This window comes from Oryctolagus cuniculus, chromosome 18, assembly GCF_051225735.1.
Source record: "Oryctolagus cuniculus isolate XC-2025 breed Fujian yellow rabbit chromosome 18, ASM5122573v1, whole genome shotgun sequence".
Lineage (NCBI taxonomy): Eukaryota > Metazoa > Chordata > Mammalia > Lagomorpha > Leporidae > Oryctolagus > Oryctolagus cuniculus.
Genome location: NC_142884.1, coordinates 6,114,161 through 6,186,249, shown reverse-complemented (window position 1 = coordinate 6,186,249; position 72,089 = coordinate 6,114,161). Strand labels below are relative to the sequence as shown.

The window sequence follows — 72,089 nt, the reverse complement described above, 5'->3', positions numbered from 1 at the left end:
TTTGGCTCCTGTGTAGTCTACTGAATAGCAGATTGATTTGAAAAAATAGTCCTGAAACACATTACACACCAGTTCTCATGACCGTGGACCAAACCCCAAAACCAATGTCATCATAGATGGCACCAAATCACATTAGGAGCCCCCAGGGGTTGGTGTGGGGTGGAGGACTATACCACAGCAAATACACCTTTCTTTTCCTTTTCATATTTGTATTAACACAACAAGCCACTGAGCCTGTGCTGGCTGAAGTGCCTGTTCAGATGGATAAACAAGGCTTGCTGAGAACTCAGAGTCTGGCCTTGAAGGGCCAGCTGTGATAGCAATGGAATCTGGCCCTCCTCCTAGGTCAGCAAGGGCAAGGTTGGCAGGGGCTCTAGACTAGCTGGACCTCCTCATTACCATTCACGGGTATCACTTAACACAGTGGTCGGGGTCTCTCAGTTCTCAGCACAAAGAAGGCTTTGCACCTGCACAGTCCTGCAGAACACACACGTACATCCCTATGACAAAGTCAAGTCCTCAGGCTGGTTTCCCAAGGAACAGAGCTCCTGTGCAAGACACCCTTGACATCAGACCAGCACCTGGCTCAGCAGCCACAGCTCCTTTCCCCCTCCACTACAACCCAGACCTCTGCACTTACTGGAGGGACTTCTGCTCTGCACCCACCTCACCCCTGAGAGCTTACACTGTCTCTTTTGTACCTTCAGATTCTGTCCTTGTGATATTGATTTGGCATCAGGGAGAGCTAGGGTGCTTCCAGTAACAGGACTCCGTCTCCCTGTCCTAGCTCACAAATCTCTGAATCCTTCCTCCCTCCTGTGAGGCTGGGGCACAGGACCAGGAGCAAGCACAGGAGAATCCCCATTCTCTCCAGATCACTCACCCAGACTCCTGACTCCCTCATGTGAAGCTGCTCTCTTTTTCACTGATATAGCAAATCCCCTACTTCTCTGCTGCCAGGACACACATTGGCATGTAGCCTACCACAGTCATAAAGAGTGGGCTGGAGGCAGCTGGAGCACTAGAAATGGTGTGTGCCTGTGACCTCACCTCCCTGCAGAGCAGTGATTATCTTTTCACCTGCAGCTGCACTGAAAGTGAAGTTGGGGTTGAGAACATTTGTGAAAATATATTTCCCTTCTGCTAATTACCAGAAACTTTTACAGCATTGTATTATTATCTCAAAGGAGACTGTTAGACTCTTACACTGACTTTTCCTCTTCTCAGCTCCTTGGGGAACAAAGAGTCTGACCTGGAGGGAGCAGGAGATCCTGAGTCTAATGTGGGAAGGACGAGAATTGAAACTTCTGTGTCTCCCAGGATTCATAGATTTCTGTCTACCCCACAGTGAGTTCCTCCCCAAATGTCAGACCACTCAGCTCAGCTTCATTCATGTAATGAGCAGAGCAGTGTAGGGAATGCTCCTGAGAAAGTTTTTAAAGACACAGGTGCAATGGTAAATGTGTTGACCATAGTTTCCATTGGAACCCACTGTTCTTCGAATTAGTGTTGTGGATAGCTGGTAACAACCACTGCCTGCAGTGCTAGCATCCCATATTGACACCTGTTTATGTCCTCAATTGCTCCTATTCAGATGTCATTACCCTTCTAAGGGCCTGAGAATACTAGCAGAAGATGGCACAAGTGCTTGGTCCCCTGCAAACCACAATGGAGACCCCAGTGAAGCTCCTGGCTTTGACCTTGCCCATCCCAGCCATTGTTGTTATTTGGGATGTGAAGGTGCTGAGGGGAGATCTCTCCCTCTCTCTGTAACTGTGTCATTCAAAAAATACATAAATGTATAAAACAGGAGAAACCATTTTTCTATTCATAGTAATAAAAATGTGATAAGAAATTAAAAAGAAAACAAAGGAAGGATGAGAGATGGAGGGAGTTGTGTCTATAAAAAATATAAAGAAAAATGAACTTGTACAGCACCTTGCAGGAAATAAATCACTTAATAGCCACTGGGGAAAGAAAACACTGCCTTTTTCTGGTACTCCCTGAAAAATTCTTTGGAATTACACAGAATTTAGGGATTTTATTCCAAAGGATTCTTTACAAGTTTGCACCTTTCTTTCTCACCTCCAGTGGACATTGAATTTAAAGAGAATAATATCAGTGTATATGCAGAAGGTTATGAGCCCTCAGAAGTGAAACCGTGGTGTAACAGGCAGATTCTCAAATTCCCTTAATCCTAGGTAAACCATCTTACCTCCTCAATTCAAGAGAATTGAATGGTTACCATGGTTTTCTGGCCCCTTTTTTTCTTATTTCTTGTAGTCTTAATTGACTTTGTAATTAATGAGGAAATGCAACATGAGTTGAAATTTACTCTTTGAGGGCCAGTGCTGTGGTATAGTGGGTAAAGCCACCACCTGCTGTGCTGGCATCCCATATGGATGCCTGTTCAAGACCTAGCTGCTCCACTTCTGATCCAGCTCTCTACTATAGCCTGGGAAAGCAGTAAAAGATTGCCCATGTCCTTGGGTCCCTGCACCCATGTGGGGGACCTGGAAGAAGCTCCTGGCTCCACACTTCAAATCAGCACAACTCTGGCCAATGCAGCCAGTTGGGGAGTGAACCATTGATGGAAGTCTCTCTCTCTCTCTCTCTCTCTCTCTCTCTCTCTCTCTCTCTCTCTGCCTCTCCTTCTCTCTGTGTGTAAGTCTGACTTTCAAATAAATAAATAAATAAATCTTTAAAAAAGTAATTTATTCTTGAAATTCAAAACATAGCAATATACTGTTTTCCCCAATCTGCTAATACACCTCAAATTCCAAGTCATACTTTAGAGTTGTGGTATTCGACAGCCCACAGACTGTTGGTTGATACTCTGTGTTCAGTGATGGACAGCGTTGCCAGGATTCCCTGCTGGATTTCTCATATGGCTGAAGCCTTTTTCTGTACCAAAGCTAACATGATGCAATCCCCAGATTTGATATTTAATAAGTAGTAACATGCGTTATATACAGAATAAAATGTAGCATTGCAGTATTTAAGATTGAGATTTTTTTCCTTATCATCAGTGTTATAAAAATAAAAGTGGTGCATTTTATGGATATTTTGAGAATTCAAAATACATTTTTTTCATGAAATAATTCACTAGTTTCATGGCACTATGCATATTTTTCCTTGAGAGATTACTTTTTAACCTATGAGTGGCAGAGTTACAGAGAGAGGGAGACACAGGGACAGACCAATATTCCATCTTATGGTTCACTTCCCAAATGGACACAACATCCAGAGCTGGGCAAAACAGAAGACAGGAGCCAGGAACCCAATTCAGCAGCCCCACATGGATGCAGGGGCCCAAGTACTTGGTGTCTCCTGCTGTTTTCACAGGCCATTAGCAGTGAGCTGGGCAGCAGTGGAGCAGCGGGGACCTGACCTGGCCCTGATAATCAATGCCAGAATCGCAGACAGCTTTACCTGTGGTGCCACAAAACCAACCCTAGGAACATTTCACATGAAAAAGGCTTTTTAACTTATTAAATTTTTTCAAGAGACACATTAAAATGGAGCATACATACAGAAAGCTGTACAGATAGAGGGATTACAACCTCACAGACCTGGAGAGAAATACACACCCATGAACACAAAGCCATAGTCATTGACGTGAACATATCCATGACTCCACAAGCTCAGTCCCCCCTTGTCATTCATTATTATTTTAATTGAAGGACACTCAACACAGGCTCTACCTTATTAGGGGATTGTCACTACATGATCCAGCACTGTTAGCCATATCACCGTGCTGCATGACAGAATTCTAGGCCTTCTTCATTTGCTAACTTAAAGCTTCTCACATTGTGATCATATTTCTCATTTCTTCTGTGTGCAGTCCTGCAATGTCCCTTATACTCTCTGCTTCTTTGAATTTAATAGATGTTTTTATTTTGTAAGATTTATGTTAGGTATCTGAAAGGCAGAGTAATACAGAGAGAGAGAGAAAGAGAGAGAGAGAGAGAGAGAGAGAGAGAGAATCTTCCAACCACTGGTTAACTCTTCAAAGGGCCACAAAAGCCAGGGCTGGGCCAGGCTAAATCCAGGAACTCCAACTGGATCTCTCATGCGGGTGCAGGGACATAGTACTATAGTACTAGGGACATCTTCCGCTGCTTTCCCAGGCACTTTAGCAGGGAGCTGGATTGGAAGCAGGCCAGCTAAAACTTGACCAAGAGCTCTGATACATGATGACAGCATCACGGGCAGCAGCTGCACCACTGTGCTTCAACATGGCCCCTGATTTTACTATTTTCTACTCCTCATGTAAGTGAGATCATGTAGTGATTGTCTTTCTGTGCCTTACTCACGTCACTTACAGTGTCCTTCATGTCCATTTATGTGGTTCTATGCTAACATTTCCCCCTTTTTTAAGGATAGATATTATTCCACTGTTAAATAATATGATATCTTTATCCACTCACCTGTCAGTACATACTTAGGTTGCTTCCATATATTGGACATCATGATAAATGTAGTAACAAACATGAGGTCAGTGATTTATTGAAGGTCTCATTTCTTTGGATTACATAGGCACAAGTGGGGTCACAGTGTCATATGATTGTTCCATTTTCAATTTCTGAGCCACTGCCAAGCTATTTTCCATAATGGCTTCATCCAATTTACATTCCTATCAGCAATGTACAAAAATTCACTTTTCTCCACATTCTCCAAACATTTGCTACTGTTTCTTTATTGAAGGATCTTTGTTACATTCCTCTAACTTGCTGCATTCTGCCAAGTACATTATGTCAGATGCTGGGGACACCTGTGGCTTCTCCACAGTCTCCACATTTCTTGTTGGAGCAAGGAACATTAAAAATTTCCATAATATAGGAATTAATTGGACAATTACATAGTAATTCATTTTATTACTTAAAAGCATATACTTTACTTTTGAAATTAAAACATTTACTTATTTGAATGCTAGACACAGAGAGAGAGAGAGAGAGAGAGAGAGAGAGAAACATGTTCCATCCACTGGTTTACTACCCACATGCCATCAATGCCCAGCTGTTGAACCAAGCTGGACCCAGAGCCAGGAGCTTCATCCAGGTTTCCTATATGGGTTCAGGGATCCAGTAGCTCAGGTCATCACCCTCTACTTTCTCAGGCCAAATAGGGAGGTGGATCAGAAGTGCCACAGTCTGTATACGACCGGAGCCAATATGGGTTTAACACTCAATGCCACAATGCCAGCCTCATGTTCTTATTTCAAAGCAGAAATTCATGCTCTCTTGTTAACCACTCTCTGGTACTGGGACAGATCCAGAAATGTGCTTACACTCCTAGATGGATCAGTGTATGAAGAGCTCACCATTGTAATGGCAGGTGCTTGGACTTTTGGTTAAGATCCCAGATAAAATTGCCACGTCAAACATCACAGTTACCAGAGTTCCATACCCAGCACTGCACCCAACCCTAGCTTGCTGCTGATGCAGACCTGTGAGCCAGGACAATGGCTTAGGAACTGTAATAGACTTCAGTAGAGTTCCTTGCTCCCAGGTGTGTACCTGAGACCAGCTATTACAGGCATTTGGGTATGAATCATGGGATGTTGAGCTCTATCTCTGTCTCCCCTCCTGTCTTGTTAAAGTAAATTAATTGGTGATTTAATGAAATGAAAATCATACTGAGAACAAACCATTGTGTATAGTACACCCTTTGCACTCTCTTGCTAAGTATAGAATTCTGTATTCCTGGTGCAGGCACAGCAGAGACTGGGTACCCTGGAGTCATGGCTCATGAGAATGTAGGGGCTCACAGCTGGGAAACTCCCTGGGATTAGTGCAGAGGTATGCACCAGCCACACACTGGGATTGCTCAAAACAGCCAAGCAGATGTGAAAGATGGAGGAGAGAGTGCTCAAGGACAGAAAGGCACTCACCAGGATGAGGATGCTGTGGGTGGCTCTGGACTCTGGGGAGGACCTGGAGTTGACATTGGTCCCATGGATGTATTGGACCTGCTGCTTGTGCCTGTACAGGACGAAAACCATGGAGCTGCTGGACCACAGAAAGAGGGCCACAAAGAAAACATCTCAGAATAACACCAGTGCTGCAGGCAGTGCTCTATGTACTATAAATTTGTCACTACTGGCTAAATAGCAGTAGCCATAATCAGTGTTCCTTGTGAGATTTTTGTCCCTCCTCTTCCCAGTCAAGCACACAGGTACCATGACATTTAGTATCAGGTTCACCATCCAGAAGAGTGTAATGGAGGAGCCAATATACTTGTGAGTCTTTGCTTTCAGCTTGGCTCACCCTGTGTTCCTGGGACTAATGGTGACAGCCTGGGAGATACTCAGGAGGCAGGTGCTGCCAGTGGACACATCCCTGCCTACTCTGTGCACATAAAACACAAGCTTGCACCCTGTGTCACCGAGGAAATGCTTCATCCCCAAAGTTGCTGTGGTTTGCATTAGTCCTTTAAATAGAATGACTAAGCAGTTGGCTACAGTGAGTTGTTTGATGATCAAATCTGTGGGCCTAAACTTGCATCCTGTGAAGTAGAGATACAGATAATGGGATAGAAGAGAGAAATTCCCCAGGATTCCTGTAATAGTTTGTGATAAGAAGATTGTCCCCATTATCAAGTCTCTGGTTTCCATTCCATGAGCCCCAGATGCCTGAATGTGTCTCTGAACCTGAGATTCCTGTATGGGAAATGAAGGAAGAGTTACATGTATTAATGCCAACAGAACTCAATAGTCTCTATTCATAATATTCTGCATTTCATCAATTCATATTTAGAGATAGCTGCTTAATATGTCTCTTTATGACATGTTTCTAAAGAGTTGAATATGTAACTGTTAAGGCCACTTACAAAATGGCTCACAGTATGTGATGAGTTTGAGTAATTCTGTATTCATAGCTCCTCAAAAGGCAGCAGTATCCATTTTTGAAGGAAATTTATCATTTAATCAGTTAGAGGACAGCTAGTTGTCTAAATTTTAACATTTTAATGTGTAATGCACTGATCTAAACGTGGATGGTCTTATAAAAATATAGGTAAGTTAACCATCATTCTATTCTTACAAAACTTGTTAGCTATGATTTTCAAATAGCACATATTTATACCTATGTTATTATTATGGCAATTTATTGCTAAGTATTAGTTATTGGTTTCATCAATTTTTAATGCAAGTTTAACTCTGCACATAAAGATTTATAGCCTAAGCCAATGTAAGTACTGATAAAAGATTTAGGTATCTTTTAAAGGAAGAAATCAACTGATTATAATATTTTCTCTGATGCCTATCTCCTTGAAAATTTCAATTTATTAAATCAAACCAGTTCCATATCGGGAAGGCAATGTGATCAGTTATTCGATTTTTAGTACTAGAACCTGATACCCTAGGAGTGGTCACATATTCCATTATACACCAAGGGGCAGGAGACACCATCTGTGATAAAGTCATGTACGGTGGAAACTAAATATTACCACTCTAATATCATATGCTTTAATTGTGGCTAATAGTTAATTATGATTAAGTTTTCTATCATAAAGATATCTAATGGTTACTGAGTAACAGAGCATGTAAATCACATGGAATATCTAGGGTGTCCAATCCTGTGTAGTTTGTCAGTTGAAACTATGGAGCTTGTGAATGACATGAAAATAAATGCATTTCAAAACAAACGCTGAAAGACACATTCATACGTGGCAGCTGCCAGGTGACTTCCATCTCTACAGGACATGCCTCATGTGGTTTAAAAGTCTTCTCTCATGTAAAGATGGGAAATATCTTACCATTTCCACGGTACCAAGGATGTTTTCAGTAGGAAAAATTCAGTGACTCCATTGAGGATTCAGAAAACAGAATCAGAGAAAACCTTGCTATTCCAGCCACTGCCCCTGGAATCCATGATTTTTTCCAGGAGTAGAATTCCTGTTGGGATTTCTAGGTCTTTATCATAAGCCTGTGACAGATAGATGTGCATCTCTGATAATTCTGAAAGTGGAGTCTATGACTCCCATCCAGTAGAATGAATAGCAAATTTAAGTAAACCATAGTCTTTAAATACATCAACATCATATTTCAGTGTTATTTCTTTAAAACCAGGAACCGATGTCATTATACATGACACTGAATTAGATTAGGAGCCCCCAGGATTGTAGTAGGGTGTAGGACCATGTCCTCCTGTGCTAGCTCAGCACACATCTCTGAATCCTTGCACTTTTGTGGGGCTGTGGCAGAAGGCCACTAGCAAGCACAGGAGAATCCCCTTTTTCACCTGGTCATTCACCCAGACTCTGGAGACACACCTTCTTGTTTAAAGTCTCTCTTTCACATAACCTAGAAAATCCCCAGTTTCTTTCAGCCTCCAGGACAAGCATTGACATGAGGTCACCACAGCTATAAGGAGTGGGATGGAGGCAGCTGGAGCACTAGAAATGTATTTCTGCCTCTGTGATCTCACCTCCCTGCAGAATTCAATTATCTTTTCACTTGCAGCTCAGTAAAAGTGAAGTTGGATATTAAGGATATTTATGAAAATTTTTCCTCTTGCCTATTATCCAAAACAATTTAAAGCTGTAGTTACAATTACCAAAGAAGCTCTGAAACTCTTTGAAAGTGCCTCTTCCTGTTCCCAGCTCCCTAGAGTGGACAGTCTGACCTGGAGGGAACAGGAGATCCCGAGTCTGACATGGGAGGGACTGACAGCAAAGCTCCTGTGTCTCCCTGGATTCATGAAGGTTTCTTTCTACTCCAGGATAAGTTCTTGCCCAAACTTCAGACCCCTAAGCGCAGCATCATTCATGTGATGAGCAGAGCAATGGGGAGAATGCTCCTGAGAAAGGTTTTCAGAGACACAGGTGCAGTGGAGAACATGATGAGTACAGGTTACATGAGAAGACACTGGGTTTGTCTGACATTCAAGACAATCTGGAATCACAGAAAACATGGGGGTTTTATTGTAAAAATGCTTTACCAGTATTTCCTTTGTTTCTAATCTCTAGTAAATACAGGAAACAAAAGAGAATGACATCCATAGACATTCACAAGTATAGGAGCACCCATCAGAGAAGCTATTTCATAGCAGGCATGTTTCATTTTTCCAGGCATGTTTCATTTTTCCCTTAAATACTAGATCAGCCATGTTAACTCCAAAATTCAACACATGGAAATCTATATCTTGGTTTTTGACCCTCATGTTTTCTTAATGCATATTGTTAGCAGTCTTGGTTGATTGTGTAATTAATAAAAAAAGGTAACATGTAAGCTCTAATTTATGCATTTGTTTTTATAAAAATTATTCCCAATTTCTTTTTCCTATGCCATTATCTAATAACTGCCTGTTCCTGAGCGAGACTTTAGATCCATGACAGTGGACAATGCATGGTGTGGTTCCTCCTTTTGCTCAGTGATGGACAAGGTTCTGGGGGTCCCTGCTTGATTTTTCATAGCTTCAGACTTTTTGTGCCCCACTTTTGACATGATAATAATTCATTTATTGTGATATTGTGATATTTCTTTTTATTTTTTCTTAACTATATCTCCCACATATAAGGGAGAACAGGTGGTATCTATGATTCTCTGCCTTATTTAATTAGCATAATGTTCTGCAGTTGCATGCATTTTTATTGAAAAATGGTAGAATTTCATTCTTTTTTTATTGCTGGATATTATTCCATTGTGTATACATACCACATTTTCTTCCTTACCCATTTATGTTACCATGGACACCTTGCATGATTCCATATTTTGGCTGTTGTGAACAATGCTGCTCTAAACATGGTAGTGCAGCTGTCTCTGATACAATGAGTCATGTCTATTGGGTACATGCTCAGAAGTGGGATAGCTGGATCACATGGCAAGTCTACTTCTAGCTTTCTTTTTTTTTTTTTTTTTTGATTTTGGATTTTTATTTTTCATTGCATATTTATTTGGCAATGTACAGTAAATCTTATAAACTTGCATCAAGTTTATGAATAAAGAACCATTTAAAAATTTTAAAAGAATAGAATTATAGAATATGTGTTAGGGCCGGCACCGTGGCTCACTAGGCTAATCCTCCGCCTATGGCGCCTGCACCCTGGGTTCTAGTTCCAGCTGGGGCGCCGGATTCCGTCCCGGTTGCTCCTCCTCCGGTCCAGCTCTCCGCTGTGGCCCAGGAGTGCAGTGAAGGATGGCCCAAGTGCCTGGGCCCTGCACCTGCATGGGAGACCAGGAGGAAGCACCTGGCTCCTGGCTTCAGACAAGCACGGTGCGCCGGCCGCAGCAGCCTTGGAGGGCGAACAAACGGCAAAGGAAGACCCCTCCCCATGTCTCTCTCTCTCACTGTCCACTCTGCCCGTCAAAAATAAAAAATAATAAAAAAGAAAATACAGAACAATGACTAATCAATTTAACAAACATTATGACCAAGACAAATAATACAAAATCAGTATATTCTAGTCAATGTAAAGACCCCTAATAGGAACTTAACATTAAAGATGCAAATATATACTGTTAAACTCTTAACTACTGTTTTTTTTTTTTTTTGACAGGCAGAGTGGACAGTGAGAGAGAGAGACAGAGAGAAAGGTCCTCCTTTTGCCGTTGGTCCACCCTCCAATGGCCGCTGTGGCCGGCACACCGCGCCGATCCGATGGCAGGAGCCAGGTACTTATCCTAGTCTCCCATGGGGCGCAGGGCCCAAGCACCTGGGCCATCCTCCACCGCACTCCCTGGCCACAGCAGAGAGCTGGCCCGGACGAGGGGCAACTGGGACAGAATCCGGCACCCCAACCGGGACTAGAACCCCGTGTGCTGGAGCCGCAAGGCGGATTAGCTACTATAAAGTATATGCTTTGAGTCTTCTATTTTTAAAAAGTCAATTAGGCATTATTTTTGAGAATTATCTATCAGAGATTCTCTAAGAAAATATCAAGTAATGTCTTATCTTTTTTTTTTAATTTTTTTTTATCTTTTATTTAATGAATATAAATTTCCAAAGTACGACTCATGTGTTACAATGGCTTCCCCCCCCATACCGTCCCTCCCACCCACACCCCCCCCTTCCCACTCCCTCTCCCCCTCCATTCACGTCAAGATTCATTTTCGATTATCTTAATATACAGAAGATCAGCCTAGCATACCTTAAGTATTTCAACAGTTTGCTCCCACACAGAAACATAAAGTGAAAAATAATAGATGATTTTTTTAAATGATGATGAAATCAGAGCAGACCTATTGTCATGTTTAATCCCAGTGAGAGTCAAGTTGGGAATTGATAACTTTTTTTTTTTTTACAGAAGATCAGTTTAGTGTACATTAAGTAAAGATTTCAATCGTTTGCACCCCCATAGAAACACAAAGTGAAATATACTGTTTGAGTACTCGTTATAGCATTAAGCCTCACTGTACAGCACGTTAAGGACAGAGATCCTACATGAGGAGTAAGTGCACAGTGACTCCTGCCGTTGACTTCACAAATTGACACTCCTGTTTATGGCATCGGTAATCACCCTATGCACCAGTTATGAGTTTCCAAGGCTATGGAAGCCCCCTGAGTTCTCCGACTCTTATCTTGTTTAGACACGGTCATAATCAAAGTGGAGGTTCTCTCCTCCCTTCAGAGAAAGGCACCTCCCTCTTTGAAGACCTGTTCTTTCCACTGGGATCTCACTCACAGAGATCTTTTTGCCAGATTGTCTTGGCTTTCCATGCCTGAAATACTCTCATGGGCTTTTCAGCCAGATCGGAATGCCTTTAGGGCTGATTCTGAGGCCAAAGTGCTATTTAGGACATCCGCCATTCTATGAGTCTGCTGAGCATCTCACTTCCCATGCTGGACCACTCTCCCCTTTATCCATTCTATCGGTTGGTGTCAGCAGATACTAGACTTGCCCATGTGCTCCCCTTGACTCTCAGTCCTTTCATTATGATCAATTGTGAACTGAAATTGATCACCTGGAATAGAGAGATGGCATTGGCACATGCCACCTTGATGGGATTGAATTGGAATCCCCTGGTATGTTTCCAACTCTACCAATTGGGGCAAGTCAGCCCGAGCATGCCCCAAATTACGCATCTCTTCCCTCTCTTATTCCCACTCTTACGTTCAACAGGGATCACATTTCAGTTAATTTTCAACACTCAAGAATAACTGTGTGATAATTACAGAATTAAACCAGTCATATCAAGTAGAACAGACAAAAAAAAATACTACGAGGGATAATGTATTAAGTTGTCCATCAGCAGTCAGGGCTATGCTGATCAAGTCACCATTTCTCATAGTGTCCACTTCACTTCAGGAGGTTTCCCCTTTGGTGTTCAGTCAGTTGTCATCGATCAGGGAGAACATATGGTATTTGTCCCTTTGGGACTGGCTTACTTCACTCAGCATGATGTGTTCCAGATTCCTCCATTTTGTTGCAAATGACTGGATTTCGTTGTTTCTTACTGCGGTATAGTACTCTAAAGAATACATATCCCATAATTTCTTTATCCAGTCTACCGTTGATGGGCATTTAGGTTGGTTCCAGGTCTTGGCTATTGTGAATTGTGCTGCAATAAACATTAGGGTGCAGACCGCTTTTTTGTTTATCAATTTAAACTCCTTTGGGTAAATTCCAAGGAGTGGGATGGCTGGGTCAAACGGTAGGGTTATATTCAGGTTTCTGAGGAATCTCCAGACTGATTTCCATAGTGGCTTGACCAGTTTGCATTCCCACCAACAGTGGGTTAGTGTCCCTTTTTCCCCACATCCTCGCCAGCATCTGTTGTTGGTAGATTTCTGTATGTGAGCCATTCTAACCGGGGTGAGGTGAAACCTCATTGTGCTTTTGATTTGCATTTCCCTGATTGCTAGTGACCTTGAACATTTTTTCATGTGCCTGTTGGCCATTTGGATTTCCTCTTTTGAAAAATGTCTATTGAGGTCCTTGGCCCATCTCTTAAGTGGGTTGTTGGTTTTGTTTTTGTGGAATTTCTTGATCTCTTTGTAGATTCTGGTTATTAACCCTTTATCTGTTGCATAGTTTGCAAATATTTTTTCCCATTCTGTCGGTTGTCTCTTCACTCTCCTGACTGTTTCTTTTGCAGTACAGAAACTTCTCAATTTGATGCAATCCCAATAGTTGATTTTGGCTTTGACTGCCTGTGCCTCCCGGGTCTTTTCCAGAAATTCTTTGCCTGTGCCAATATCTTGAAGGGTTTCTCCAATGTTCTCTAATAACTTAATGGTGTCAGGACGTAGATTTAGGTCTTTAATCCACGTTGAGTGGATTTTTGTGTAAGGTGTAAGGTAGGGGTCTTGCTTCATGCTTCTGCACGTGGAAATCCAGTTTTCCCAGCACCATTTATTGAATAGACTGTCCTTGCTCCAGGAATTAGTTTTAGATCCTTGATCAAATATAAGTTGGCTGTAGATGTTTGGATTGATTTCTGGTGTTTCAATTCTGTTCCATTGGTCTATCCATCTGTTTCTGTACCAGTACCATGCTGTTTTGATTACAACTGCCCTGTAGTATGTCCTGAAGTCTGGTATTGTGATGCCTCCGGCTTTGTTTTTGTTGTACAAGATTGCTTTAGCTATTCGAGGTCTCTTGTGCCTCCATATGAATTTCAGCATCATTTTTTCTAGATCTGCGAAGAATGTCTTTGGTATCTTGATTGGGATTGCATTGAATCTATAAATTGCTTTTGGGAGAATGGACATTTTGATGATGTTGATTCTTCCAATCCATGAGCATGGAAGATTTTTCCATTTTTTGGTATCCTCTTCTATTTCTTTCTTTAAGGTTTTGTAATTTTCATCGTAGAGATCTTTAACGTCCTTGGTTAAGTTTATTCCAAGGTATTTGATTGTTTTTGTAGCTATTGTGAATGGGATTGATCTTAGCAGTTCTTTCTCAGTCATGGCATTGCTTGTATATACAAAGGCTGTTGATTTTTGTGCATTGATTTTATATCCTGCCACTTTGCCAAACTCCTCTATGAGTTCCAATAGTCTCTTAGTAGAGTTCTTTGGATCCTCTAAGTACAGAATCATATCGTCTGCAAAGAGGGATAGTTTGACTTCTTCCTTCTTGATTTGTATTCCTTTGATTTCTTTTTCTTGTCTGATGGCTCTGGCTAAAACTTCCAGAACTATGTTAAATAGCAGTGGTGAGAGTGGGCATCCCTGCCTGGTGCCAGATTTCAGTGGAAATGCTTCCAACTTTTCCCCATTCAATAGGATGCTGGCTGTGGGTTTTTTATAAATTGCTTTGATTATATTGAGGAATGTTCCTTCTATACCCAATTTGCTTAGAGTTTTCATCATGAAAGGGTGTTGAATTTTATCAAATGCTTTCTCTGCATCAATTGAGATAATCATATGGTTTTTCTTCTGCAGTCTGTTAATGTGGTGAATCACATTGATTGATTTGCGAATGTTGAACCATCCCTGCATACCAGGGATGAATCCCACTTGGTCTGGGTGGATGATTTTCCTGATGTGTTGTTGTATTCTATTGGCCAGAATTTTATTGAGGATTTTTGCGTCTATGTTCATCAGGGATATTGGTCTGTAATTTTCTTTCAGTGCTGCATCTTTCTCTGGCTTAGGGATTAAGGTGATGCTGGCTTCATAGAAAGAATTTGGGAGGATTCCCTCTTTTTCGATTGTTCTGAATAGTTTGAGAAGAAATGGGATTAGTTCTTCTTTAAATGTCTGGTAGAATTCAGCAGTGAATCCATCTGGTCCTGGGCTTTTCTTTGTTGGGAGGGCCTTTATTACTGTTTCAATTTCTGTTTCAGTTATGGGTCTATTTAGGTTTTCGATGTCTTCCTGGTTCAATTTAGGTAGGTTGCATGTGTCCAGGAATCTATCCATTTCTGATAGGTTTTCCTGTTTGCTGGCATACAGGTCCTTGTAGTAATTTCTGATGATTCTTTTTATTTCTGTGGTGTCTGTTGTTACGTTTCCTTTTTCATCTCTGATTTTATTGATTTGGGTCTTTTCTCTTCTTTTTTTAGTTAGTTGGGCCAATGGGGTGTCAATTTTGTTTATTTTTTCAAAAAACCAGCTTCTCGCTTGGCTGATTTTTTGTAATGTTTTTTTGGATTCAATCCTGTTAATTTCTTCTCTGGTTTTAATTATTTCTCTTCTCCTACTAGATTTGGGTTTGGTTTGCTGCAGTTTTTCTAGGTCCTTGAGGTGCGCTGAAAGTTCATTTATTTGTACCTTTCCAATTTCTTGGTATAGGCACCTATTGCTATAAATTTGCCTCTCAATACTGCTTTTGCTGTATCCCATAAGTTTTGATATGTTGTGTTGTTGTCTTCATTTACTTCCAGAAAGTTTTTGATTTCTCTTTTGATTTCTTGAATGACCCATTGTTCATTCAGGAGCATGTTGTTCAGTCTCCATGTGTTTGCATACTTTCTGGGGTTTCCTGAGTTGCTAATTTCCAGCTTCATCCCGCTGTGGTCTGAGAAGCTGCATGGTATGATTCTAATTCTTTTAAATTTGCTGAGACTTGCTTTATGGCCTAGTATGTGATCAATCCTAGAGAAGGTTCCATGCGCTGCTGAGAAGAATGTGAAGTCTGTAGATGTAGGGTTGAAAGTTCTGTAGATATCTGTTAGATCCATTTGGGCAATAGTGTCAATTAAATCTGCTGTTTCCTTGTTGATCTTCTGTCCGGATGATCTGTCTATTTCTGAGAGTGGAGTATTGAAGTCCCCCAGTACTATTGTATTGGAATCTAAATCTCCCTTTAAGTCCCTTAGCATGTCTTTTAAATAGACCGGTGCCCTGTAATTAGGTGCATATACATTTATAATAGTTACATCTTCCTGTTGAATTGAACCCTTAATCATTATATAGTGTCCCTCTTTGTCTCTCTTAACAGTTTTTGTATTAAAGTTTATTTTGTCTGATATTAATATGGCTACACCTGCTTTTTTTTGGTTTCTGTTGGCATGGAATATCTTTTTCCAACCTTTCACTTTCAGTCTGCATGCCTCTTTGTTAGAGAGATGTGTTTCTTGTAGGCAACAAATAGTTGGGTTGTGTTCTGTGAGCCAGTTAGCCAAACGGTGTCTTTTAACTGAAGAATTCAGACCATTAATGTTCAATGTGACTATTGATACGTAGTGACTTTGCCCTGCCATTTTCCCGGAAATATTTTCTAGTATATGCTTTGAGCTTCCCATGCTCTTTTACTGGTAGGTGTTGTTCCTTTCCCTTCTTTCATATTGATGACCATGTTTCTGTGTTTCTGAGTGTAGCAGAAGTGGGATATCCCAGAAGTGGGATAGCTGGATCACATGGCAAGTCTACTTCTAGCTTTCTAAGAAATCTCTGTACTGCACTGTTTTACACAGTGGCCACATTAATTACACTCTTACCAACAGTGCATAAGTGTTCCCCTTTCTCCACATCCTCACTAGCATTTGTTCCTCCCTGTGTTTGGCTTTCAGCCATTCTGATGGGGTGGAAGAGATACCTCATTGTGAGTGTCATTTACATTTCCCTGATGGCTAGTGATGTTGAGTGTTTTTTCCTTATATTTGTTGGCCTTTATAATTTCTTCTTTTGAGAACTGTCTATTGAGGTCCATTACACATTTCTTAACCGGATTTGTTGCTTTTCTGTTGATTTTTTAAAGTGACTGATATTGTCTGGGTATTAATCCATTGTCAGATAACTATATTAAATTTATTTTCCCCATTCTTGTGGCTGTCTCTTCACACTATTGACCATTTATTGCTGTGCTAAGCCTCTGCATTTGATACGATCCCATTTGTTTAGTTTTGCTCTATTGCCTGTGCGTTGGAGGTCTTGTCCAAGAAGTAGTCCTCTACCCCAATGTCTTGGAGTTTTTCCTCCCTATTTTCTGCCATCATATTCATAGCCTGAGGTCAGAAATTTAGGTCTTTGATCCTGAGTAAATTTTTATATGTTGAGAGATATGGATCTAATTTCATTGTTTACATACATAAATCCAGTTTCACCAGCACCATTTGTTGAAGAGATTATCCTTACTCCAATGTATAGTCTGAGCACTTTTGTCAAACATCATTTGACTGGATGTATGTGGATTAATTTCTGGATTGTCTGTTATGCTCCACTGATCTGTGTATCAGTTTTCATGCCAGTAGCAAACAGCTTAGTTCCTATAGCTTTGTAGTTTGCTTTGGATTAAGGTGTTTTGATGCCTCCAGATTGATCTGGGCGGAGGGGGGATGCTCAGGTTCAGTTTGGCAATTTTGGGTCTTTTATGACTCCATATGAATTTAAGGAGTGTTTTTCTAATTATGTACAAAGTTTCTTTATTATTTTGATATGGTTGCATTGAATTACACATGCTTTATTCAGATACTTATACATAGCATTGCCAAATATAAAATGTGAGTACTCTTTTGCTGTTTCCTAAATTTTACAGAAACTAAAGGTAGACATACTTTGTGGATATTTTGACCAGTTTCTTTAAAAATACAGTTTCTGTATTTTACAGTTTTCTGTATATACAGTTTTACAGTTTTACTGAAATAATTCACTGGTTCCATAATGTTGTATGCAGATTTCTTTCCTCAGCTGTTACTCCCATGGATACATTACATTACATAGCAAAAGGGACATTCTCAGTGTAATTAATTTTACATCGGTTTTTATAAACCACTTCATGAGAAGAAAGAGGTTCACTTTTAGTCTTTGAAAAATGTTAAATTGACACATGATAAATTGAACACGTGTAGAGAGTGCTGCCCTTATGTACTGTATACAACTTGATGAAACTGGAAATACACAGCAAGTAAACACCACCGGTCAGTGCCTGACACATCCTCACCTCCCTACTTTCCTGCCACCATTTTTATTTGTTGTTAGTATCACAGCTATTTGTGCCAAGGACATCTCATAGAAGTTCTACCCCAGTGTAAAATAACACATTGTTGGCCACAGTCCCTGTGCTGGATGGCAGAATTAGGCCTTCTTTATCTTGCAGACTCAGAACATTTAATAGTGTGACTGATCTCTCCCATTTCCCTCTCTGCACAGCCCCTGACAACCACTAATATTCTCTCACTTCTTGGAATTTGCTATTTTAGCTTCCCTCTTTTTAAAGTCTCAATAGTATTGCATTATTATAGATCACAGTGTTTTTAGCAATCATCTGACAATGGTTATTTAGGTGGCTTCCATGTCTTGGTTATTGTGAAAATGCAGTCGTGACCATGCATACACATCTTCCCTTCAAGAACTGGTTCTTTTGCTTAGGATGCATATCCAGGTTGGATTACTGAGTCATGAGGCCATCCTGTATTCAGTTTTGAGGAACTGCCTACTGTGCTCTGTAGTGGCTTCACACAATTTACATTCCCATGATATTGTATGAGTGTTTTCCGTTCTCCAGTTTTTCTCAAAAATGTACTATCTTTTCTTTCTTCCCTCCAGCATTTCTCCCATTCTTTTGATTACAGATGTCCAAGAAAGTATGAGGTGGTCTCTCAGGTGTGGTTTTGATTTGCATATCCCTGAAAATTAGTAATGGTGTGCACCTTTTCATAAATGTGTTGATCATTTGGATATCTTCTTTGGAAAAGTGTGAATTCAAATTCTTTGAACATTTTTTAATTGGGATTTTTATTATTTTATCATGGAGTTGTAGGCATTCCTTGTATCTTTTGGATATTAACCCCTTATCATAAATATAGTTTCCATATATTGTCTCCAATTCCACAGTTGCCTTTACATTGTGTTTTCTTAATTGTGCTGAACCTTTCTACTTTGGTTCTATCTCACTTAGATATTTTGCATTTGTTTCCTGTGCTTTTTGTGTCATAGCAAAGAAGGGAAAAAAGTCATTGCCAAGACCATTGTCTGGCAGCTTTGCTCCTGTGTTTTTCAAAGTGGTAGCCATATCCAGAGTCTTATCTCTGACAAAAGAAGGAATTGAGGATGACCTGGAGGTAGCAGAAAAGCAAGATTAATGGGCATGAAGAGTGAGAGGACACACTCCAGCACACTCGAGAGTGGCCTGCACTCCTCAGGGTTGAGGTCCATTCCTTGACAGGACCTAGAAGCACAAGTAGCAGTGTCTGTGGTCATGTGTAACTGAATAGTCACTAAGGCTGGAGTCTCAGGGCAGGGCTTCAGTACTCCCCAGTTCTTTGCCCTGGAATTGCCTGGCTCAGTACAGGATTGGAGTAGCATCACAGGTGGGAGCCTGCAGCCATGCTGGTGTCAGAGTTGGTTTAGCAGGAGCTCTGCTTTTCCACTGCCTGGGCTGAGGAGGAGCTTGGCAGTGCATGCAAGACTGCAGGGAGGGCCTGGAGACCTCAGCTCCTCCTTGCTTGCTGCCTCCCTGCCCGTATGGGTTTCAGGTATTATACTTTTAATTCATTTTTGCTTGGCTTTGCTGTAGTGTGTGTTAAGGGTACAGCTGCATTATTTTACATGTGGATCTACAGCTTTCTCAGCACCAATTATTGATGGGGCTCTCCTTTCCACATCTTATTCTCAGGACCCCTGTTGAAAATTAACAGAACATGTATGGTAGATTTCTCTCAGGGCCCCTATTCTGTGTCTGCAAAGTCTGTGTCAGCCTTTCCCAGTACCCTACTGTTTGAATACTGTGACTTTGTAATATAATTTGGAACTAGGGCACATGAGACATTCAGTTTTATGTTCTTTCTCACTATTATTTTGGCTCTGCAGGCTGTATTATTGTTGTACATTAATTTTAGGATTTATATTTTATTGTAATAAGTACCATTGGATTATAATTGAGGTAGAACTGAATCTGTAGATCACATGCTAGCATGTTCATTTAAAAATATCAGTTCTGGAAAACAGGATACATTTTCATTTATGTGTCTCTGCTTTCATTTTACAGTCAGTCCTTTCTGGCTCTCTGAATTAGAGTTTTTTTTTTTTACTCTGATTCTTTGAGCCTTGCTGTGTCCTATGTGGTCAGCTGACTAGAAGAAGCCCTTGGAAATTGAATGATTAGAAATCAGCCTCCACCCACACCATGCCAGGTCATGGTCTACAGGTTACAAGATCCCTATATCACTCCTTCATACATTGATGGTTCCTGAACACTGCTCTGTAGCAGTAGTAAATGAGTAGCTTTTAAATGCTTACAATGAAAATACAGTAAGGATTTCAGGTGATATTTTTCCCAATTAGATTGATATGGTAATTCCACATTGTCAACATATATAAAAATGTCATCCTGGGGACTGACATTGTGATGTAGTGGGTTAAGCCGCCACTTGGAATGACAGCGGCCCATTTCAGAACATCTGTTCCAGTGCAGGGTACTCTGCTTCTGATCCAGCTTCCTGCTAATGCACTTGAAAAGGCAATGCCAAGTGGCCCAGGTACTTGGGCCCCTGATATCCATGTGACAAACCAGATCAGAGTTTCTGGCCCCTGACTTTATCCTGGCTCAGACCTGGCTGTTGTGGTTATTTGGCGAGTGGACCAGGAAGGAGGAACTCAATTTCCTTTAGCTTTCTTACTCCCTCTGTTGCTCTGCTCTTGAAGTAATTAACTAATTTTTAAAAAGCATCATTATACTCTATAAAGTTAATATAATAATTATTTGTCAAAAACTTAAGTCTGATTTACATATATGAAATTTTATCCTTTTTTCTCTAATGTCAATTCTATTGCTTATTTCTTTTCATCTCTCTTTATACAATATATTTTTATCATCAGAATCCAATTTATTACCTTTGTTTTGCAAAGATTTTATATTTTATGTAAAATACATGTTGTGTTCACCATTTCAGGTTACATATATAAATGTTTTGATCTTACCATCTATGCCATACAAACTTTAAAGCCACCGTGTAAGGAGTTTCCTAATGATGATATATAGTTTATTTTCAAAGCTTCATTCCTAACAAGATTCCTGCAGTTAGTGTCTACACTCAAGCCAGTTTCTACTAGGGCTGATTTCTGTGAGTAGGAGAATGTGACATGTGACTGCTGATTGAAGGGATCAAATTTCTACTTATGGTAGATGCTGGTACAGAGCCATCCTCAGCAAGGTCACACTGTCTTCAGGACAGGAGGTTGGAGAATGCAAAGGTGCAGAGGGGGTGTCCTGGATGGCCGGGCAGTGCAGTGAGAAGGTTTTGGTTTTCATTTCTTCCCAGTAAGGCTCTGCTTCCCTCTCCCTGCACTTTCTGGCCCCAGGGGAAATCCAGCATGCACCATGGGGAGCCCTACAGTGCTGGGCACTTTCAGTCTGCTTTGTACCTAGCATCCCTTCCTCACAGAACCATTAAGGTAGGAAGACAGTAGGGGAACTTCCATCCAAGGAAGCTATACAAATTAGGTTTTCAGATCTTCAATTTCCTCTTAAATGTTGCCAAAGTGAGTCTACTAGGCAAAAGACCCAGGGACACAGAATGAGAGAAATTGCATGCTGTTGAGGAAGGTATTCACCAGATCCAAGTGGTTAGTTTTCTGCAGGGAATGGTGTGTTGTGTTCAGTTCCCTCCAACTCTCCATCAGTTTGGCTCTTCCTTGAACCTACATTCTTCTGCTAGGAAGACAAGGCACAAGCAGAGCTCAGTCAGGAGCTTGTTTCACTCTCAGTTCTCACGTATGAGCTCACGAACAGCACAGTGGAAGCTCCTCACACCTCCTTGTCCCCATGTTGTGAACTAGTTTACTCCACCATCCACTAACCCACCCCACAAAGGATCCTTGACTTCCCATTTCCAAAATGCATGTGTCTCTCATCTCCCCATCATTATCAAAATTGTTGAGAAATGTGTAGTGCCATGAAGTGGGATGTGTTTCCTTTGTTATATGAGTTGTTCATAAAAATCTAACTTTCTTCCCAATTATGATACTACTGACATCTTTCTAGATGATTTGTTACACAAAAATCCGTGATCCTTGACACAAAAGCTGATAAATGAAGTGGGAAAAATGAGAGTTAAATGGAGAAATGAGCTCCAACAGAGTGGATTTCTGACCTAAAAGCACAAGAGCAACAGAGGACTGAGCTGAAAGACCCACTCTAGACACTGGGAGCCTGAGTTCCATTTCCGAGCTATTGGTGCAGTCTTCAGGAATCAGGAAGAGCTGCAGAAAGTGACATGTCCTCAAGGAACAGTCAGCTCTGAGGGTGGTGTGAAGCTCCTGAGAAAGCCATTGTAGGTGAGAAATAACAAAGCAGAATCCGATATTTTCCATATAACTGAAACTACTCAGTCTATTGGAGAATTATCACATGTTATCCAGGACGCAGCAGTTGATTGCTTATGAATGAGTTATTAAATCTTAAAGTGGAAGTATGGAATTTATAGAAGAAATCAGAGAAGAATTTCTCTGTTTTTAGAACAGGAAAAGAAATTTGTCAGAGAATAAATGACAACAAAAAATAGGAAGTGACAACTTAGATTTTAATAAATTTAGAGCTGATCACCATCAAACGAAAATCTGTTATTGGAATAGGAAAAATTTAGAGCTGATCACCATCAAAAGAGAATCTGTTATTGGAATAGGAAAGAGAGAGACAAAGAGTAATGGAATTGTATACATAATATTGCAGCACTTCAATAAAATAACAGGAAAAGGGAAGACCACAAGTACTAAATCACACCTCAAAAAAAGCTAGCCAAATTGTATTCAACTTTTGGACATATCATCAAATTCCTTAGCATTAAAAATGGAGATAAAACAGCTATCTAAAATCATCACACTCCTATAAGAATTAAAAGTGATTGAAATTAGTGTTGGCACAAGCTGGATAGATTGGAAAAGTCATACAGGGCTGGTGGTTTAAAATTGCTAAAATGCTGGCTGGCACTGTGGCGTGATGGGATAAGCCTGTGCCTGCTGCACCAGCATGCCATGTGGGTGCTGGTTCAAGTCCCCGCTGTTCTTCTGATGCAGCTCCTTGCTAGAGCACCTGGGAAAGCATAGAAGATGGCTCAAGTGCTTGGGATCCTCTGAGAAGAAGGACTCATAAAAGATTCTGCATAGCATAATCTTGTTCTGTGACGTGGGATCACTAACACCCTTGGCAAATACTTAGGCATGGAAATGATGAGCACAGATTTCCAGGAATGGTTAGATCAAGGACAGTGATATTACCATGCTGAGGCAATGTTGAGAGCAAAAGAGAGGAATCACTATAATATGAAATTTTCTAAATAACTGGAATTATTGGTTTTATTAAAAATATTATGAGCTGTTACTTATATGATTACAAATTGATTTTGAGTAGATTTCTGTTTTAAACTTAAATATGATTAATGGACTAATGTAAATTAAAGAAGAACATAGCTGTAGTCTTACAATAGGAAAAGTTCTCTGGCAAGGAACAAAAATTGTTAAATATAAATGATAAATTATCATATAAAATCCAGCCACTGCTTGAGACGTCCACATTCCATATGAATGCCTCAGATTGAGTCCTGGGACTGCTTCCCTTTCAGCTTCTTGCTCATGACCCATGGAGGCAACAGATGGTGGCCCACATCCTTGAGCTCCTGCAACCTTCTTGGGAGATCCAGATGGAGTTTCTGGCTCCTGGCTGCAGCCTGGACCAGTTGTTGTGCTTGTGAGCATTTGGGGATTGGACCAGTGGATGGAAAGTCAGTCTCTATCTCTATATCTTCTCTCTCTCTCTGACTCTCAAGTATAAACAAATCATTTTAAAACAAATACATATATATGTATATGTATGTATAGTATTCTTACAAATAACATGTAAAAAGACAATAGAATAAAAATTTGAAAAAATAATCAAGGTGCTCCAAAGGAAAGGCCATTTAACATTTATTAAACATTTGAAACATACTGAACTCTATTAGTAATCAAGCAAATGCAAATAAAACCAATATATAAAATCATCACATACTAACATATACAAATAATAATTACAGAAGTTACCAAGTGTGGCAACATGTGGATAAACCAGAAAACCCACAGACATCTGGAGGAAGGGGCTGGTGAGAACAGGTTTTGTGAAGTATTTTTCAGTAACTTATAATGTGGAACAATGTAGAGCTATGAGCCTAGAATTTCCTCAGCACATATATGCTTACCCAAATAAGAGTTCCATATTTGCATCCCAGTGCTATGCCATAAAAGCCCCTATTTGAAAACAGATTACACGAATTTCAGTTGTGTTGTGATGAAATTGTTTGATGTTCACACAATGGAATTTTCTACAGCAATGATCTTGAATAATCCACAACACATGAAACAATACAGGTACCAAAACATAAGGAATGAAAGATAAATAAGTGTATGCCATGTAATTTTATGTATTTAAAACTTTAAAGCAAGATGAAGGTTACCTATTTTCTTAGATGTCAGAATAGCGGTTACATAGTGGTGGTAGTCACTGATGGAGGAGAAATTTAGCTCTCAAAGGATGCAGATGATATTATTTTGGTTTTTAGGACCCAGATGTTATTACAGAGGTGTACTCAGTGTGTGAAATTTTAGGCTACCTGTATTTATGAAGAGTAATACAGATTAAGTTGAAATAGAAAAATCAAGAATTTATAGCAAAAAAGAATGCAAAGAACATGATAAATTGCTAAATCTAATAATCAATATAGACATTATGATATAAAGTATAAATAGATGAATGATTCCTGTGAAAGTCAGACATTTTATTATGTTCAATGGGAAATATTTTCAAAATATACAGCTAAAAATCCTGGCCCAGTACCAGCCATCATGGCCATCTGCAGGGTGAACCAGCTGAAGCCCTCTCACTCTGCCTTTCCCTCTGGTCAATAGGTAACTCTGACTTTCAAATAAATAAATAAATATGTTTAAAAAAGGATTAAAATAGAAAAAAGAAAAATATATATACCTTTATAAACCATGTATCAACCATGAAGGACTAATTAATCCTAATAGTTTATCAAGTAGATATTTTTTCAAGGAATATAGGTTAAATACAAATAATACAAAAGGAAAATACATCACATGTAAATTATACCAATTAAGTACTCCTCACAGTAATATACATACAAGGATAAAGCAATTTGTTTTTATTTTAATGAGTATTATTTTTCATTTATTTTTTATTTATAATTTTCTAACAGCATTGATTGATGTAAAACATAATGTGACTGATTATATATACATGTATACACATAAATACAAAGACATATGTACATGCAAATATGTACACATACAAATATATTGCTTATATATCTAATATGTGTCAGGTGTTTCTAAGTTTCTCAAGTGATCTAACACCATATGGTTTCTATTTTTGTGGCACAAGATTATAGACACACATTAGCCAGATTAATTTTACTTTTCAAATATTTCCATCTTTAATATCTTACATGAGCTTTATGGTATAAACAGAGAGAGACCATTAGTAAAATAACTCTCCCAATGAGTAAAAACTATTCACATTATTTTGAAAATGCTCAGGCCAAAAATGCTACAGGAATCAAATAGATTCATGTCTTACACCTTCCAAAGGTTCCTCCCTCACTTACTCCACCACAGGATTATTTCCTGACTTGAGAGACAGGAGAGGGCACCATGGGACCTGCTTCCGGCCACTCAGCCCAACTGGCATCTTCACATCACAGAAACAATGGACGTACAGATCCCCAGCTCATGTTATTTACACTCTGCAGCATCTCTGTTTTCAACAGGCAACATTCCCTTGAACTCTGGAAACTCTGGAAACATCTACATGAATGAGCAATTCCAGTTCAGTCTGAATTCATCTACATGCAAATGACTACTATTTCTCCAGGAATATCAACACACAGAGTTGAAACTGAACTACCCTGCAGTTAAACTCCATGCTATTCATGATTCCATGGGAGATTTCTTGTTTCTTCAGTATCTTGAATGATGTCTCAAATTGTGTCCGTATTTGATGGAAACATCCCTGCCCTTCCATGGCCACTTAATGCCTGGACATTTTACTGTGCCAGATGAAAGTTACACTCCCAGGGACTGCTCCATGTCACCAATGGATCTATTGTAATAGCCCTACATAACCTGTTAGCTCCTCCATTGTAACCATTAATAAAATTTCACTTACATAGGTATTACTGTGATAGTATCTCACATTTTTTTAAAAAATTACTATTCAATAGAGGAAGGAGAAGAAGGGTGAGAGTGTGGGTTGGAGAGAGGGTAGGGTGGGAAGAATTACTCTATTACTAAATCTGTACTTATAAAATGCATGAAGCTTGTATACCTTAAATTTTAAAAATGAATAAAACATGACTTCCAAAAAATAAAATTATTCAATTTACTGTTACTTTAAGCAGAGCTCGGGCCAGGTTCTTGTAAAATGACTGCTTCTTGAAATGTGATTCTCATCTGAGGAGGACTGAAAAGTAAGCGGCCAGCCACTGTGAATATCCATAGAGTTTACTTCTCAGAGCACAGAGGTCTTTGCGGCTATGATCCAGGGAAGGCAGTGTGTGGGTACTCTGGAGTCATAACTCATGAGAATGTAGGGGCTGATGGCAGGGAAACACCCAGTAATCAGTGTGGAGGCTTTCACCAGCCACATTTTGTGAATACTGAAAAACGCTAAACAAAAGTGAAGAATGGAGGACAGACTGCACAGCAGTACGAAGGTGCTCATCAGGACAACGATACTGTGTGTGGCTCTGGACCCTGGGGAAGATCTGTGGGAGAGAGCATGTATGTAGTGCACCTGCTGCTTGTGCCTGTACAGGATGAAAACCATGAAGCTGCTGGCCCAGAGCATGAGCCCTACAAAGAGAACATAACAGAATAACATCAGTGCTATGTACAATAAGTCAGTAGTTTTCCCACGAGGCATAGCAGAACAGTAGTAATAATCCATTTTACTTGTGATATTACTGTTTTGCCATCTGGCAATGACATGCACAGATACCATGACATTAAGCATCATGTTCAGGATCCAGCAGATAATAGTGGAGGGGCCAACATACTTGGGAACTTTTACTTTAAGCCCCATCCACGTGGAGCAATTAGGACTGAGTGTGATGGCCTGTAAGGCACTCAGGAGACAGGTGCTGCCAATGGACACATCCCTGCTCACTCTGTGCACATAGAACACAAGTTTGCATCCAGTATCATTGAGGAAATGCTTCATCCCCAAAGCTGCCATGGTTTGGGGGACTCCTTTTGAGAGAATGACCAAGGCATTGGCTATAGTCAGGTGTTTGAGAATCAGATCTGTGAGCCTAAACTTGCATCCTGTGAAATAAAGGATGAGAGATAATGGAGAAGAGAGGAATTCCCCAGAATCCCAGCCAGTGTCTGTAATAGAAAGACCATTCCTGTGGCCAGGTCCCTCGAGGCCATGCTGTCAGTTCCCAGCCTCTGCTGCTCATCCTCTGAATGAGAATCCTGCAAGTGAATATGAGGCAGTGACCACACAATATTCTTGTTTTCCTCTAAAAGATACAGAGAAGCTAAGTAGGGAGAGTAGATGATGTGTCTAATCTAAACAACATTTGTTGCTCAAGTGCGGGCTTGGAATTGGCAGGGTAATCAAAGGCGTGCACTTGAAGGTGATGTCACAGATCTGTTTGCTGTGTTCCTCACATAATGCAGTGTCTATTTAGTCATTCTCATACCTGGTGATTTTATCTTAGATAGCTGATTTCATTACATTATCTATAAGTCTACATTACTGTATAAGCACTGAAGGTGTAAATTACTACCAGCTATGAATAAGATTTAGATATCTTAACATTCAGATTTAGAATTATAAAATAATTCTGTAGGGACCCATTCCATAAAAAATTCTTTTTAAGAATTCATAATTGCCTGTTTATTGAGTTGTTTTCGACAAGGATTTCTTTTTTTTAGGATTTATTTACTTTATTATTTGAAAGTCAGAATGAGAGAGAGAGAGGGAGAAAGAGAGAGGAAGGTTCTACCCACTGGTTCACTCTCTGGCGGTAATGGCTGAAGCTGGTCCACGGCAAAGTCAGGAGCCAGGAGTTTTTTCCATCTGCCACAAAGGTTGCAGGGGCCCAAGCACTCTGGCTACCCTCTGCTGCTTTCCCAGGCACATTAATAACAGGATGGACTGGAAGTGGAGTGAACAGGACTCAAACATGTGTCCATATGAGATGCCACTGCAGCAGAGGGCAGCTTAACCCACTACTCCACAGTGCCAGTGACAAGGATTTCTTTAATGTCCAAATACAATTGGCACCTGTCACAGGAATAACTTAACACTATGCTACACCCTAAACTATGTGACATGAAATATCATATATGATTTGATAAATATGATAAAAAAAACTGTAGAGTAGAAACTAAATGTTACTAATTTCAGATCATGAACTTATATGGATATACACTTGACACAAATAAAATCAGTAGAAATGAGGTGAGATTTCTAAAACATACTAAATTATAAGCTATCCAGTAAAGAGAATATGTAAGCTGTTAAACTTTGTATATTTTTAAGTTGAAATTGTAGATTTGGGGATTGATGTGAAATATATTAAGATCAGAGACTTTAGAACAGGAAAATTTGGTGCCTGAGAGCTCCTTTCTGGAATCTTGTGTGTAGCGTTACCACTTCTTCATGTGCTCACTATCTAAGATAAAAATATAAAACATTATTTCCAATATAAGGAGACCATGGATGTTTTCAGAAGGAAACAACCACTGTCTCATTAAAATTCTAGCACCCAGCATCACAGGGTGCATCTCCTTCAGCAGGTGCCATCTGGACACACCAGGTCTGCCCAGCACCAGGTGGTTCCAGTTGGTTCACATCTCTGCTGCAAGCTTGATGCTGTGGGTGCACTTTCGAGGGGCTGTTTTCATGGTGCAGCACGTTAACTAGCTCCCATGATGTCAACTTCTCATTTGAGCATTAGTTCAAGTCCTGGATACTCCACCACTGATTCTGCTTCTTGCTACTGTGCCTGGGAAAAAAAATGAAAATGACCTAAGTACATGGGCTCCTTCCACCCACATGGGAGACCTGTAAGCAGTTCCAACCTCCTGGTGTACACACTCTCTCACTTGCTTACTCTCTTTCAAATAAATAAACCATTCAAGAAAAGATAGTGCACATTCAGTCATCCTGAAATCACTGTGTGAATATGACAGGGTGGATGGAAGAGCAATTTAATGTGGAACTGAAATCCTTAAACTTATTACAAAACCAGTTTCACTATTAATTTAATTAAATCCCACCCATCAGGATAATTTTGATAGCCTTTGTTTGTAGTCAGAACCCAATAATATTGTTACAACCAATTTTATTTAAAAAATACAAATTTCCTCTAAAGGATATTTTACTCCATTTCATTGATGGTAAAAGGCATTGTTAGCCAGAAAGAAAGCCTAAACATCTCCTGTATTTTAGTTTAGATGGGTTTCATGAGAAGTTAGGGTCATCTTCTCACTGGATGACTGGACGCAGCCCTTGCCTACTTTCCTGCTGGACTGTGGTCTTTGCATTTTTCATTTGCTGAACACTGTGTGGTGGAGCATTATGCCTTGTACTAGAATGTAAGTTAAAAATGTTATCTCAAAAACAATAAAGAAAATATTAACTTGAAACAAAAGTTTGTAAACCTGTGACAGAAACATGCTTTTACATAAGTGAGGCTGTTTCCTTACAACACCATTTTAACCATAGAACAAAATTTATTTAAGTTTTCAGTGTGAAACATGTAAAAATTAAGATTTAAACATGAAAATAGGCAACACAACAAGGGTCCTTTGGTTTATAGTAAATGGCACAACTGCCTTTGGAGGCTGCTATCGGGTTAGGCCCTCATCTCTCTACACTCTTCTCAGGCCACAGAATGATCTCTGCTTCCTTGGGGGCTGTGGCAGCAGGCTGGGTTCCAAATGCAAACCCCCTTCTAATAGGAGCTCTTACCTGGCTGCAGATTAGCAAACCTTGGCTTCAGACTCTGTCTCAGGCTGTGATGGCAAACACTCACCTGTCTCCTCTGATAATGAGACCGAGGGCTCAGGGTGATGTTCAAGCCTCAGTGCTTGTGTTGGTGGGATGGAGACCTTGGGAAATGCTGTGACATGATGCGTGGTGTCACCTCCCCTCATAGTAGCCATTATCTTATCACCTGTCCCTACAAGCAGAGGTCAGGCCTGGGGCAGTGAAGATATTAGTGAAAAATGTTCCCCAGTTCCTTGTGACTAAAAACCAATTAGAGGTTTGTAGTTACCATCTGCCAAGGGACTGTGGCAGTGTCTGAGAGTTTCCTTCATTTCCTGATGCCTGGAGACAGACCAGGACACACAGGGAGGCAGCAGCTTCTGCTGGGTTCTGCGACAAGAGGGTTGCCTCTTGCTCAAGTGTCCTCCTGATTTTTGTGATGCCTGAGAAGTTTTTCTACTCCAAAGTGTGTTTCTTCCCACATCTTCAGGCCACTGAGCTGATTTGTCATTGAAGTTAGCAGCTAGAACAGACATCCTCGGAGGAGGATTTTCAACAGGATACATGCAAAAGAAGATGATGAAATTTTGCTTAGAAAGCATTGGTCTTTTGCCCACATCTCAATCTCATTTAGAGTGGAAATTCAGGGGCATGACAGTGTGACAGAGAGCAGGGTGATGTGAGGGCCCAGGGAGGGGCCAGCAGTGCACAGGAAGAGTGTGGGGGTGAAACAATACATAATGCAGAGGGAGAGATGGGAAAGAGGGTTCAAGGACTGAGAGTGTTGCATTCACAGAGAGGTCAAAGTGTGGAGTTGAAGCTCCAAGGGCACCAGGAGTGCAAGGTGTGGCAGCACCAAAAATGGTATGTGAGCCGATGAGGTGTGCAGGGGGTTATGGGAATGAGAGTGTCCATAGGGATGGCTCCCAGTGAAGAATGCCATTAACAGCAGAGTAGGTAAACAGCACATCAGACTTAATGTCTATGAGAGGCAAAAAGGATAATGACAGAGCCTGACAAGTGCCACATATGGGTCTTAGGGGCGACCTGTGGCCTAAGGCAGAGGTGGAGAGTGTAGGGGGCATGGAATCCAGGTTGCTGAGCAGGGATCATGAGCACAGGGAACAAAATGGGATCAGGCTGGGAAATAGGCAGGGAGGTGGTGGAGATGGTATTAACAGGAGCAGAATCTATGGCTCAACCAACTCCAGCCATCGCTGCCTTGCACCCTTGGTCATTCCTCCTCCCTTTCATCCTCTCCCTTCTCTCCCAGTTCATTGCAGAAGCACATGCAGTGACCTGCATCCAGAGCCCCCTCTGTCCACCTGCCATCTGGGCAGCACCAAGGCACTAGGACTGGACATCAAGAACCACTGTGCAAGCTGGCAGTGCACAGGTTAACCAAGGAGCCCAGCTCCCTCGTGGGCCCTTGCAGAATGTCCTGAGAGACCTGCCTTGTGCTACTGGCCCTACATCCTTATCTCCAGAGTCCAGTTTTCCTTGAGTCTTCACTGCAGCTGTTCCCTCTGTTCTGAGTCTTGGTGCCAAGTGTGATCAGTGCAGGTGCTCACTAATGTAACTGCTCAGTTAGGAATTTCCTCCCCTCAGACTCCATCCCCAGCTCCATCTTCCTTTCTCAGAAGAGCTCAGAGGACAACAGAGATCAGGGTGGCTGCTCCTCCTGCTCCTGGGGAATCACAATTTCTTGACACCCAGTCACAATAAAAAATAAAGGGCAAGAAAGGTCTTAAAATTTAATGAGTGGGGACAGAGCCAAGATGGCAGAATAATGAGGGCATGCACTGATAGTCCGGGAAAAGATAGTTTAATAAAAGTGGAGTTACTCTAGCCTCAGGAAAAGGTGTGGGAAAAAATTGCAGAGGAAATTCTCCTGGATCTAATGGATGTGACACAGAGGACCTACAGGGAGAGCAAGGACACCCACAGCACGGAAGCCAAGGTGCGGAAGCTGAGCTGCAGAGTCTGCGCACCAGCGCTGGAAGGGGAGGTGAGACAAAAACCTCAGGAACCCAAGTCATTGGTGGGGAAAGGCAGAAAGAGCCTAGAGGGAATGAGGCTTGAAGCCCCGCTGGGGAAAGTTCACCAGGCTGAATGGAGGAGAGAAAAAAAAAGAATAAATAATAGGAACCGGCACAGACACTAGCCTCTTTCTCCACTCACCTTAGAAAGCCAAGCAAGACAAAGAGCAGGCACCATTTTGGACATACATAAAGTGGCGCCCACCATCAGCTAAGCAGAAAAATCTGACTCTGGTGGGGAGAAATAATTGGAGGTTAGAACCTAGTGAAAGTGTAGAGCTAATGAACTGAGACTGTGAAAATCTAAGGGTGGGCGAGAGAACTCACTGAGTACATGAACTCAGTAACCTTGGCAACCCGGTTAGAGACTGCCAAGAAATTTGAGACCACACTGAGGGCTGCATGGATCCTTTGTGTGGTCCTTGGGGTAGAGAAGACTAATACCCACAGGGGCCAGATTTCATACTTTTATTTAATAAATATAAATTTTGAAAGTGCAACTTTTGGATTACAGCAGCTTTTCCCTCCATAATCTCCCTCCCACCTGCAACCACCCCATCTCCCAATGTTGCTGTGGATTTGTTCTGAGAGGAGTAGCGTGGGGGCAAGTGTCACCACACAGACCCCAGGAGTCGGGTGAATGTTGGCCAGAGGTGAGCAGCCCACAGACTTGTTTATTTCAGTTTGTACAGCAGCTTATATAACCGAGGCAGCCAATCTGGTCAAGGGGTGGTTTATGTCCTAACAAATCACAGCCTGTTCCTGGGCAGGCTCCCGTGCCAGGTGGTTTCCCAGCTGCTTTACCGGAGGGTTTCTGAAGCCATTCCTGAGGCTCCATTGCCAGGAGGTTTTCCAGGTGGTTTCCCAGGGAGTTTCCAAAGCCATTCCTGAGTAACTGACGCTCAGTTGCCAGCGGCCATCTTGGCATGGCCTTCTCATTCCACCATATTTCCCCCTTTTTGTTTATTTTTGAGCAACAGTAGGCATGATTCTTGGCCATACCATTGTTGACCCCGTTTCCATGTGGTCTCTGTTCATGGCTGTGCCTGTCTTAGGTTGTCCCCCAGGGGATCTTACCCATCGTTGACTAACCAGGCCTCAAAATGGGAGACCACAGGAGTGCTTGCTCAGATGGGGGTAGGAATGAGGAACAATGGTAATCAGGAATGGTGTGACCACATGCAGGGTGCAGAGAATTGAATGGTTACCATGGTTTTTTGGTCCCACTTCCTTTTTGCTTATTGCTTGTAGTCTTGATTGACTTTGGAATTAATGTGGAAATATAAGATGAGTTGAAATTCATTCTTTGAAATTTAGTACAAGGAAATTCACTGGTTTCCGAAGTCCATTATCTAATATACCTTACTTTCCAAGTCAGACTTCAGAGTCGTGGCATTGGACAGCCCACAGCCTGTTGGTTGGTATCCTGTGCTCAGTGATGGACAGAGCTGCCAGGATTCTCTGCTGAATTTCTCATGTGTCTGGAGCCTTTTTATGCTCCAAATCTGAGATGACAAAAATCCTCATATTTTGATATTAAATAAATAACTTATTTTTGAAGACAACCAAATATAGCATTGCAGAATTTTAAAATTCAATCTCTGTTTTTCGCTTATCAACCTTAAAAAATAAAAGTGTTAGTATTTTATGGATATTTTGACAATTTTAAATAAAATATTTTTATTGAATTAATTCACTGGTTTCATTACACTATACATATAATCTCCTGAGTGTTATTTCATTCCTATATAACATTCTATTGCAGAAGGAACATGCTGATGTAATTATGGTTATACCTATTTCCTTAAAAATTATTTCAGCAATTTATTGAAAGATTTTTTTTTTTATCTGTATGAAAGGCAGAGTTACCAGGGGAATAGGAGACACAGAGACTGATCTATCTTCCATCTGCAGGTTCACTTCCCGAATGTACACAACATCCAGAGCTGGGCAAGCCAGGAGCTAGGAACCAGGAGTCCAGTTAAGGAGTCCAACATGGATGCAGGGGGCCAAGCACTTGGAATCTTCTGCTGTTTTCCCAGGTGCTTAGCAGGGGCTGGGTCAGAAGTTACCTGGCCTCCATAAGTGATACCAGCATGGAAGGCAGCTTTACTAGCTGCATCACAAAACTGACCCCAAGGAATATTTGACATGGTAAAGCTTTCTACCTTTTAATCTATTAAGTTTTTTCAAGTGACACATTAAAATGGAGCATACAGTCAGAAAGCTGTACCCATAGAGGGATCACAACTTGACAAACCACTAAAGAAACACATACCCATGAACACAAAACCACAGTCATTGACATAAATATGTCCATCATTTCAGGAAGCTCAGTCCACCTTTGTGATTTATTATTATTATTTTTTATTGCTATCTATAAAAAGGCCACTTAACATAGGATCTACCCTGTTAGGGGATTTTCACTATGTGATTCAGTACCAGGCTGTTTTTATTATAGTTGCCCTGTAGTGTGTCTTGAAATCTGGTGTTGTGCTATCTCCAGCTTTGCTTTTCATGTATAAAATTGCTTTAGCTATTCGAGGTCTCCTGTGCCTCCATATGAATTTCAGCATCATTTTTTCTAAATCTTAGAAGAATGCCTTTGATATTTTGATTGGTATCATATTGAATCTGTAAATTACTTGTAGAAGAATGGACATTTTGATGATACTAATTCTTCCAATCCATGAACATGGAAGACTTTTCCATTTTTTTTTAATCTTCTTCTATTTCTTTTTTTATTTTGTAATTCTCATTGTAGAGATCTTTGACATACTTGTAAGCTTATTCCAAGGTATCTGATTATTTTTGTAGCTATTGTGAATAGGATTGATCTTAGAAGTTCTTTGTCGACTGTGGCATTGTCTCTGTATACAAAGGCTGTTGATTTTTGTGTACTGATTTTATATCCTGCTCCTTTACCAAACTCTTCCATGAGTTCCAATAGTCACTTAGTGCAGCTCTTTGAATCCCCTATATAAAGAACCATGTCATCTGCAAATACAGATAGTTTGACTTCTTCCTTCCCAATTTGTATCCAGTTCCCTGCTGACAGACTGGGAATGCACCAGGAGAAGACCCAAATTTGGGGCCCCTGGAACCCACAGGGGGAGCCTTCAATGAAGTCTTGGCTTTGGCCTTGCCCAGCACCAGCCATTGTGTTCATTTGGGAAGTGAACCTGCTGATTTTAATTCTCCACCTCAGTGCAACTCTGCAGTTTGAATAATTGATGTTTAAAAAACGAGGAAGGAAATGGCACCATGGCTCACTAGGCTAATCATCTACTTGCGGCGTCGGCACCCTGGGTTCTAGTCCTGCTTGGGGTGCCAGTTCTGTCCCAGTAGCTCCTCTTCCAGTCCAGCTCTATGCTGTGGCCCAGGAGTGCAGTGGAGGATGGCCCAGGTCCTTGGGCCCTGCACCCGCATGGGAGACCAGGAGGAAGCACCTAGCTCCAGGCTTCAGATCAGTGCAGCACACAAGTTGCAATGTGCCAGCCATAGCAGCCACCTGGGGGGTGAACCAATGAGAAAGAAGACCTTTCTCTCTGTCTCTGTCTCTCTCTCTCTCACTGTCTAACTCTGCCTGTCAAAAAAAATAATAAAATAAAATAAAAAAGAAAAAGAGGAAGGAACCATTGTTCTCGTTGTATTAGTAAAAAGTGATTAAAAGAAGAAATAAAATGAGAAGGAAGGAAGATGGGGAAATTCTATATATGAAAAAATTATTTAAAAAAGAATTGATAGAACCTCCTAGAAGAAATAAATCACTTATTATCTACTAAAGAAAGAAAGAACTAGATTTTTCTAATATTCCATGAAAAAAATTTTAGAAGTTTGAGCAATGGGATGGGAAAGGTAGTAGGAGGTGTGACAGGAGTTGAGTTGGGAAGGCAGATATAGGGGAAAGAACTGCTGTATTCCTAAAGCTGTACCTATGAAATTTATATTTATTAAATAAAAGCTTCCTAAAACAAAGAAGTTTCAGGATCTGAGGATTTTATACCAAAGCATTCTTTACCTTTTTGTACCCTTGTTTCTCATATCAGGTGGACACAAGAAGCTGAAGAGAATAGTATCAGAGGATATACAGAAAGTTTTGAACCCTTATAAGTGAAACCATGATGTGACAGGCAGATTCTAAAATTCCTTTCATTACTAGGTAAGCCATCTTACTTCCTCAATTCAAGAGAATTGAATGGTTACTGTGGTTTTCTTGCCCCACCACTTTTGGTTATTGATTGTAGTCTTGATTGTGTAATTAATGAGGAAATATAACATGAGTTTAAATTCATTCTTTGAAATTCAGTTCAAGGAAATGCACTATTTTTCCCATGTCCACTCCCTAATATATCTCAAAAGAATTTCCAAGTCAGGTTTTAGAGTTGTGGTATTGGACAGCCCACAGACTGTTGGATGGTGCCCTGTGCTACGGATGGACAGAGATGCCAGGATTCCCTACTTGATTTCTTACATGTCTGAGGCCTTTTTTTGCCCCAAATATGACATGGTAAAAATCCCCATATTTTTATATCTGATAAATAGTAACCTGCTTTATGAAGAGAATCAAATATAGCATTGCGGAATTTAAGATTTAGATATTCTCATTTTTCTTATCGTCAATGTTATAAAAACAAATAGGTACTATTTTATGAATATTATGTGAATTTTAAATACAAACTTTTCATTGAAGTAGTTCACTAGTTTTATGACACTATACATATTTTCCCTTGAGTGTTATTTCATGTGTATATAACATTCTCTAGCAAAAGGAACATTACTAATGCAATGAGGGTCTATCAGGTAGGTGTTAGGACCCAATATTAGGGCCATTATCTGCTCCTTTCCCAGGCATTATAGCGGGGGCTGAATTGAATGCAGACCAGTTGAAACTTGAACAAGCACTCTAATGTGATGACAACATCACAGGCAGCAGCTTCACCCACTGTGCCACAAGCACCCCTGAATTTTCTATTTCTGATTCCTCATATAAGTGAGTTCATGTAGGAATTATCTTTTTGTGTCTGACTCATTCCACTTACACAGTGTCCTTCATGTCCATTCACGCTAGCGCTTTGCTAATCTTTCCCTCTTTTTAAAGACTAGATAATATTCCATTTTTATATAGCACAATATCTTTAATCACTTCCCTTTGATACATACTTCAGTTGCTTCCATGCCATAGATACCATGAGCAATATAGTGACAAACATGAGTTCAAGATGTATTAAAGATCTCATTTACTGTCCTCTGGTTCTATAGGCACAAGTGGGGCCATGGGGTCATATGAAGTCCCATTTTTAACTTCTGAGACACTGCCGTTCTGTTTTCCTTAACAGCTCCATCCAGTGTACATTCCTGTCAGCAGTGTACAAGAATTCACTTTCTCCAAATTCTTCCCAATACCCGTTACATTCCCTTTATGTAAGGAGCTTTTGCTATATTCCATAACTTGTCATTTCTGCTAAATTCATTATGTCAGATTCAGGGGACACCCATGACTTCTTCACCTCCGTATTTCTTGGTGGAGCATGAAACATTAATAACATTTCCATAATATAAGAATGTGGCAATTAGATAGTAAATCTTTTATTGCTTAAAAGCTTATTCTTTGTTTTATTTTTAGAAATAAAACATGTTTATTTGAAAGACAGAATTACTAAGAGACAGTAGAAACAGAATGATAGAGAGGAAGATACAGACTATAATATTCATTTATTTGACAGCCAGAGTTACTAAGAGAAAGGAAGATACAGTGAGAAAGAAAGAGACAGACAGACAGACACAAAGATGTTCCATCCTCTGGTTCACTACCCAGATGGATTCCATGTCCAGGGTTGAACCAAGCAGAAGCCAGGAGCCAGGAGTGTTGTGGTTGTAGCAAGCAAAAGGAGAAAAACTACCTGGAAACTCTTCCTCAGAAGAATGCCGCCAGACAAAACCAAGTGTGTTTCTTTAATGTCCAGGATCACATCAGCCATTTGTAAAGTGTAGGTGCATGCTCATATAACTCTAAGATTTCTTTGAAGTGTGTTTCTTTATATAGAAAAATTTTATTTAATAAATATAAATTTCAAAAGTACAACTTTCGGATTATAGTAGTTCTTCCCCCCATAACCACCCTCCCACCCTCAAACCATCCCATCTCCTACTTCCTCCCCCATCCCATTCTTCACTAAGTTTCATTTTTAATTATCTTTATATACAGAAGATATACTCTATATCTATATATAACTCTATACTAAGTAAAGATTTCAACAGTTTGAAACCTGTTTAGCAAGACATGTTAGATAAGCATGTCTGTTAAAGCAGCTACATGTCCTTGTGGGTCCAACATTTCTACAAGGGCTCAATGCTCTTCCTGTTAATAGGTCATTTACTATCCTTAATTAGTACCTGTGGCCACACTCTGTGTCCAGGAAGAGTGTGTCCTCACTGAGAAGGCTTTGACAGAAGCTATGTTCCTACACAGCAACATCATCCAAGTCTCCTATATGGGTGATAGGAACACAAGTGCTCTGACCATCATCTTTGGTTTTCTCAGGCCGTGAGCAGGGAGCTAGATCAGAAGTACAGCAGTCTGTAAATGAACTTGACTCAATATAGGATTAATACTCAATGCCAGGCCCATGTTCTTATTTTAAAGCAGAAATTCATGCTGCCTTGTTAACCCCCACTTTGGTACTGGGATGGCTTCCAAAATGTGCTTACATTCCCGGATGGATCAGTGCATGAAGAACTCACCATTGTAATGCAGGTGTTTGGCCTGTTGCTTAAGATCCCAGATAAAATTGCCACATCAAACATCAGAGTTACCCGGGTTCCATACCCAGCTCTGCTGCGAACCCAAGCCTGCTGCTGATGCAGACCTGGGAGGCAGGGACAATGGCTCAAGTAACTGTAGGAGGCGTGAATAGAGTACCTGCTCCCAGTTCTGCCATCTGAGACCTGCTATTACAGGCATTTGTGTGGGAATCATGGGAATTTGAGGTCTATGTCTGTCTGTCCTCTTGTCATGTACAAAGTATTAATGAAAGTTGAAACATATTGAGAACAGACCAATATGAATTATCATACACTTGCACCGTCTTGCTGGGAAGGAGATTGTGTATTCCTGGTGCAGGCACAGCAGACCCTGTGAACTCTTGAGTCATGGCTCATGAGAATGTAGGGGCTCACAGTTGGGACACTTCCAATGATTAGTACAGTGGTGTTCACCAGCCAAAAACTAGGATTGTTCAAAACAGTCAGAGAAATATGAAAGATGGAGGAGAGAGTGAACAAAGACACAAAGGTGCTCACCAGGATGAGGATGGTAAGGGTGGCTCTGGACTCTGGGGAGGACCTGGAAGAGACATTGGTCCCATGGATGTATTGGACCTGCTGCTTGTGCCTGTATAGGGTGAAAACCATGGAGCTACTGGCCCAGAGCAAGAGTGCCACTAAGAAAACATCTCGGAATAACAGCAGTGCTACATACAGTGTTCCATAGTCCATGAATCTGTCACTATTGACCAAATAGCAGTAGCCATAATCAGCTTTCTTTGTAGTATTTTTGTCCCTGCTGTTCTCAGTCACATGCACAGGTATGATGTTTAGTATCAGGTTCACCATCCAGAAGAGTGTAATGGAGGAGCCAATGTACTTGTGAGACTTTGCTTTGAGCTTGGCCCACCCTGTGTTCCTGGAACTGATGGAGACAGCCTGGGAGATACTCAGAAGCCAGGTGCTACAAATGGAAACATCTCTGCCCACTCTGTGCACATAGAACACAAGCTTGCACCCAATATCACTGAGGAAATGCTTCATCCCCAAAGCTTCTATGGTTTGGGGAACTCCTTTAGACAGAATGACTAAGCAGTTGGCTGCAGTCAGGTGTTTGATGATCAAATCTGTGAACCTAAGCTTGCATCCTGTGCAGTAGAGATAGAGATAATGGGAAAGAAGACAGAAATTCCTCAGGATTCCAGTAATAGTCTGTGTTAAGTAGATAATCCCCATTGTCAAGTCTCTGGTGACCATCCTATCAGCTCCCAGTTCCTGATTATTGTCTTTGAGCATGAGATTCCTGTGTGGCAATTGAAGGAATAATTACACGTATTCAATCAAACTCAACAGTCTCTATTCACAATATTATCTATCTCCTCAATTCATACTTAGAGATAGCTACTTAATATGTCTCTTTATGCCATGTTTCTAAAGAGATTAATATGTAACTGTTAAGGCCATTTACAAAATATGACTCACAAGTATGTGGTGAGTGTGAGTAATTCTGTATTCATAACTCAAAAGGCAGCAGTGTCCATTTCATTTGAAACAAGACTGTCACTTAGGCAGGTATATGCCAGCAAATTGTTGTGTAAAGTGGTGGGTTAAACCTGGATGGTTTTATAAAAATGTAGGTTAGTGAGGCCGGTGCTGTGGCATAGCAAGTAAAGCCACTGCCTGCAGTGCTAGCATCCTATATGGGTGCCATTTGAGACCCAGCTGCTCCACTTCTGATTCAGTTCTCTGCTATGGCCTGGGAAAGCAGTAGAAGATGGCCCAAGTCCTTGCACCCCTGCACCCATGTGGGAGACCCAGAGGAAGCTCCTGGCTCCTGGCTTCAGATCAGTGCAGTTCCAGCCATTGTGGCCATTTAGGGAGTGAACCAGCATATGGAAGACATCTCTCTCTCTCTCTCTCTCTCTCTCTCTCTCTCTGCCTCTTCTTTTCTCTGTGTGTGTAACTCTGACTTTCAAATAAACAGTAAATCTTTTCAAAAAGTAGGTGAATTAACCATCTTGATATTATTACAAAACTATTAGCTGTGATTTTCAAATAGCACATATATAAATATATACACCTATTTTATTACATTGTCAATTTATTGAGACTAGTAATTTGTTTCATAAACTTAACACATGTTTATTTCTACACCTAAAAATTTATAGCGTAAGCCAATATAAATATTGATTAAGGATTTAGGTGTCTTTTGAAAGGGAAATGAACTGTTCATAGTATTTTTTCTAATGCCTTTCTCCTTGAAAAACTGTATATTGTTAAATTCCTTCTGTATTAGGAATAGAACACAAACAGTACTTGGTTTTTCTAGTATTAGTCTGACACCTAAGTGCTGGCCACATCTTCTACTGTAGAGTATAGAACAGGACACACCATCTGTGATGAAGTGATATATGCTGGAAACTATATAGTATCACTTTACTATCATAAGCTTTAATTGTGACTCACAGTTCATTAATGATTAAGTTTTCCATGGTGAAGATATCTAAAGGTTATTGAGTACTAGAGCATGTAGACCACATGGACTATGTAGGGTGCCCACACCTGTGCAGTTTGTGACCTGAAACAATGGGGCTGGCAATTGACATGAAAATATTTTCAATTCAAACAAACACTGGAATACAAATCATACATGGCAGCTGCCAGGTGACGTCCTTCTCTACAGGACATGCCTTCACATGGCTTAATCCTTCCCTTATGTAAAAGGGGGAAATAATCTCACCATTTCCATGGTACCAAGGATGATTTCAGTAGGAAACAGTCACTGATTCCATTGAGGATTCAGACAACAGAGTTAGAGAAAACCTTGTTGTTCTAGCAACATCCCCTGGAATCCATGATTTCTTCCAGGAATAGATTTCTTCTAAACCTTTATTATAAGCACATCATGGATAGATTTGCATCTCTGATAATTCTGAAAGTGGAATGTATGACCCCTGTCCAGTATATGGAACAGAGAATTTATTTGGTAAATGATATGAGCTGCTACTCATATGACTACAGATTGATTCTGAGTAGATCACTTTTAAATTTAAAGATGATTAATGGATCTTTAAAGGAGAGCATATCTGTAGTCTTACAATAGGAAAAGTTCTCTGGAAGAGAACAAAAATTGTTAAATCTAAAAGAATAAATGATAAATTATCATGTAAAATTCAGCCACCGCTTGGATGTCCACATCCCATATGAATGCCTGGGATTGAATCCTGGGCCTGCGTACCTTTCAGCTTCTTGCTAATGCCCCAGGGAAGTAACAGATGGTGGCCCATATGCTTGAGTTCCTGCCACCTTCTTGGGAGATCCAGATGGAGTTTCTGGATCCTGGCTGCAAGCCTAGACCAGTTGTTGTGGTTGTGAGGAACAGGGGATTGGACCACTGGATGGAAATTCAATCTCGTATCTATCTATCTGTCTGTCTATCTATCTGTGTGTCTTCTCTCTCTACCTCTCAAGTACAAATAAATCATTTAAAAACAAATACATAATATTCTTACAAATAACATTTAAGAAAATAATGGAATAAAAATTTGAAAAATTAACCAATATTAATTTATCAAAGGAAAGGCCATCTAACATTTACTAGACATGTGAAACATGCTGAATTCCCTTAGTAATCAAGCAAATGCAAATAAACCAGTATATGAAACCAACACACACTAACATATACAAATAAAAATTACAGAAATTACCAAGTGTTGGCAACATGTGGATAAACCAGAAAACCCACAGACATCTGGAGGAAGGGGCTGGTGAGAACAGGTTTTGTGAAGTATTTTGCAGTAATTTATAATGTAGAAGCAATGTAGAGGTATGATCCTGCAATTTCCTCAGGACATATATGTGTATACCTGATAGATATTCATACATGCTTACCGAAAGAAGAGTTCCATATTTGCATCCCAGTGTTATTCCCTAGTAGCCTTTATTTGAAAATGTTACATGAATTTCAGTTGTGTTATGATGAAATTGTTTGATGCTCACACAATGGAATCTCCTAAAGCAATGATCTTGAATGATCCACAACACGTGAAACAATGCAGGTAGCAAAACATAAGAAATGAAAGATAAATAAGAGTATGCTATGTAATTTTATGTATATAAAATTTTAAAATACAATGAAGGTTACCTATCTTGTTAGATATCAGAACAGTGGTTACCCAGTGGCGTTAGTCACTAATGGAGGAGAAATTTGCTTCTCTAGAGAGGCAGCAGATATTATTTTGATTTTTAGGATCCACATGTTGTTATAGAGGTGTGCTCTGCATGTGAACTTTTAGGCTCCCTGCATTTATGATATTAAACTTTGAAAAAAAAAAGGTCAACATTAAAAATAAGTTCGCAGAATGTTAATAGGTAAATATCGGATTGGAATTGTATCATTCAGGTTGAAATTAAAATTATTAAGTAACCATATTATGATTAGTTTAAAATATGCTGAAATTCTGTGTTAAAAATAAGAGGCAGTAAATATATAACCCCCAAATAAAAGGAATAAATGGTAGAATTATTTAAGGATTAATACAGATGAATTTGAAATATAAAACTCAAGAACTTACAGCAGGCATCATGCAGAGAACACTATAAATTGCTAAATCTAATAATCAATATAGACATGATGATAGTAAGTATAAATAGATTAATTACTCCTGTGAAAGTCAGACTTTTTAAATTATATTTAATGGGAAATATTTTCAAAATATATAGTTGAAAATCCTGGTCCAGTACCAGACGTCATAGCCGTCTGTGGGATGAATCAGCAAAAGTTCTCACTCTGTCTCTTCTTCTTTAGCTGGTTAACTCTGACTTTCATATAAATAAATAATTTTTAAAATAAGGGCTAAGAGAGAAAAAAGAAAAATATATACCATGTAATATAACATATTATATAATCTATAAATAAAAAGCATAAAATACTAAAAGCATTTAAGAAATGAACTTGGAATAAGTTAAGGTAGAGTTAGGAAATCGACCATGTGCAATCCAGTCTATAAGGAATGGGTGGCTCCAATCTCAAATGTATATATTTTATATCAACCATGAAGAAATAATCCTAATAGTCTGTCAGGTAAATGTTTTCAAGGTATGTGGATTAAATACAAGTAATAAAAAGGGAAAATGCATCACATGTAAATTAAACCAATTAAGTACTTGTCATGATGAGGTACATATAAGATAAAATAGACATTACATTAAGGTTAAAGCAATTTATTATTTTAATTCATATTGTTTTTCATTTCTTTTTTCATTTATAATTTTCTAATACCATTAATTGGAAAACAAATATAAAGTGATTATACATGTATACACACATGTGAATATAAAGTCATATATGTATATGCAAATATGTACACATATACACTCAAATATACTGCTTGTATATCTCATATGTGTCAGGTGTTTCTAAGTTTCTCATGTGAGATAACACCATGTGGTTTTTATTTTTGTTGCACAAGATTATACACACATGCATTAGGCCAGATTGATTTTACTTTTCAAATATTTGAATCTTTAATATCTTTTAAAAACTTTATGCTATAAAGACAGAGAAAGTGTTAGTGAAATATCTCACATATTGAAGAACTATTCACCTTATTTTTTGAAACTGTTCAGGCCAAAAATGCTACAGGAACCAAATGGATTCATGTCTTACACCTTCCAGAAGCTCCTCCCTCTCTTATTCTACCACAAGATTATTTCCTGACTTGAGAGACAGGTGAGGACACCGTGGGACCTGCTTCCTACCACTTTGCCCAACTGGCATCTTCACATCACAGAAACAATGGACATATAGAACCCCTGCCTGTGCCGTTAACAATCTGGACCACATGTGTTTTCAAGAGGCAACATTGCCTTGAACTCTGGAAACTCTGAAAACATCCACGTAAATGAGCAATTCCAGTTCAGTTTGTATTCATCTACATGCAAATGACTGCTATTTCTCTAGGAATATCAACACACTAATACTCTGAAACTGAAATACCCTGCAGTTAAAGTCCATGCTATTCATGATTCCATGGGAGAGTTTTTGTTTCTTAAATATCCTGAATGATGTCTCAAATTGTGTCGATATTTGATGGAAACAATCCCACCATTCTGCAGCCACTTAATGTCAGGACATTTTACTGTGCCAGATGAAAGTTACACTCCAAGGGACTTCTCTGTGTCACTGAGGAATCTGTTGTTTTAGCCCTACATAACCTCTTAGTTCCTCCATTGTAACCATTAATAAAATTTCAGTTAGGTAGGTAGGTATTACTGTGATAATATCTCACATTTTTCTTTAAAAATACTATTCAGTAGAAGAGGAAGGAGGAAGATTGGTGGGAAGGAGGGTAGGGTGGGAAGAATCACTATATTCACATATCTGTATTTATGAAATGCATAAAGCTTGTATACCTGAAATTGTAAAAATAAATGTGACTTCCAAAAATAAAATTATTATTCAATTAAGTTTATTTTCAAGCAGAGCTCAACTGTCTCATAGGCCAGGTTCTTGTAAAATGCCTGCTTCTTGAAATGGGCTTTCCATCTGAGGAGGATTAAAAGTATGCAGTCAGCCACTGTGAATACCCATAGAGTTTACTTCTCAGAGCATAGAGGACTTTGCTGTTAGGATCCAGGGAAGGCAGTGTGTGGGTACCCTGGAGTCATAACTCATGAGAATGTAGGGGCTGATGGCAGGGAAACACCCGGCAATCAGTGTGGAGGCTTTCACCAGCCACATTTTGTGAATACTGAAAAACGCTAAACAAAAGTGAAGAATGGAGGACAGACTGCACAGCAGTACAAAGGTGCTCACCAGGACAAGGATGCTTTGTGTGGCTCTGGACCCTGGGGAAGATCTGTGGGAGAGAGCGTGTATGTAGTGCACCTGCTGCTTGTGCCTGTACAGGATGAAAACCATGAAGCTGCTGGCCCAGAGCATGAGCCCTACAAAGAGAACATCACGGAATAACATCAGTGCCATGTGCAGTGAGAATGTGATTTCCCCATGAGGCATAGCAGAACAGTAGTCATAATCCATTTTACTTGTGATATTACAGTTTTGCCATTTGCCAGTGACATGCAGAAATACCACGACATCAAACATCAAGTTCAGAATCCAGCAGAGAGTAGTGGAGGGTCCAACATACTTGGGAGCTTTTACTTTAAGCGTCATGCAACTTGAGTGTCTAGGACTGATGGTGATGGCCTGGAAGACACTCAGGAGGCAGGTGCTGCCAATGGACACATCCCTGCTCACTCTGTGCACATAGAACACAAGTTTGCATCCAGTATCATCAAGGAAATGCTTCATCCCCAAAGCTGCCATGGTTTGGGGGACTCCTTTTGAGAGAATGACCAAGGCATTGGCTACAGTCAGGTGTTTGAGAATCAGATCTGTAAGCCTAAACTTGCATCCTGTGAAATAAAGGATGAGATAATGGAGAAGAAGAGAGGAATTCCCCAGAATCCCAGCCAGTGTCTGTAATAGAAAGACCATTCCTAGGGCCAGGTCCCTCGACGCCATGCTGTCAGTTCCCAGCCTCTGCTGCTCATCTTCTGAATGAGAATCCTGCAAGCGAATATGAGGCAGTGACCACACAGTATTCTTGTTTCATTGAAAAGATATGGAGAAGCTAAGTAGTGAGCGTAGATGATGTGTCTAATCTGAACAACATGTGTGGTTCAAGAGGGGGCTTGGAATTGGCTGGCTGTTCAAAGCAGTGCACTTGAAGGTGATGCTACAGACATGTTTGCTGTGTTGCTCACTTAATGCAGTGTCTATTTAGTCATTCTCACACCTGGTGATTTTATCTTAGATAGCTGATTTCATTACTTTGTCTATAAGTCTACATGACTGTTTAATGACTGAAGCTGTAAGTTAATACCAGCTATAGATAATATTTATATATCTTAACATTCAGATTTAAAATTATGAAATAATTCTGTAGGGACCAATTCCATACAATATTCTGTGTAAAAATACATACTTGCCTGTTTATTGAGATGGCCTTCAACAATGACTTCTTTTTTTTAATGATTTGTTTATTTTCTTATTTGAAAGAATGAGAGAGAGAGAGAGAGAGAGAGAGAGAGAGATTGATTCCATCCACCGGTTCACTCTCTGGCTGTAATGGCTGAGGCTGGTCCAGGGCAAAGCCAGGAGCAAGGGGTTTTTTCCATCTGCCACAAAGGTTTCAGGGGCCCAAGCACTCTGGCTATCCTCAACTGCTTTCCCAGGTGCATTAGTACCAGGATGGACTGGAAGTAGAGCAAACAGGACTCAAACATGTGTCCAAATGAGTTGCCAGTGCAGCAGAGGGCAGCTTAATCAACTACACCACAGTGCCAGTGACAAGGATTTCTTTTATGCCCAAATAGAATTGGCATTGTCACAGGAATAACTGAATATTATGCTACACCCTAAACTATATGACATGAAATACCATATACAATATGATAAATATGGGTGATCCAACAAGATGGCGGAATAGGAAGGGAGCACACTGATAGTCCGGGGAGAGACAGTTTAATAAAAGTGGAGATACTGCAGGTTCAAGGAAGAGTAGGGGAGGAAACAGCAGAAGAAACTCTTCCGGAATGAATGATTCACAGTGGACCTGCGTGGAGAGCATGGGAGCTCACAGTTCGGGACACGAGTGGCAGACTCAACATACCAGCGCTGGAACGTGAGGTGAGCCGAACCTCAATAGCCCGAGACACCGGCAGGCAAGCAGAGAGAGGAGACTAGAGGGAACGACCCCCAGGGGGGGAAAGTTCACCAGGCTAACTGGAAGAGAGAGAGAGAAAAAAAAAGGTGACTGGTACGGACACGGGTTTCTCTCTCTCCGCTCACCTCTCAAGGGCGAGCAAGACAAAGAGCAGGCGCCATCTTGGACATACGTCATAAGCAGAGCGACCTCAGGTCTGCACCGGCCCTGAGCCTAGCAGAAAAACCTGACTCTGGGCGGGGCGAATTAACAGGAGATTAGGACCTAGTAAATTTGTGGTGCTACTGAACTGAGACTGAAAACAGAGACGGTGGGGGAGAGAACTCACAGAATTCACGTGAGTACTCTGCAGAGACGCTACAGTTCCGTAACTTTGGCAACCCAGTGGGAGACTGAAGAAGAATTTGAGCCCACTCTGAGGGCCGAACAGATTCCCTGTGTGGTCCTTGGGAAAGAGCTTCCGATCTCTGGCTCCTGTAAGTATATCATTTGCTTGCTAACTACCTCCAACTTTGTTCAGCTGTGCGGAATTACTTCCCTTTTGAATCAAAAAAAGAAAGAAAGAGAGAGAGAGAGATCTATCACACCTAACCTGGGAGTGTCACCTTTGGCACACCAAACAGAGCTCTCAGGCCACACCCATCTCAAGCCTCTAAGGCTCCATCAAAAACAGACAGTCCACTTAATCTAGAGTCATAGTATAACAAGAAAAAGCACCACAGTGAAGAAACCAAATATCTCCAATATGCCAAATAACAAACGCAAAAACCGAGATAATAGAAACAAGGAAGTCACCATGACGCCCCCAAATGAAAAAGACACCCCAATTCAAGATTATGAAGATGATGAGATAGAAGAAATTCAAGAAGCAGATCTCAAAAAAATTGATAAGAACATTAAGAAGTTTTCAAAAACAAATTCTTGAACAGAAATCCTTAATGGACAAGGTAGAAAATCTCTCTCATGAAAATGAAATATTAAGGAGGAATCAAAATGAAACAAAACAACTAATACAACAGGAAACTCTGATAGTGATCAGAAATCATAATGAAGTGAAGAATTCAATAGATCAAATGAAAAACACAATAGAGTGCCTTACAAAGAGAATGGGTGAAGCAGAAGAGAGAATATCGGACTTAGAAGACAGAGAACAGGAAAGGATACAGTCAGACCAAAGGAAAGAAGAGGAAATTAGAAATCTAAAACATATTGTCAGGAATCTTGAGGATACTATTAAAAAACCCAACATTCGGGTTCTAGGAGTTCCTGAAGGCATGGAGAGGGAGAAAGGATTAGAAGGCCTTTTTAGTGAGATATTAGCAGAAAATTTCCCAGGTTTGGAGAAGGATGGAGACATCCCAGTACAGGAAGCTCACAGAACCCCTAATAAACACGACCAAAAGAGATCCTCACCACGACACGTTGTAATTAAACTCTCCACAGTGAAACATAAAGAAAAGATCCTAAAATGTGCAAGAGAGAAATGTCAAATTACTCTCAGAGGCTCTCCAATCAGACTCACAGCTGACTTCTCATCAGAAACCCTACAAGCTAGGAGGGAATGGCGAGATATAGCCCAGGTACTAAGAGAGAACAACTGCCAGCCCAGAATATTATATCCTGCAAAGCTCTCATTTGTAAATGAAGGTGAAATAAAGACTTTTCATAGCAAACAGAAATTGAAAGAATTTGTCGCCACTCATCCAGCCCTGCAAAAGATGCTTAAACATGTGTTACACACAGAAACACAGAAACACGGTCATCAGTATGAAAGAAGATAAAGGAAGGAAAGCTCACAGCAAAAGATCACAGGGAATTCAAAGCATATATTAGAACTTATCTTTGGCAAATGGCCGGGCAAAGTTACCACTTATCATTAGTCACATTGAACGTGAATGGCCTGAACTGTCCAGTTAAAAGACACCGATTGGCTGATTGGGTTAAGGAACAAAACCCATCTATTTGCTGCTTACAAGAAACGCATCTTTCCAACAAAGATCCATACAGACTGAAAGTGAAAGGCTGGAAAAAGATATACCATGCCAACAGAAATGAAAAAAGAGCAGGCGTAGCCATCTTAATATCGGACAACATAAACTTTACCACAAAAACTGTTAAGAGTGACTAAGAGGGACACTATATAATGATTAAGGGATCAATACAACAAGAAGATATAACAATTATCAATGTATATGCACCTAATTACAGGGCACCGGTTTATCTAAAAGATTTGTTAACAGACTTAAAGGGAGACTTAGACCCCAATACAATAGTACTGGGGGACTTCAATACTCCACTCTCAGAAATAGACAGATCAACAGGACAGAAGATCAACAAGGATACAGTAGATTTAAATGACACTATAGCCCAAATGGATCTAACAGATATATACAGAACTTTCAATCCTACAGCTAAAGATTTTACATTCTTCTCAGCAGTACATGGAACCTTCTCTAGGATTGACCACATACTAGGCCATAAAGCAAGTCTCAGCAAATTCAAAAGAATTAGAATCATACCATGCAGCTTCTCAGACCATAAAGGAATGAAGTTGGAAATTAGCAACTCAGGAATCCCTAGAGCATACACAAACGCATGGAGATTGAACAACATGCTCCTGAATGAACAATGGGTCATAGAAGAAATTAAAAGAGAAATCAAAAATTTTCTGGAAGTAAATGAGGATAACAGCACAACATACCAAAACTTATGGGACGCAGCAAAAGCAGTGTTAAGAGGAAAGTTTATATCAATAGGTGCCTACATCAAGAAATTGGAAAGGCACCGAACAGATGAGCTTTCAACGCATCTCAAGGATCTAGAAAACCTACAGCAAACCAGACCCAAATCTAGTAGGAGAAGAGAAATAATTAAAATCAGAGAAGAAATCAACAGGATTGAATCCAAAAAAAATTACAAAAAATCAGCCAAACAAGGAGCTGGTTTTTTGAAAAAATAAACAAAATTGACACCCCATTGGCCCAACTAACTAAAAAAAGAAAAGACCCAAATCAATAAAATCAGAGATGAAAAAGGAAACGTAACAACAGACACCAGAGAAATAACAAGAATCATCAGAAATTACTACAAGGACTTGTATGCCAGCAAACAGGGAAACCTATCAGAAATGGATAGATTCCTGGACACATGCAACCTACCTAAATTGAATCAGGAAGACATCAAAAACCTAAACAGACCCATAACTGAGACAGAAATTGAAACAGTAATAAAGGCCCTCCCAACAAAGAAAAGCCCAGGACCAGATGGATTCACTGCTGAATTCTACCAGACATTTAAAGAAGAACTAACTCCAATTCTCCTCAAACTATTCAGAACAATCGAAGAAGAGGGAGTCCTCCCAAATTCTTTCTATGAAGCCAGCATCACCTTAATTCCTAAGCCGGAAAGAGATGCAGCATTGAAAGAGAATTACAGACCAATATCCCTGATGAACATAGATGCAAAAATCCTCAATAAAATTCTCGCCAATAGAATGCAACAACACATCAGAAAGATCATCCACCCAGACCAGGTGGGATTTATCCCTGGTATGCAGGGATGGTTTAATGTGCGCAAAACAATCAATGTGATACACCACATTAACAGACTGCAGAAGAAAAACCATATGATTATCTCAATAGATGCCGAGAAAGCATTTGATAAAATACAACACCCGTTCATGATGAAAACTCTAAGCAAACTGGGTTTGGAAGGAACATTCCTCAATACAATCAAAGCAATCTATGAAAAACCCACAGCCAACATCCTATTGAATGGGGAAAAGTTGGAAGCATTTCCACTGAGATCTGGTACCAGACAGGGATGCCCACTCTCACCACTGCTATTCAATATAGTTCTGGAGGTTCTAGTCAGAGCTATTAGGCAAGAAATAGAAATTAAAGGGATACAAATTGGGAAGGAAGAACTCAAATTATCTCTCTTTGCAGATGATATGGTTCTTTATTTAGGGGACCCAAAGAACTCTACTAAGAGACTATTGGAACTCATAGAAGATTTTGGCAAAGTAGCAGGGGATAAAATCGATGCACAAAAATCAACAGCCTTTGTATACACAGACAATGCCATTGCTGAGGAAGAACTTCTAAGATCAATCCCATTCACAATAGCTACAAAAACAATCAAATACCTTGGAATAAACTCAACCAAGGACGTTAAAGTTCTCTACGATGAAAATTACAAAACCTTAAAGAAAGAAATAGAAGAGGATACCAAGGAATGGAAAAATCTTCCATGCTCATGGATTGGAAGAATCAATATCATCAAAATGTCCATTCTCCCAAAAGCAATTTATAGATTCAATGCAATACCAATCAAGATACCGAAGACCTTCTTCTCAGATATGGGAAAAAATGGTGCTGAAATTTATATGGAGGCACAAGAGACCTCAAATAGCTAAAGCAATCTTGTACAACAAAAACAAAGCCAGAGGCATCACAATACCAGATTTCAGGACATACTACAGGGCAGTTGTAATCAAAACAGCATGGTACTGGTACAGAAACAGATGGATAGACCAATGGAACAGAATTGAAACACCAGAAATCAACCCAAACATCTACAGCCAACTTATATTTGATCAAGGATCTAAAACCAAATCCTGAAGCAAAGACAGTCTATTCAATAAATGGTGCTGGGAAAACTGGATTTCCACGTGCAGAAGCATGAAGCAAGACCCCTACCTTACACCTTACACAAAAATCCACTCAACATTGATTAAAGACCTAAATCTATGACCTGACACCATCAAGTTATTAGAGAACATTGGAGAAACCCTTCAAGATATTGGCAGAGGCAAAGAATTTCTGGAAAAGACCCGGGAGGCACAGGCAGTCAAAGCCAAAATCAATTATTGGGATTGCATCAAATTGAGAAGTTTCTGTACTGCAAAAGAAACAGTCAGGAGAGTGAAGAGACAACCGACAGAATGGGAAAAAATATTTGCAAACTATGCAACAGATAAAGGGTTAATAACCAGAATCTACAAAGAGATCAAGAAACTCCACAAAAACAAATCCAACAACCCACTTAAGAGATGGGCCAAGGACCTCAATAGACATTTTTCAAAAGAGGAAATCCAAATGGCCAACAGGCACATGAAAAAATGTTCAAGGTCACTAGCAATCAGGGAAATGCAAATCGAAACCACAATGAAGTTTCACCTCACCCCGGTTAGAATGGCTCACATACAGAAATCTACCAACAACAGATGCTGGCGAGGATGTGGGGGAAAAGTGACACTCACCCACTGTTGGTAGGAATGCAAACTGGTCAAGCCACTATGGAAGTCAGTCTGGAGATTCCTCAGAAACCTGAAGATAACCCTACCGTTCGACCCTGCCATCCCACTCCTTGGAATTTACCCAAAGGAATTTAAATTGGCAAAAAAAAGCAGCCTGCACCCTAATGTTTATTGCAGCACAATTCACAATAGCCAAGACCTGGAACCAACCTAAATGCCCATCAACAGTAGACTGGATAAAGAAATTATGGGATATGTACTCTTTAGAATACTATACCGCAGTAAGAAACAATGAAATGCAGTCATTTGCAACAAAATGGAAGAATCTGGAACACATCATGCTGAGTGAAATAAGCCAGTCCCAAAGGGACAAATACCATATGTTCTCCCTGATCGGTGACAACTGACTGAACACCAAAAAGGAAACCTGTTGAAGTGAAATGGACACTATGAGAAACGGTGACTTGATCAGCATAGCCCTGACTGTTAGTGAACAACTTAATACATTATCCCTCTTAGTAGTTTTTTTTTGTCTGTTCTACTTAATATGACTGGTTTAATTCTGTAATTAATACACAGTTATTCTTAAGTGTTGAAATTTAACTGAAATGTGATCCCTGTTAAACATAAGAGTGGGGATAAGAGATGGAAGAGATGTACAATTTGGGACATGCTCAAGCTGACTTGCCCCAAATGGTAGAGTTAGAAACATACCAGGGGACTCCAATTTAATCCCATCAAGGTGGCATGTACCAATGCCATCACACTAGTCCAAGTGATCAATTTCAGTTCACAATTGATCATAATGAAAGGATTAGGAGTCAAAGGGAGCACATAAACAAGTCTAGTACCTGCTAATACTATCCGATAGAATAAATAAAGGGGAGAGTGATCCAACATGGGAAGCGAGATACTCAGCAGACTCATAGAATGGCAGATGTCCTAAACAGCACTCTGGCCTCAGAATCAGCCCTAAAGGCATTCCGATCTGCCTGAAAAGCCCATGAGAGTATTTCAGGCATGGAAAGCCAAGACACTCTGGAAAAAAAAAAAAAACTAAATGAAAGATCTCTGTGAGTGAGATCCCAGTGGAAAGAACAGGTCTTCAAAGAAGGAGGTACCTTTCTCTGAAGGGAGGAGAGAACCTCCACTTTGACTAGGACCTTGTCTAAACAAGATAAGAGTCGGTGAACTCAAGGGGCTTCCATAGCCTTGGAAACTCATGACTGGTGCATAGGGAGATTACTGATTGCCATAGACAGGAGTGTCAATTTGTAAAGTCAACAACAGGAGTCACTGTGCACTTACTCCTCATGTAGGATCTCTGTCCTTAATGTGCTGTACATTGAGGCTTAATGCTATAACGAGTACTCAAACAGTATATTTCACTTTGTGTTTCTATGGGGGTGCAAACTGTTGAAATCTTTACTTAATGTATACTAAACTGATCTTCTGTTAAAAAAAAGAAGAAATTATCAATTCCCAACTTGACTCTCACTGGGATTAAACATGGCAATAGGTCTGATCTGATTTCATCATCATTTAAAAAATCATCTATTATTTTTCACTTTATGTTTCTGTGTGGGAGCAAACTGTTGAAATCTTTACTTAATGTATGCTAAACTGATCTTCTGTATATAACAAGAATTGAAAATGAATCCTCATGTGAATGGAAGGGGAGAGGGAATGGGAAAGGTGAGGGTTGTGGGTGGGAGGGACGTTATGGGGGGGAAGCCATTATAATCCGTAAGCCGTACTTTGGAAATTTATATTCATTAAATGAAAGTTAAAAAATATGATAAATATGATAAAAGACTGTAGAGTAGAAACTAAATGTTACTAACTTCAGATCATATATTATATGGGTAAATACTTGGCATGGGTAAAATCAGTAGAAATGGGGTGAGATTTCTAAAACATAATAAATTATAAGCTATCCAGTAAAGAGAAAATGCAAGCTGTTAAGGTTTGTATATTGTATAAGTTGAAACTGTAGATTTGGGAATTGATGTGAAATATATTAAGATCAGAGACTTCACAGGAAACTTTGTGCCTGAGAGCTGTTATCTGGAATCTCGTGTGTACTGTTACCACTTCCTCATGTGCTCACTGTCTAAACTGAAAATAGAGAACACTCTCCAATATCACGAGACCATAGATGTTTTCAGAAGGAAACAACCACTGTCTCATTAAATAATTCTAGCACCCAGTATCACTGCGTGCATCTCCTCCAGCAGGTGCCATGTGGACACACCAGATCTGCACAGCACCAGATGGTTCCTGTGGGTTCACATCTCTGCTGCCAGCTTGGTGCTGTGAGTTTACTTTTGAGGGGCTGGCTTTGTGGTGCAGCAGATTAACCACCTCCTACGATGCCAGCTTCTCATTTGAGCACCGGTACAAGTCCTGGCTGCTCCACCTCTGATTCACCTCTTTGCTACTATACGTGGAAAGCAGATGAAAGCTGCCCAAGTACGTAGGCTCCTGCCACCCACATGGGAGACTTGGAAGCAGTTCCAGGCTCCTGGCGTGTACACTCTCTCTCTTGCTCACTTGCTCTTTCTCTTTCAAATAAATCATTAAAGAAAAGATAGCTCACATTCATTCATACTGAAAACACCATGTGAATATTATAGAGATGATGGAACAGCAATTTAATATGGAACTGAAATCCTTAAGCATATTACAATGCAAGTTTCACTATTAATTTGATTAATCCCACACATCAGGACAATTTTAATAGCTTTTTTTGTAGTCAGAGCCCAATGTTATTGTTACAACCCCTTTTATTTGAAAAATTATAAATGTCCTCAAATGGATACATTACTCCATTTCATTGATGGTAAAAAGCATTATTGAACAGAAAGAAAGCCTCAACATCTCCTGTATTTTAGCAGAGACAGGTTTCATGAAAAGTTAGGACCATCTTCTCACTGGATGACTGGACACAGCCCTTGCCTATTTTCCAGCTGGACTGTGGTCTTTGCATTTTTCATTTGCTGAACACTCTGTGTGGTGGAGAATTATGCCTTGTACTATAATGTAAGTTAAAAATGTTATCTCAAAAACAATGAAGAAAACATTAACTTGAAAAAAAAGTTTATAAACCTGTTACAGGAACATGTTTTTACAGGAGCAAGGCTGTATCCCTATGACCTCATTTTACCATGGAACAAAATTTATTTAAGTTTTCAGTGTTAAACATGTAAAAATTAAGATTAAACATGAAAGTATGCAGCACAACACAGGTTGTTTTGGTTTATAGTAAATGACACAACTGCCTTTGGGGGCTGCTGTCAGGTTAGGCCCTCATCTCTCTACAAGCTCTGCTCAGGCCTCAGAATTATCTCTGCTTACTGGAGGGGCTGTAGCAGCAGGCTGGATTCCAAATGCAAACCCCCTTCTAATAGGAGCCCTTACCTGGCTGCAGATTAGCAAACCTTGGCTTTAGATTCTCTGTCTCAGGATACAATGGCAAACACTCACCTGTGTCCTCTGATAAGGAGACCGAGGTCTCAGGGTGATGTTCACAGCACCAGTGCTTGTGTTGGGATGGAGACCTTGGGAAATGGTGTGTTATAATGTGTGATGTTGCCTCCCCTCAGAGCAGCCATTATCTTATCACCTGTCCCTACAAGCAGAGGACAGGCCTGGGACAATGAGGATATTTGTGAAAAATGTTCTCCAGTTCCTTGTGACCAAAAACCAATTAGAGATTTTAGTTACCATCTGCCAAGAGACTATGGCTGTGTCTGAGAGTGTCCTTCATTTCCCTGAATCCCTGTTGCCTGGAGACAGACCAGGTCACACAGGGAGGCAGCAGCTCCTGCTGGGGTCTGTGACAAGAGGGCCTCACTCATGCTCATGTGTCCTCCTGGGTTTTGTGTTGCCTGAGAAGATTTCCTACTGCAAAGTGTATTTTCCACAAATCATAGGCCACTGAGCTGATGAATCATTTAAGTTAGCAGACAATTATAACAGCACATCCTCTGAGGAGGATATTCAATGTGATACAAGCAAAATAAGATGAAATTTCACTTAGAAAGCATTGGACTTTTGCCCCCAGCTCAATCTCATTTAGAGTGGAAATGCAGGGGCATGACAGTGTGTTTGTGACAGAGCAGGGTGATGTGAGGGCCCAGGGAGGGGCCAGTGGTGCACAGGAAGAGAGTGTGGGGGTGCAACAAGACATAATACAGAGGGAGAGATAGGAAAGAGGGTCAAAGGAATGAGAGTGTTGAATTCACAGAGCGGTCAAAGTGTGGGGTTGATGCTCCAAGGGTGCAAGGTGTGCAAGGTGACTGCACAAGAAATGGTGTGTGCGAGCCAATGAGGTGTGCAGGGGGTTATGGGAATGAGACTGTCCAAAGGGATGGCTCCTAGTGTAGAACATGGTTAAGAGCAGAGTAGGTAAACAGCACATCAGACTTAATGTCTATGAGAGGCAAAAAGATAATGACAGAGAGGCTGACAGGTGTCACATATGGGTCCTAGGGGCGACCTGGGGCCCAAGGCAGAGGTAGAGATTGGGGGGAGCTAGGAACCCAGGTGCTGAGCAGGGATCCTGAGCACAGGGAGGCAAAATGGGATCAGGCTGTGAGATAGGCAGGGAGGGTGGTAGAGATGGTATTAACAGGAGCAGAATCTATGGCTCAACCAACCCCAGCCATCGCTGCCTTGCACCCTTGGTCATCTCTCCTCCCTTTCATCCTCTCCCTTCTCTCCCAATTCATTGCAGAAGCACATGCAGTGACCTGCACCCAGAGTCCCCTCTGCCAAGCTGCCCTCTGGGCAGCACTGATGCCCTAGGACTGAGCATCAAGAACCACTGTGAAAGCTGGCAGTGCACAGGGTGCCCAAAGAGCCCAGCTCCCTCATGGGCCCTTGCAGAATGTCCTCAGAGACCTGCCTTGTGCTTCTGGCCCTACATCCTTTATCTCCAGAGTCCAGTTTTTCCTGAGTCTTCACTGCAGTTGTTCCCTCTATTCTGAGTATTGGTACCAATTGTGATCAGTACAGGTGCTCGCTAATGTAACTGATCAGTTAGGAATTTCCTCCCCTCAGTCTCCATCCCCGACTCCATCTTCCTTTCTCAGAGGAGCTCAGGGAAGACAGAGATCAGGGTGGCTGCTCCTCCTGCTCCTGGGGAATCACAATTTCTTGACACCCAGTCACAGTAATAAATAAAGGGCAAGAAAGGACTTAAAATTTCCTGGGTGAAATTTTCCATAATACATGGTCTCCATTCAGGCCTGTATCTTTATAGATCACTTGGTATCTTCCTATGTTCAGAGCAAGTAAAATCCAAGTGATTAAATACATTACAGAACCAAAATTCTCCTTTTTTAAATAAGGTATGCACCACTCCACCATCTACATATAGATGGGACTCATCACACCCAATCCAGGGTTTGACCACAATAATTCATGTGACCACATAATAATTGACCACATAATTCATGTGAGTTGCAAACACAAATCCATGCATATGGAAGCATAGAGGACAAGCTCAGAGCCATTTTGTAAAGGCTGGCATGATGAGAGAGTGAGTGAAGCCCGTGACTGTGATGTCAGCATCCCACTTGGGGCAATGGTTTGAGTCTTGGCTGCTCTGCTTCTAATCCATCTCCCTCTCTCTCATCCATAACTCACCTGGGAGAACTGCAGAACATGGCCCAAGGCCTTGGACCCCTGCCACCCATGAGGGAGACCTGGATGGAGTTCTAGGCTCTTGGTTTGGCCTAGCCCAGCCCAGAATCTTTTGGCCTTCTGGAGAGTGAATCTGCAGGTGGAAGACCTTTTTATATGCCACTCTGCCTTTCAAATAAATCTTTACAAAAAAAAGTCTCACTTTCATGAAAGGATATATGTTGCTTATGAAATATAGCTTGGTTCTGAAACAGCTGCCTTCTGTAGCCAACTCTCATCCTACAGAAGTCCAGACAAGAGTGCAGCCTTCCCAGGAGAGAGTCATGGACAGTCTTCAGTGGGCACAAGCAGTGCTGTGAGATTGATGGTTATGTGAAGGGGTGGAGCTGCCATTCTTTAGCTTGAAGCACATGGAAGTGGGCTGGAGGCTGCAACACCTTCATCACCACTGATGTTGGGAAAGGGTCAAGGTGGATAAATCACAGCCTGGCCTGGCCACATGGCAATTTCTCATTGGGGGACCCCAGATGTGTTTAATGGGATCCCCACATCTTTGGGCAGCAGTGCTTAGCTAACTGGGTCTCCACCCTGGCTTTCCTTTGTGCTGGTTTCAGTTTTTGCAGAGGTTCAGCCAACTCCTCTGAGGCTGGAGCCAGGGTGGAACATTAAGAAAGTGGCCCAGGAGAACCTAATGTGGAACAGAATTTCCAGTGTTCAGCATGGTGATTTCCTGACCCATTTCTGGGGACTGGAACCAGGTTGTGTTCCACTGAGGCAGTACATGGCCTGCTGTGTGTGCACTGACTGGGGTGGGTCAGTTCAGCCCATATTTTCATGAGTACAGCCTGATTCTTGACCATCACAGAAAGGCAAGGGAAAGCCAGGAAGGAGGTGTTGTCTGTGACACTGAGCTGGGGTCATATCCTGAGAGGTTGAGAGGAGGGCCAGCAGAGCTGTTTTTAGGGCTCATTGAATACACAACAGCCTTTATGTTGGTAAGGATGAAGAAAGTGCACTTCTAAATGATACTGTTCAATGCACACAAACAGCCTGAATATTCTTAAAAAGAAGAGTTGTAAACTCTCTTTGACAAAAAAAAGTTCCCTTCTGAGTGTTTCAGACATCTACAGATGCATTAGGAGAAACCACATGATAGAGTTATCTGGACCAGAACAACAAGGCTTTGAAGTGGATCCTTTAATGTGAGAGCTTGCCTTTCCAATCAGATAGTACATTTACTTCACCTAGCAAGAATCATAACTTCATCAAGCTAGATGTCTAATGATAGGAGTTTCCTGGTGTAATGTGACCTTATCAACCCAGTTGAATGGCTGTAACATATTAAAAGGATTCTCCTCTAGTTCTTGGTAGAGCAGGAATCCTCCCAGTATTCTAGAGAAAGCAGGACAGATCTTTTTGTCTTATGTCGAAGACTAGCACATTTCAAGTACTGGTTCTATCTCATCGTTATGAAGTACAGCATTTTCCAAATTATATAACAGAGTTTAAAATACCCATTATATTGCTGAATAAGAACTAACATAACTCCTACAACTCCTAACCCATAATACCAATCCCCCCTTTCTAGGAACTAGTGCTCGTAATGATCCTAATAATTACCTTCTGGTTATTCAGAAATGCAGTTATACATACATAATTAAAATCAGGCATTTAATTTTGCATTGCTGTTGTATTTTAAGTATAGCCTGTGAGTTTTACCACATAAACCAGGAATTCAAGAATTTTTTTTGACCTTAGCATAAAACACAGAAACTGAAAAGATCATTGTAAAAATTTAAAGGCGGAATAAGAAAAGAGAGGAGGGAGGGCTGGTGGGAAGGTAGGGTAGGAAGTATCACTGTGCTCCTAAATCTTTATTCATGAAATACATGTAATTTGTTCTCTCCTTAAAAAATTTAAAAATCGCAAGTTTACAGAAGTGAAGAAAGAAGTCTCCTGTTGGTGATAAATAGGCTGTTTTCAAATTTTCATTCCTTGGAATCTTGAATTTTCCAACTGGGAATCATTAGGCTAAGTGAAATAAGCCAGAGCCAAGAGACAAGTATAAGATGCATTTTCTGCCTTGTGGTAATTAATATAGAGAGAGCATAAAATTCTTTAAAGTCTATGAGTGAAATTGAATCTTTTAGATTTGATTTCTTTTTATAGTCCTTGTCTGTATTCATGCTGAAAAATGGTCACTCAGCTTTTTACTTGACGAACTCTTCATTCAGTGAAGCACTAGGCCATTGAATATAAAGGGAGTTAAAAGTATGTTATCACAAAAAAATCAAAAGAAAAAAAAGAAGGACATGGGTGGGAAGGAAGTAGAAAGGGAGGAAAGCAGGAGTAGAGGAGGAAGGCCATATTATATTCTTGGAATTGTTACCCATGAACTACATTAATCTATTCTCTATATATTAATTTTTTAAATGTCAATAAAAATAAAGTTTAAATTTCATTTCTAATAAGAATTCTGCAATTATTATCTTCAATGAAACCAACTTAACATGAACTCAGTTCAGTGAGCAGGAGATGTGCTGTGTGACGGCTGATGGAAGGGGGTTGCATTTGCACTTAGAATAGACAATGGCACAAGGCCATTTCCAATCCTTGCTCATATGGAGGTGGCAGCAAGGTTACACTGTCCCCTGGGTAAGGGTGTGGAGAATTCAGGTCTACAGATGGAGTGAGCTGGGGCCCAGCAAGGACCATGGAGAGGTTTTATCCTTCATCTCTTCCCCACTAAGACTGTGCCTCCCTTTTCTGCACTGTCTAGCATATGGGGAGAACCTGGTCCTAAGCTTCATGTTCTTGCTGCCCATTCAGGCACCCATGGGAAGCCCCATAGACCTGGGCACTTTCAGTCTGTTCTTCACCTATCACCTCCTCTTCCACTGAACCACAGAGGATAAGAAGGAGAAAGAGTCACTTGTGTCCAAGAGAGCTATAAAAGTCATTATTTCTCCTTCTGAAAACTCCCATGAATCTTTAATGCTGCCAAAGTCTGAGAAGAGAGGGAAGTGACCAGGGAACACAGTTTGTGAGTTCAACTCTGTGCTAGGAAGGATGACACAAGCCAGGCCCATTTGGTTAGTGTCCAGCAGGTTGCTGGCTGCTTTCAACTCAGTCAAACAATGGTGCCACATTTTCAGATCTCTCAAGGTCTCAGCTTGTGAACATTCTGCTCCAGGAAGAGAATGAACACCAAGCAAAGCATTTTCAGGTTGCTTATTTCAATCCTATTTCTCATACCTTAAGAATAGGAGAGTGGAATGTAAAGTTATTCCTCCTTGTCCCCCATATGGTAAACAAATTTACTGCATGTGCCATGGAGTATTCTTTCATTCCCTAACCCGTCCCATGAGGGGCCCTTATAATTCCCATTTGCAGAACATCATGTCCATATCAGTATCCTATCTTTATCAAAACTGTTAGAAACTTATTGGGTTTTAAAGTGGGATGTGTTATGTTTGTTATATTGGTCTTGTGTACAGTCTGTCTTTACTACAGGTTATTAAACTACTAATATATTTTGAGGTGATTTGCTACATGAAAATCCTTAAAAAGATATTTGGGGGGCTGGTGCTGTGGCATAGCAGGTGAAGCCTCCACCTGCTGTGCCAGCATCCCTTGAGGGCACCAGTTTGAGCCTCGGTTGCTGCACTTCTGATCCAGCTCTCTGCTATGGCCTGGGAAAGCAGTGGTAGATGGCCCAAGTCTTTGGGCCCTGGCAACCACATGGGAGACTTGGAGGAAGCTCCTGGCTCCTAGCTTTGGATCAGTGCAGCTCTGGCCATTGCAGCCAAATAAGGAGTGAACCAGTGGATGAAAGACCTCTCTCTCTATCTCTGCCTCTGCTTCTCTTTTTGTGTAACTCTTTCAAATAAATAAATAAATGTTTAAAAAAAGAAAAGATATTTGTAACAGAAGATAATAAACATTGGAGGTAATAGGAGGTACTCATGCAGGAAATGACTCTCCACAAGGTAGATTTCTGCTATAAAAATACAAGAAAACCAATCATCAGAGCTTAAAGAGTCATTAATTTTCTGAACACAAGGACCATTTTTTTTCCTGTTTATTTTTTTTAAGAAGAAAATTGGCTGTGCCAGTCCGGAGCCAGGAGCTAGGTGCTTCTTCTGGGTCTCCCACCTGGGTTCAGGGGCCCAAGGATTTCAGTCATCCTCTACTGCTTTCCCAGGCCATAGCAGAGAGCTGGATTGGAAGTGGAGCAGTCAGGTCTCAACCCGGCGCCCATATGCAATGCCAACACTTCAGGCCAGGACGTTAACCTGCTGCAGCACAACACCAGCCCCCATATACTTTTTTCTTGATTCCAGTCTCTCTCTCCTTCTCTTTCTCTTGCTCTCTGTGTTTCCCTTGTATTGCTGAATCTTTCAAACATATACATAAAATCTTAAAAAAAGAGGCCCCACATGGAAAGCCAAGACACTGCACCAAAAAAATGACCTAAATGAAAGATCACTGTGAGTGAGATCCCAGAGGATCAAAGAAGGAGGTATAACCTCACATCAAAGAAGGAGGTAACTTTCTCTGAAGGGAGGAGAGAAATTCCACTTTGATTATGGCCTTGCTTAAATAAGTTCGGAGTTTGTGAACTCAAGAAGCTTCCATAACCTTGGCAACTCATGACAAGAGCCTCGGGTGATTACTGACGTCATAAATAAGAGTGTCAGTTGTTAAATCAACAATGGGATTCACTGTGCACTTACTCCCCATGTAGAATCTCTGTCCTTAATGTGTTGTACTAAGCAAATTAATGGTAAAACTAGTATTCAAACAATACTTTATACTTTGTGTATCTGTGTGGGTGCAAACTGTTGAAATCTTTACTTAGTATAAACTAAATTGATCTTCTGTATATAAAGATGATTAAAAATGAATCAATGAAGAATGGGATGGGAGAAGGTGTGGGAGATGGGATGGTTTGTGGGTGGGAGTGTGGTTATGGGGTAAAAACTGCTATAATCCAAAATTTGTACTTTCAAAATTTATATTTATTAAATAAAAGACCTCAGTGTTTTAAAAAAAGAATTCTTAGTATAGTGTTGGTCTTCTGTATATAATGTCAATTAGAAATGAATCTTAATGAAGAATGGTAGAGGAAGTAGGAGATGGGATGGGAATAGGGTGGGAGCATGGGAATGGGAAGAAGACTCACTATACCCCTAAAAGCTGTACATATGAAATTTGTATTCATTAAATGAAAACCTTCAGAAAAAAAAAGAAATGCAGTGCCTGGGGTGGTGGAGGGCAGCCACTTTCTAGTTCTTGATCCAGAGAAGTGCAGCTGTGGAATTTCAATGAGATGACAGTTCCAGACCTGTGTGTGACACTAAAATGTCTACAAAAGATTTTAAAAATTGGAAGGATGTTGATTGATTACTGCTGGAGTGTCATAAAGAAGTCCATGGGGGCACTTAAAGGTATTAGGTAACTACACTGTGACTAACTCTTGTATTTTCCAGGATACAAACTGGTAGATTCTGAAAATAGAACTGTCAAAGTGAAAACTGAAATGCATGCAGATGAAGTGTTTTCAAAAGTTTTGTGGAAAGTGCATGTAACAACAACCGTCCTTGGCTTTCAAAAATGTTTTACACCAAAATAAACTTATTACTTAATTCCATCTTCCCAAAAACCTTTTTGAGGTACCATTATGATAGTTAAAATATGTGGACTAAAAGAGCAAAAACATTCCATGAACTTTTCATCTGCTGATTTAGCAAAATCTTATGAAAATAAGGAAAATATTCACTTTTTGTCTTTTTTATTTTGTTTTTTTTTTAAACTTTTATTTAGTAAATATAATTTTCCAAAGTACGGTTTATGGATTACAATGGCTACCCCCCCATAACTTCCCTCCCACCTGCATCCCTCCCATCTCCCGCTGCCTCTCCCATTCCATTCACATCAAGATTCATTTTCAATTATCTTTATATACAGATCAATTTAGTATATATTAAGGAAAGATGTCATCAGTTTGCACCCACACAGAAACACAAAGTGTAAACTGTTTCACTGTTTCAGTACTAGTTATAGCATTACTTCTCATTGGACAACACATTAAAGACAGATACCACATGAGAAGTAAGTACACAGTGACTCCTGTTGTTGACGTAACAATTTGACACTCTTGTTTATGGCATCAGTAATCTCCCTAGGCTCTAGTCATGAGTTGCCAAGGCTATGGAAGCTTTTTGAGTTTGCCAATTTCGATCTTATTCCAACAGGGTCATAGTCAAAGTGGAAGTTCTCTCCTCCCTTCAGAGAAAGGCACCTCCTTCTTTGATAACCTGTTCTTTCCACTGGGATCTCACTCGCAGAGATCTTTCATTTAGGTCTTCTTTTTTTTTTTTTTGCCAGAGTGTCTTAGCTTTCCATGCCTAAAATACTCTTATGGGCTCTTCAGCCAGACCCAAATGCCTTAAGGGCTGATTCTGAGGCCAGAGTGCTATGAGTCTGCTGTGTATCCCACTTCCCATGTTGGATTGCTCTCCCTTTTTGATTCTATCAGTTAGTATTTGCAGACACTAGTCTTGTTTGTGTGATCCCTTTGACCCTTAGACCTATCAGTGTGATCAATTGTGAACTGAAATTGATCACTTGGACTAGTGAGATGGCATTGGTACATGCCACCTTGATGGGATTGAATTGGAGTCCCCTGGCACATTTCTAACTCCACCATTTGGGGCAAGTTCGATTGAGCATGTCCCAAATTGTACATCTCCTCCCTCTCTCATTCCAACTCTTATATTTAACAGGGATCACTTTTCAGTTACAATTTAAACCCCTAAGAATAATTATGTGTTAATTACAGAGTTCAACCAATAGTACTATAACAAAAAAAAATACTGAAAGGGATAAAGTATTACATTGCACCTCAACAGTCCGGACAAGGACTGATCAAGTCACTGTTTCTCATAGTGTCCATTTCACTTCAACAGGTTTCCCCTTTGGTGCTCAGTTAGTTGTTGCCAATCAGGGAGAACATATGGTATTTGTCCCTTTGGGACTGGCTTATTTCACTGCATGAAGTTTTCCAGATTCCTCCATTTTGTTGCAAATGACCAGATTTCATGGTTTTCACTGCTATATAGTATTCTATAGAGTACATAACCCATAATTTCTTTATCCAGTCTACTGTAGATGGGCATTTGGGTTGGTTCCAGGTCTTAGCTATTGTGAATTGAGCTGAAATAACATTAAGCTGCAGACCGCTTTTTGTTTGCCAATTAAATTTCCTTTGTGTAGTTTCCAAGGAGTGGTATGGCTGTGTTGTATGGTAGGGTTATCTTCAGGTTTCTGAGGAATCTCCAGACTGACTTCCATAGTGGCTTAACCAGTTTGCATTCCCACCAACAGTGGGTTAGTGTCCCTTTTTCCCCACATCCTCCCCAGCATCTATTGTTGGTAGATTTCTGAATGTGAGCCATTCTTTTTTTGTGTTAAACTTTATGTTGTCTAATATTAAGATGGCTACGCCTGCTCTTTTTTCATTTCTGTTGGCATGCTATATCTTTTTCCAGCCTTTCACTTTCAGTCTGTATGCATCTTTGTTGGGAACATGTGTTCTTGTAAGCAGCAAATAGATGGGTTTTGTTCCTTAACCCAATCAGCCAATCGGTGTCTTTTAACTGGACAGTTCAGGCCATTAATGTTCAATGTGACTATTGATAAGTGGTAACTTTGCCCGGCCATTTGCCAAAGATATTTTCTAATATATACTTTGAACTTCCTGTGATCTTTTGCTGTGCGGTTTCCTTCCTTTACCTTCTTTCATATTGATAACCGGGTTTCTGTGTTTCTGTGTGTAACACATCTTTTAGCATCTTTTGCAGGGCTGGATGAGTGGCGACAAATTCTTTCAATTTCTGTTTGCTGTGAAACATCTTTATTTCACCTTCATTCACAAATGAGAGCTTTGCAGGGTATAGTATTCTGGGCTGGCAATTTTTCTCTCTTAGTACCTGGGCTATGTCTCGCCACTCCCTTGTAGCCTGGAGGGTTTCTGATGAGAAGTCTGCTGTGAGTCTAATTGGAGATCCTCTGAGAGTAATCTGACGTTTCTCTCTTGCAAATTTTAGAATCTTTTCATTGTATTTCACTGTGGTGAGTGTGATTACAATGTGTCATGGTGAGGATCTCTTTTGGTCATGTTTATTAGCGGTTCTATGAGCTTCCTGTACTAGGATGTCTGTGTCCTTCTCCAAACCCAGGAAGTTCTCTGAAAGTATCTCACTAAAAAGGCCTTCTAATCCTTTCTCCCTCTCCATGCCTTCAGGAACTCCTAGAACCCGAATGTTGGGTTTTTTAACTAATATCCTGTAGATTCCCAACAATATTTTTTAGATTTCTAATGTCCTCTTCTTTTCTTTGGATTAATTGTATACTTTCCTGTGCTCTGTCTTCTACGTCCGATATTCTCTCTTCTGTTTCACTGACTCTGTTTGTAAGGCTCTCTAATGTGTGATACTTAGACATAGATGCTTTAAGTGTTTATTTACATCATGTTTCAAAAGAGTTGAATATGTCACTAAGGCTACTTACAAATATGAGGTGACTTGAGAGTAATCCTTGTATTCCTAACTCCATGAAAGGCAGCAGTATTCCTTTCATTTGAAATAAAATTATCTTTTAGGGGGCTATAGGCCAGATATTTGTCTAAATTTAAACTTCTTAATGTGTAATGTGATGAATTCAACCTGGATGGTCTCATAAGAAAGTAGGTTAGTTAACCATCTTGCTATTCTTACAAAACTAGTTAGCTGTGTTCTTCAAATAACACAGATTCATACATATTTTATCATGCTGTCAATTTATTGCAGGCTAGTGGTAATTTTTTATCAGTTTAGTGGAACTTTTACTCTATACATAAAGATTACAGCAGAAGCCAACATAAGCATTGATTAAGGATTTAGTTTCTTTTGAAGAGGTATAGTACATATACATCTATACATATACATATATACATATATAATATTTTTGATGCCCTTCTCCTTGACAAATTTTATTTTATTAAGTCAAATTGGTTATGTATTAGGAAGGCAATACAAATAGTACTTGGCCTTTTAGTACTGGAAACTGATACCTCAGTGCTGGTAACAGGTTCTGCTGTAGACTATGGGACAGGAGACACTGTATGTGATGAAGTCATGTATGGTGGAAACTGAGTATTACCGCTTTACTATCCTGCGCTTTAATTGTGAATGATAGTTAAGGATTTCTAAAGGTTACTCAGTATTAGAGCATGAAGACCACGTGGAATATCTAGGGTGTCTGATCCTGTGTAGTTGGTCACTTGAAACTGTGGAGCTTGCGATTGACATGAAAATATTTCCAATTCAGAACAAATGCTGGAAGACACATTTGAACTTGGCAGTTGCCAAGTGACATCCATCTCTACAGGACATGCCTTCATGTGGCTTAACAGTCTTCCCTTACGTAAACATGGGGAAAAAATCTTACCATGTCCATGGCACCAAGGATGTTTTCAGTAGGAAACTGTCACTGACTGCATTGAGTATTCAGACAACAGAGCAAGGGAAAACCTTGCTATTCCAGCCACCGCCCCCTGGAATCCACAGTTACTTCTTTGTATTAGAAGATTCCTGTAGGTTTTCCAAGTCTTTGTTATAAGCACATGACAGATGTGCATCTCTGATAATTCTGAAAGTGCAGTCTATGACTCTCATCCAGTAGATGGAACAGAGGATTTACAGGAACCACAGTCTTTAAATACATTAGGACCAGATCTCAGGATTATTTCGGGTTTTCTTTTTTCTTAGATTTTTTTATTTACTTAAGAGGTAGAGTTCCAGACTGAGAGGGAGAGGCAGAGAAAAAGGTCTTCCATTTGCCGGATTATTTTCCAGGTGGCCACAATGGCTGGAGCTGGGCTAATCTGAAGCCAAGAGCTTCTTCCTGGTTTCCCATCTGGGTGCAGGGACCCAAGGATTTGGGCCATCTTCCACTCCTTCTCAGCCCTAGCAGAGAGCTGGATTGGAAGTGGAGCAGCCAGGACTAGAACCAGTGTCCATATGGGATGCCGGCAGTGCAGGCAGAGGGTCAGCCTACTGAGCTACAGTGCCTACCCCAAGGGTTATTTCTTTTAAACCAGGAACCAGTCACACTGAATTACATTAGGAGCCCCCAGGATTGGAGTAGGGTGCAGGATCCAATCTCCCTGTCCTAGCTCAGCACACATCCCAGAATCCTTCCTGCTTCCAATGAGGCTGGGGCAAAGAAACAGCAGCAAGCATGGGAGAATCCCCTTTCTCAGCTGATCACTCAGACTCCAGATGCTCCTCCTTGCTGAAAGCTGCTCTCTCACGCACAGTGACAGAAAATCACCAGTTTCTTTCAGCCTCCAGGACAAGCGTTGGCACAAAGGTCACCAGAGTTGTGTGGAGTGGGTTGGAGGCAGCTGGAGCACTAGAAATGCATTTGTGTGTGTGATCTCACTTCCCTGAAGAATGCAATTATCTTTTCATCTGTAGCTGCAGTGACAGTAAAATTAGGTATCTGAGAATACAGTGAAATTTTTCCACTCTTGCTAACTATCAGGAACCAGTGCAGCATTGTAGTTATTACCACAAAGGAGACTGTTAGAATCTCACAGTGACTCTTTCTTTTCTCAGCTCCCCTGAACAGACAGGGTCTGACCTGAAGGGAGCAGGGGATTTTGAGTCTGACATGGGAGGTACAGGCAGTGAAGTTCCTGTGTCTCCCTCTCCCAGGATTCACAAAAGATTTCTGTCTACCCCAGAGTGAGTTCTTCCCCAAACTTCAGACCATTAAGCTCAGCATCATTTATGCAATGAGCAGAGCAGTGGGGAGCCTGCTCCTCAGAAAGGGTTTCAGAGACACAGGTGCAATTGAGATTGTGAGAACCATAGTGTACATAAAAACACTGCTTTTGGGTTGGTGTTGTGGCTAGCTGGCAAAAGGCCACTGCCTGCAGTGGCTGCATCCTATATGGATGCCTGTTTTTGTCCTTGACTGCTCCCCTTCAGATGCAGATCCCTGCCAAAGGCCTGAGAATAGCAACAAAAGATGGCTCAAGTAGTTGGGTCCCTGCCACCCCACATGGGCAACCCCCATGAAGCTCCTGGCTTTGGCCTGGCACAGCCCCCACCATTGGGGTTATTTGGGGGTGTGAACATGCTGATAGGTGATTTCTCCCTCTATCTATAGACCTGCCTTTCAAATAAGTAAATAAATGTTTAAAGAAGAGGAAGAAAACATTGATATTTTCATATTAATAAAAAAGTGATAAACATAAATAAAGGAAGGAAGAAAGATGGAAGGAATTGCATCTATGAAAACATTATAAACAAAGAATAAACTATGTATTACCATGTTCATGTAATATACTTACATCTTTACTAATAGTTACGTATGACTATTTTCCCGCAAGTCAGGTTTTTGAAAAGTATTGAAGTGTAAGCTTTGTATAACACACACAATCTCTATTGTCAAATCTTATTTATTTTATCACATGACAATGTGGAGCTCAAGGTTGAAATGAAAATATTTTCAGTCCAGAGAAAACAACAGAACATACATTTGTGCATGAAAGCTGCTATCTGAACTCATTACTACAGGATGACACTACTATATTCTTAGGCCCCCCTTAAACAAGAAACATAATCTTACCATAATCAAGGAATCATGGGGATTTTTCAACAGGAAATAATCATCGTCTCCATTGAGCAATTCATACAACTGGGTTGGAGAAAATGTTTTTATTTCAGCAGTTGCCACTGACAGCTACTCTTTCATCCCAGGATTATAAGATTCTGAGGTTTGCCCTTGTCTACATTATAAGCATGCAACAGCCTCTCTAATTCTGAAAGTAGAATCTATGAGTCCTGTACAGAAAACTGAACAGAGACTTATTTTAGACCTGTAGTCCTTAAGTACATTAACCACCAGGTGGCATGATAATTTTCATAAAACACCAGGAATCAATATCAATATGCATGACACCAGAGTACATCAGGATCCACAAGGAACTGGAGCAGGGTGTAGGACCCCATATCCCTGTCCTAGCTCACCACACATAGTAAAATCCTTTCTGCTTCCTGTGAGGCAAGGGTACAGGTCCAGAAGCAAATACAGGACAATTCCCTTTCTCACCTGATCACTCACCCAGACTCCTGACACACCTCCTCACCTGAGGCCTCGCTCTTTCTCACTGACATAGAAAATCCCCAATTTCTCTCCAATGCCAAGACAGTCCCTGGTGGAAGGTCACCAGAGTCAGCACTGGGTGGGCTGGAGGCAGCTGGAGCACTAGAAATGGAATGTTCCTGTGACCTCCCCTCCCTGCAGATCTGCAATTATCTTTTCACCTGAGCTTCACTGAAAGAAAAGTTGGATATTAAAGATATTTGTAAAAATTTCCCTCTTGCTAATTATCAAATAGTGTTACAAGCTATAGTTAACAATCACCAAAAAGGCTGTGAAAGTCTTTTTTTTGGGGGGGGGGCAGGTAGAGTTATAGACAGTGAGAGAGAGACACAGAGAGAAAGGTCTTTTCCGTTGGTTCACTCCCCAAATGGCCACTATGGCCAGAGCTACACTGATCTGAAGCCAGGAGTCTGGTGCTTCTTACTGGTCTCCCATGCCATTGCAGGGGCCCAAGCACTTAACGCCATCCTCCACTGCCTTTCTGGGCCACAGCAGAGAGCTGGACTGGAAGAGGAGCAACCAGGACAAGAACCCGGTGCCAATATGGGATGCTGGTACCGCAAGCAGAGGATTAACCAAGTGAGGCATGGTGCTGACCCCAAAAGTCTCTTCTTAAAGTGGCTCTACCTGCTCTCAGGTAGAGTAGATGGTCTGATGAGGAGGGAGCAAGAGATCCTGAGTCTGACATGAGAGGGACTGACAGGGAAGCTCCTGTGTCTCCCTGGATTCATGGAAGATGTCTTTCTACTGCAGGGTGAGTTCTTCCCCAAACTTCAGACTTCTAAGCGCAGCATCATTCATGTAATGAGCAGAGTGATGGGGAGAATGCTCCTGAGAAAGGTTTTCAGAGACACAGGTGCAGTGAAGAATACAGGTGCAGTGATGAGCATAGCTTACATGAGAATCCACTGGGTTTGTCTGACACTCAAAACAGTATGTTTGAAATCACAGAAAACATGGGGGTTTTATAGCAAAAATGCTTTGCCAGTATTTCCTTCCTTTCTATTCTCCAGTAAATACAGGAAGCTAAAGAGAATAACATCCATAGACATTCACAAATATATGAAGAAGCTGTGATGTAGCAGGCATGTTTCATGTTTCCCTTAACTACCACATCAGACATGTTACCTCCCCAATTCAGTCCATTTGAATGTGTATCATGATTTTATCTCCCCATGTTTTTCTTTATGCTTGATTTTTAGCAGTCTTCGTTGATTACATGGTTAATGAGAAAACATAACATAGGAGTTCAAATTTATGTGTTTGTCTTTAGAAGAAAATACCCACGGCTTTTTCCTGAGTTGTTATCTATTAGCTGCCAATTCCTGAGTGAGACTTTAGATCCGTGACCCTGGACAGTGCATGGTGTGATTCCTCCATGTGCTCAGTGATGGACAAAGTGCTCCGAGTCCCTACTTGATTTTTCATAACTTCAGACATTTTATGCCCCAAATGTGACATGATAATTGTTTTTTGTGATATTTCCTGTTAAAATGTTGTCTTAACTTTATCTCCCACATACAAGGGAGAACAGGCAGTATCTGTGATTCTCTGTCTGCCTTATTTACTCAGCATTACATTCTGCAATTGCATGAATTT

At 40.5% G+C, this 72,089-nt stretch overlaps 2 protein-coding genes and 2 pseudogenes across 2 annotated transcripts; all 4 read right to left on the bottom strand.

Annotated features, from left to right (window-relative positions):
• Nucleotides 1–5,683: 5,683 nt before the first annotated feature.
• Nucleotides 5,684–6,616, bottom strand: ORYCUNV1R-PS1640 (vomeronasal 1 receptor oryCunV1R-ps1640 pseudogene; annotated as a pseudogene).
• ORYCUNV1R-PS1534 (vomeronasal 1 receptor oryCunV1R-ps1534 pseudogene) lies at nucleotides 26,332–27,254 on the bottom strand (annotated as a pseudogene).
• Nucleotides 38,937–39,887, bottom strand: ORYCUNV1R1642 (vomeronasal 1 receptor oryCunV1R1642). Its single transcript, NM_001167326.1, has one exon. The coding sequence runs from the start codon at nucleotides 39,885–39,887 to the stop codon at nucleotides 38,937–38,939; it is 951 nt and encodes a 316-aa protein (NP_001160798.1).
• Nucleotides 39,888–45,234: 5,347 nt separating this feature from the next.
• On the bottom strand, nucleotides 45,235–46,158 carry ORYCUNV1R1535 (vomeronasal 1 receptor oryCunV1R1535). The gene has a single exon (NM_001167224.1). The coding sequence runs from the start codon at nucleotides 46,156–46,158 to the stop codon at nucleotides 45,235–45,237; it is 924 nt and encodes a 307-aa protein (NP_001160696.1).
• Between the last annotated feature and the right edge of the window lie 25,931 nt (nucleotides 46,159–72,089).

What these genes read in the sequence shown, in the direction of transcription:
- ORYCUNV1R1642 (NM_001167326.1), bottom strand. Translation starts at nt 39,887, where the DNA reads ATGGTCACCAGAGACTTGACAATGGGGATTATCTACTTAACACAGACT.
- ORYCUNV1R1535 (NM_001167224.1), bottom strand. Translation starts at nt 46,158, where the DNA reads ATGGCGTCGAGGGACCTGGCCCTAGGAATGGTCTTTCTATTACAGACA.